At 53.2% G+C, this 66791-nt stretch overlaps 6 protein-coding genes across 10 annotated transcripts in view; 3 read left to right on the top strand and 3 right to left on the bottom strand.

The window, feature by feature from the left end:
* The first annotated feature begins 8968 nt into the window (after positions 1 to 8968).
* Positions 8969 to 26810, top strand: EGFL7 (EGF like domain multiple 7). Of its 3 annotated transcripts, none has more exons than XM_079323883.1 (10): positions 8969 to 9047; positions 13336 to 13404; positions 18628 to 18784; positions 21084 to 21206; positions 21336 to 21448; positions 22244 to 22339; positions 23527 to 23691; positions 24465 to 24529; positions 24778 to 24934; positions 26547 to 26810. In XM_079323883.1, the coding sequence occupies exons 3-10, from the start codon at positions 18708 to 18710 to the stop codon at positions 26567 to 26569; spliced, it is 819 nt and encodes a 272-aa protein (XP_079180009.1). In that variant the 5' UTR covers positions 8969 to 9047; positions 13336 to 13404; positions 18628 to 18707; the 3' UTR covers positions 26570 to 26810. The 3 variants fall into 3 exon arrangements, with proteins under 3 accessions (XP_079180009.1, XP_079180010.1, XP_079180011.1); XM_079323884.1 differs by lacking the exon at positions 8969 to 9047 and adding an exon at positions 10124 to 10383; XM_079323885.1 differs by lacking the exons at positions 8969 to 9047; positions 13336 to 13404 and adding an exon at positions 13524 to 13946.
* Positions 26811 to 28478: 1668 nt separating this feature from the next.
* Positions 28479 to 35538, bottom strand: AGPAT2 (1-acylglycerol-3-phosphate O-acyltransferase 2). Its single transcript, XM_079323946.1, has 6 exons — positions 35192 to 35538; positions 31645 to 31778; positions 31074 to 31249; positions 30854 to 30949; positions 29311 to 29383; positions 28479 to 28872 (listed from the first exon to the last, which is right to left on the bottom strand). Exons 1-6 carry the CDS (start codon positions 35377 to 35379, stop codon positions 28721 to 28723), a joined length of 819 nt encoding a protein of 272 aa, XP_079180072.1. The 5' UTR covers positions 35380 to 35538; the 3' UTR covers positions 28479 to 28720.
* A 10024-nt stretch (positions 35539 to 45562) lies between these two features.
* On the top strand, positions 45563 to 51914 carry DIPK1B (divergent protein kinase domain 1B). The gene is made up of 5 exons (XM_079324428.1): positions 45563 to 45783; positions 47991 to 48125; positions 49257 to 49364; positions 49477 to 49653; positions 50180 to 51914. Exons 1-5 carry the CDS (start codon positions 45721 to 45723, stop codon positions 50990 to 50992), a joined length of 1296 nt encoding a protein of 431 aa, XP_079180554.1. The 5' UTR covers positions 45563 to 45720; the 3' UTR covers positions 50993 to 51914.
* A 5397-nt stretch (positions 51915 to 57311) lies between these two features.
* MRPS2 (mitochondrial ribosomal protein S2) lies at positions 57312 to 58692 on the bottom strand. Of its 2 annotated transcripts, none has more exons than XM_079324281.1 (4): positions 58576 to 58692; positions 58370 to 58477; positions 58126 to 58255; positions 57312 to 57896 (listed from the first exon to the last, which is right to left on the bottom strand). In XM_079324281.1, the coding sequence occupies exons 1-4, from the start codon at positions 58601 to 58603 to the stop codon at positions 57353 to 57355; spliced, it is 810 nt and encodes a 269-aa protein (XP_079180407.1). In that variant the 5' UTR covers positions 58604 to 58692; the 3' UTR covers positions 57312 to 57352. The 2 variants fall into 2 exon arrangements, with proteins under 2 accessions (XP_079180407.1, XP_079180408.1); XM_079324282.1 differs by having other exon boundaries at positions 58370 to 58474; positions 58576 to 58618.
* A 65-nt stretch (positions 58693 to 58757) lies between these two features.
* On the top strand, positions 58758 to 60307 carry PIERCE1 (piercer of microtubule wall 1; the record flags this gene model as incomplete). Its single annotated transcript, XM_079324291.1, has 3 exons — positions 58758 to 58906; positions 58978 to 59056; positions 60107 to 60307. The coding sequence occupies exons 1-3, from the start codon at positions 58842 to 58844 to the stop codon at positions 60305 to 60307; spliced, it is 345 nt and encodes a 114-aa protein (XP_079180417.1). The 5' UTR covers positions 58758 to 58841.
* Positions 60308 to 60462: 155 nt separating this feature from the next.
* PPP1R26 (protein phosphatase 1 regulatory subunit 26) overlaps positions 60463 to 66791 on the bottom strand; it is an 11117-nt gene continuing 4788 nt past the window's right edge. The window contains exons 1-2 of one of the 2 annotated variants that reach the window (XM_079324582.1): positions 64792 to 66791; positions 60463 to 61137 (exon numbers count right to left, since the gene is read on the bottom strand). The exon at positions 64792 to 66791 is cut by the window's right edge and continues 1985 nt beyond it. In XM_079324582.1, the coding sequence (XP_079180708.1) occupies positions 61068 to 61137; positions 64792 to 66791 (2070 nt within the window). In that variant the 3' untranslated portion in view covers positions 60463 to 61067. The remainder of the gene's footprint in view (positions 61138 to 64791) is intronic. The other variant, XM_079324581.1, reaches the window with a different exon arrangement.

The following is a 66791-nucleotide window of genomic DNA, read 5'->3' on the forward strand; positions in this document are numbered from 1 at the left end:
TCTGCTTTGGAGTATCCTGTGATGAAATGTTGCTTTACAGCTTCTTCCAGAGCCTGCCCTGCTCTGGATGCCAGCAATGCACCTGGGACTGCAGCAGGAACAAAGGAATCTGTTTGCCCTCCCTTTAGGAGTGGAAGAACCTCACTAATATTTTCGGGTTGGAAGTACCAGTTTTTCCACGGTGGAAAAAAAATATCAAAGTGGTTTTCTTTTTGCTAATAATATTTAGCACTTCTGGAGCCAAAAGCAGCCCCAGAGGCATTGGCTGGACTGAGCTCTGAACTCAGGGATGCCCTGAATGGTGTGACAGGGTTCCCAGTGGGATGGGATGAGGATTTCTCCTGCCCCTGTTCTCAGAGCTGTGCACAAACCCCAGGTCCTGCCCTGGACACCTAAAGGGAGGAGTTTATACAGCACAACAAGCATGACAGGAATCTGGTTTATCAGCAGAGCTGGTTGAGCTCTGCCAGGCTGTGCTGCTGTTTAAGGTGCATTTCAGCTTCTTTCAAAGTGTTTTACAGCTCCCTGCTCAGCCAGGGTGGTGTTTGTGCCCCTTTGACAGGGATTTCTGGGGGCTCATTTTTGGGGGGCTGTATCCAGGCCCTGTTGTCAGGTAGTGAAAACACCATTGCTGAAAGATCTGCTTTTCTTTTCAGATTCTACTTTTATTATTTGCAGCCACAGAGGCTTCCACAGTGACTCACAGATTTGAAAACGTGGGTGGTGTGTTTTCAGTCAGAGAGGTGTCACAATTCAGAAATGGAGCACAAACACTCCTAAACCTGCTGTGGCCAGAGGTGGGCTCAGATTTCCTTCCCTGCTCCCACATCCTGGATGGAAACACCTCTCTCCAAGCTGGTGGCAGCTCCCTGTGATGGAAATGTCACAGCAACTGCCTGCAAACCTGCTCCAGCCTCTGTGCTGAGCAGCTCTACACTCAAAACAGGCTTTTCTATGGCCAATTTCCTAAAGTCCAGCAAAAACAGGGCTTTGTCATGGAAATGCTGAGATGACATTAATGGCAGTGTCCTGGACGCAGCTCTAATTAAAGAGAGGAAGGAGAACTGAGGCAGGATGTCCTGTTTGGCTGCCCAGGATGGAAAGCTTGTCACAAATAAAGTGCATTCTCGTGCTTTGTCTCTGTCCCTCTGCACGAGGCTTTCCCAGATCCTGCAAGTGTTCATTTTCTTATCTCTCCTGGGTTCTTGTTTCTTTTATTTTCAAAGAGCTCCTCACAGGGATGTTTTTTTTCTCTCTCTGCCCACCAAGCTCTCCAGCTCACCCACCAAATAAATGCCACCTCAAACACTGAGTGAATGTGCTTTTTATCCCTTGAACAAAATCACTGGGGCACAATTGGCTCTGTGCAAGGAAATTTCCCTATTAATGTTGCAGAACAAGCTCTGGCAAGTGAGCAGGGACAGGCAAATCAAAGCTGGGAGTAAGATGGCAAATGTTTCCTTTGGAAAACAGGCTTTCCATGGAATTAGCCTGGGGTATGTCACAACCAATCTCTGAGCTGCTTCCTATGAGAGAAAAACAAATCAAAATCAAACCAGAGCAAAAGAAAAAAAAAAAAAAAAAAGGAATTGAGAAGTAACAGGGCAGTGATTTTGCTCACTGTGTGCCACAGAAATCCTGACCCAACCAATTTTTGTGCTCATACAGAACCTGCTGAGCACTGCTGGCTTTGTACCTGGGACTAACCTCAGCAAAGCTCAGGTCTAAGGCTGAAACCTGAGCTCACAGCAAATCCAGGATTACAGACCTGGTGTATTTATGGAAAATAAGATGATCCAACCTGAACTGGTGGTGTGTGCAGCAGGAGGGGCTGGGCACGTGACAGGTGCTGCTCCAATGGTTCCACTGGTGGCTGATCCAGATGTTATCTGTGCTGCTGGGACACTGGCCCTGCCTGTTTCCTCACAGCACAGACCCTCTCTGGGCTGCTGCCAGGGAAGATTTCTATGAATAAAGCAGCTGAAGGCTCCCCACTGGGCTGGCACAGCCTCCAGCAGCATCCCTGAGCCCTGGATCCCTCAGGAGCAGAAGGAAAATGTTCTTTTGCTGTAAATTCAAGTTGGGTCATTCCCAGTGTTTGTTCTAGACAAGTTTATCCTCTTTGTTAGGGCACTCAGGTGATGTTTGGGGGTAATCCCAATGTCTGCTCAGCCCTTTTTGGGACTGGTTTTGCTGCTTCTGGTGGACAGATCAAGGGCTGGGAAGGCAATGAGCTTATTGCAGCCCCATGGGGGACTTGGCAGCCCTGCAGGTGCTGTGGGGTCACAGCCCCAGCTCTGCCCTGGCCTTGCACAAGCACTCAGAGCCCTCTCACAATCTGCCCGAGCTGGGGAAGAACCTCCTGCTCCCTCTGCAGCCCCCTGGAATCCCAAACCCAGCGCTGAGACTCTGCTAAACCCGACCTTGACCTTCCCTGAGGGGAACAAAACCTCTCCTGGCACCCAGCCCCACTCATGCCTGGGCTCTCCTGGGCTTTGTGCCCTTCCTCAGGAGCTGTGCACACATGTCCTGCCTGGCAGGAGCCTGTCCCCAACCCAGGGGACTGTCCCCACCCCAGCAGCACCACAGGGAGCTGCTCTGTCACAGGGACTGGGGGAAAGTTTAGGCTCCTCATTCCTGCAGTTAATGAATTACCTTTATGTAGGAGATGCAGTTCATGCATGCTCCATGCTGGGAGCTCAGGAGGAACAGGGATAAGATTAGAAATCCACAGGGCTGGTAAATTGGGTGTGATCCTCCCTTTCTCCATGCACATCTGCTGCTGCTGGTCTGCTCCCATCCTGGCTGGGTGTGGGGATGGGCTCCCAGCTGGGCTCCCCTGATGGAACAGACCCACAGGAGGACCTGAAACCTCCCTCAGGCCTCAGCTCTGGGGTTTGCTCAGGAAGTTTTGATAGTAAAGGGTAAAAACGTGTGTGGAGCTGGAAACAGAGTAAGGGAGAGGAGCTGCTGCACAGGGCTGGAGGTGACACCATTTCCTCCTGGGCTGAGTCATCCCAGCCTGCCCAGATGCACCTTTGCCTCGTGCCAGGCTCTGCAGACATCTGACCTCAGCAGAGGTGATGGCTGAGTGCTTTGGGACCAGCTCTGTCTGTCCCTCTGGGTCCCTGCTGGCTCTGTTTGTCCCTCTGAGTGCTGCTGCACTCACTGAGGATGGACAACTCCAGAGAAGAAAAGTGGAAACCTGCCAAAATATATCTATAGACCCACAGCTTTAGCACTGAGAGGTGACCTGAGCCCAGCTCAGGCCTGATGTGCTGTCAGGGGATCACCAGCTCTGCTGAGCCCTTGGGCAGCAGCAAAGCAGCTGAGATAAAACCAGGAGAGAGCAACCAGAGAGCACAACATGATCAATTTAACCACCAGGCCACATCCCTCCTCCCTGCATGGTCACAGGGCAGCTCCTCCCAGGAGAAATTTGGCCATTTTGCCTGATCTGTGTCTGTCCTGCTGACACTGACATTTGCTGCTGACATTCCCCAGCCACAGCTCCACGCTCCAAGCAAATATTTTGCTTGGATGGGAGGAAAACTGCTCTGAGGAGATTTTGTGAGTGTTGTGGGAACTCAGAGTGGAGCTGGATCCCCTGTGCTCCCTTGGGTCCCTGGTCATTACCTGGGGAAGCTCTGCAGGATGGGAGCTGGCTCTGGTTTGGGGTTTGGAACAGATCTGGCAGATGTGTGGAGAGGAGGGAAGGGTGAGGAGTCCCTCTTTTCCCAGAATTGCTCTGGTAAGATCTGGGAACCATGGGGACACCCCAGCTTGTGGCACTCACCTTCACCCTGAAGTCCTTAATGCCCTTGGAGATGCTCAAAGATCCAAACAAAGCTCAGCCTCTGTGTTCTCCAGCTCTGGGGCTTCCTTGGGAGCTTGACTTGGAAATCTGGCTTGCATGGGGGGGAGAAAAAAACACAGAGAAAAATACTCTGTGGATATTTAAGGCCCACTAAATGGAGAGCAGTGCTGAGGGCTGAAATGCTTTGGGTGAGATCACACAGAAAATGCTTTGAAGATGCTCAGTCAAGCCCCTGAGAGCTCAGTGCACATCCTCTGCCCAGAGAAGCTGGGACAGGGTTTGTGGTATACAATAAAGGAACCAAAATGGGGCCACAGAGCAAATTGAGTTAATGTCCTGCCTGCTTGCTCAAACAAAACTTTGGGGGAGCAAGGCAAGGGGATGCCCTAAATCCCATCCAGCAAGTCTCATCTGCATCACTGGGGAGGAACAGAGAGAAAAATGGCAAATATTGCTCAGAAACAGCCAGGGCCTGTCCCTGGTGGGCAGGAACTGCTGACAGGTTTGGGTGCCACCCTTCACCTGGGATAAGTAGGAGAGGAGCAGCCAGAGCTGTGCCTGCAGTCACTGAAGAGACAGTGTGAGCCTTTTGTCAGGAAAAATCCTTTATTGCTATATTTGTGCAGGCAGTTCTGAAGGCTCAGACCTTTATTCTTTCAGGCTTTTAAACTAAAGGTCATTTTTTCTCTTCCCTTCCAGAGAGGGCAGAAAAAAAAAAAAAAAAAAAGAGAGAAAAAAAAGTGAATTCCTCTTGACGCAGATCCCCTTCCCCTCTGGATGGGAGTTCAATTGTTCTTGCAAGCAAACTCCAAATCTGCCCCTTGCATTCACTTCCTTTTTCCTGCCCAAAAGGAAACAGAGATTTCTGACTGTGTGAACTGGTCCTTTATTTAAGGATACAAGAAAATAGCTAAATGCTAATTCAGTGTGGATCTATGCACTTTAGCATGCGGCCAGGCAGAACAAAAGAAAGAGAAACATGTCCCCGCCCTTCCCAGCTGAATTGTAAACTGCCCACTGGTTTGAGTATAATGGGTATTTATGAAAGTTATCCTAAAACATTTACTCCAGTCCAATGCAAACCCAGACCCCTCAGCCAGGAAGTTTTTAGCTACCAAAAATAATCACCAGGCCCTGGTTAATATTTTTTAACGACCGTGCGTTCTTGGGAATTTCCTTTTCCCTCCATGGAGATAAGTGATTAAACAAAATAAAGGCAGTGGCCATTTTGACAGACTGGGACGTGTCAGAGAGGAGAAATATCAACAGTTCTTTTTTTTTTTTTTTAAATCTTTTTCCTAACTCCTGACTTCTGCATTCGCTGTCTGACTTTTAGGGTGAATTCCACTTCTCTCTTAGGCTGCTGAAATCCAGCAAAGTCAGCAAAAAAAGCCATGGAAGTTTCCTGGGTAGAACTTTTAAGCCAAGGTATTAAATCCACTAATGGGAGACACTTATCTCTTGCACGCCTTATTAATTTTCTAAAAAGGCAGTGGGGCTCTGTTCGGCTGGGTGTTATTTGGCTGGATCATTTCTCTGCAGCACCATTAATGTAAAACCCTGTCCATTCTTCAGGTCTTCTCCATGGAAACTCCTCTGGATTTTGTCCCACACAACCAGATCTGAACCAGCCCTTGGAGTGCATTTTTTTGTGCATTTTTTTCCATGCACAGAGGGTTTTTTTTTTTTTTTTTGAGGTAGGAAACTTTTTAATCAGTTGCAGGTGTGTTGTGCTGCGACTGGGAAGATTTAAAATGTTGATTTTTGTCGTCTACAGTGACCAGTAAGAGTTGCTGGGAAAGGGATTGTTGGCTGCAGGCAGGGAAGAGGAAGAGGAGGGCTCAGCCTTCAGGACTCTGCTGAGGATGGAACAGCCCAGAAACCTTTCCAAGGACATGGAGTGACAGGATAAGGAGGAACAGCTTTAAACTGAAGGAATGTAGATTTTTATTAGATATTAGGAAGAAATCTTCCCCTGGGAGGGTGGGGAGCCCTGGCACAGGATGGCTGCCCCTGGATCCCTGGCAGTGCCCAGGGCCAGGTTGGACATTGGGGTTTGGAGCAGGCTGGGACAGCGGAAAGTGGGATGGAATGGATGATTTTTAACTTCTTTCCAACTCAAATCCGTCTGGGGTTCCATGAAATAAATGGCAAGTCTGTGGCAGTCCTTACCTGGTCGATAATTTGGTGTTACTTTTGGCAGAGAATTCAAAATGAGTGTTTTGGATCTTTGCTGGAAGCAAAACTCTGCATTTAGGATTTGGACTCTGTTGTGAAATAATAGCAAAAATTAATTAATGATTGTTAATGCATCCACAGAAGAAAGGGGCAGCTGGATTAATAGAGTGTAATTTTTGCAGTGGGGGGAATGAGCAGGACTCCCAGCCCAGCAATAAGCCCAGGCACCTTTTTTTGGTCTGTAATAATTTTTCTCCAGGGGGATTTGCAGCTTTACAGGCTGAGGAAAGGAGCCCTGGGCAGCAGCCACTGGGCAGAGCTGATCCCTCCTGAGTGACTTTCCACTGCACCCAGCTTTTCTCCCACACAGAGAGCTGCTGCAGTGTTTTCTGAGTGCTCTCTGCAGCCAGGACCTGTGAGTGATACAAGCTGCTCCCCCAGGACAGCACTGAGACCTTATCTCCCCCCAAAGGGGAGATAACAGAGCCCTCCATCACGCTGGCTGGGCCAGAGGGAGTTTTTTGGGTTTTTCCCCACTCTGTGCTCCCTGCAGCAGCAGCAGGGCATGGCCATGTCCCCACCTTGCCTGCCCTGGGGTCTCAGTCTTGCTGAGAAGGAGATTTTTGCTCCCCAAGCTTTGCTGCCCATGTTCAAGACTTGCACAATATGAAATCTCTTCTCCCTCACTTTCTCCCTTATTTCTCTTCCTTTTATCAGGCTTTCCTTGGGCTGTGTGTCAGCAGGAGAGGGGAAGCTGAGCCCTGGCAGTGCAGATGAAGCATTTCCAAAGGCTGTGTGTGCCACCCTGCCCTCTCTCAGTCCTACCAGGGCTGGCCCGAGGTGCTGCTGAGCCACCCACACCTGGAAAATGGGATTAGGACCAGCTTCTTGTGCAATGGGATGTCAAATATCTAATTAACAGATTGCTAGCAATTAGCTCCTGTTGTTAACAAGCAGCTACTTGGCCAGGAGGCCTCATGGGTGTCAGAGACTTTGGAAAATGTCTTTATTGCAGAAGAGAGACTCCAGGAAGAAGGAGAGACCTGCACAAGGACAGTGGCTGCTCTGCTCTGCACTGGGGGGTCCCATTGCCACCTTACCCTTGGGGTGGGCTGGGGAGTGCCAGGCTCCATGGGGATGCCAGCAGGAGGATTTGGGGAAAATGGGAGGCACAGGCAGAGGTGAGGGCACAGCTGGCATGGCTGAGTGTGAGGCACCAACACCCTCTGGCTCCCTCCTTCCCTCCCTCACACCACAGCTGAGCCTTGGCTGCCTCCCAGGCTTTCCCCCAGCACTGGGAGGATAAGAAGGAGCATCACAAATTCAGGTCCAAACCCCTCCATCCACGTGGCTCCTGCTGCCCTGCAGCCACTGCTCAGGGCTGCAAACCCTGGGTAAACAGGAAAGGTTTTCCACACATCCCATTCCAGTCCTGCTCCTGCTCTGTACATGGCTCTGGGGGGGACACAGAGGTGTGCCCTGTGCCCTGCATCCACCCAGGGCAGACAGCACTGAACCAGCCATCCTGCAGATGATAAAATTTGGGTGTAGAGCTCTAGGGAGAGTTCTGGAGCCTGTGTGTGTGTGCTGAGAGCTCTGGATCTGAGATCCCACATTTAAACCACACCACCCCTGTGCCTTTCCACAGGGAGCTGCTGCTTAAAACCCATCACTGATGGGAAAAGAGGGAGATTGATTCTCCCTGCAGTTAATTTGAGCACCCAGGCACTCATTTTTGCCTCGTGGAGATTCCCCTGGACATCTGTGCTCCCAAAGCTGGGAGTGCCAGCACACTGGGAACACTCACACACGGGGTGCTGCTGGGGAGGGTGATGGGCAGCCTCCAAACCCTCCCTGCCAAGGAAAACAAGAGGGGGCTTTCTTTAGCCATGCATTTATATAAATAAACACAGGAATATTTCACAGCTCCCAGGGGAATTGCACTGTTGTGCTGAATCAGGGTGGGAGTAACTCTGTGCTCTCTGTGAGCCTATGCAGGAGCTGGGCACACAGGGGAGCCCCAGGTGACACGTGGCCCCAAATCCATGCCAAGGACAGGAGCTGAACCCACAGGCTGCTGTGGGGGTCTGGGCAGTCCAGAAATAATAGCAAAATGCCTCTGATTTCAGTCTGGACTGAAGTACCAAAATCCCATTAAAAACTGTGTTGTTCTTGCTTTGGTTGGCCAGAACTGAGGTCACACACAGACACACACACACATACAAAATTTGAATTATAATCAGTTTTACACCTGAATGGGCTGGAAAATCAGGGCATCAGGGGATCAGAGGATCAGGGAACCAGGGCAGGTGTTTCCATGTTTTTCTGCTGCCTGGCCCTGAAGAGAGCACCTCTGTCAGGTGATGTGCTGCAGGATTAGTGACCCAAACCTTGCACCTGTGTCTTTCCCTACCCAGGCACAGTGTGACAGGGTGACAACAACCTGGGCACAGCCTTGCAACCCAAATTTTGGAGTGCCACAAATACCCTAGAATGTGTTCCATTGGCGGTCAACCTCCTTTTTGAGGAGGTGGCCACCACCCCTGCCATGCTTGGTGCTGTGGGGGTCCCCAGTGTGGGGGACAGGAGGGGGGAGCTGCCAAAATGTGCCTCCCACCCATCTTGGGCTTGGTGTGAGGCTCAGCCAGCAGCCTGGGCCAGCAGCCCTGTCCCTCCCCGTGTCCCCAGGGACTGGTGGCTGCCTCTTCTCCCCGGTGGGCTCAGCCTGGGGGTCCCGCCCCGGCCCCTCTCCCCCTCGGGGCGGCCGTGTTTGTTCTCCTCGCCGCGCCCGTTATCAGCTCACAACACACACAGGAAGTCCTGTCTGGGATTGTCCATCCCCGGCCTGATTTATACAGGAAGAAAAGCATAAAAAGCCGCCCTTCCACCTCGGCAGCCACCTCCTGCCTGTGCCTGCTGACGGTGCCCGGGGCTGCTGGACACGGGGTGGCCGGGCAGGGATGGCCATCAGGAGCCACCAGGGAGCACGGCAGGGTGGCCGGGCAGGGATGGCCATCAGGAGCCACAAGGGAGCACGGCAGGGGCAGCCAAGGTACCACAGATGGGCTGGGATGGGATAATGGGATGGGATGGGATAATGGGATGGGATAATGGGATGGGATAATGGGATGGGATAATGGGATGGGATGGGGAACTGGCACTGCAGACAGTGGGAGTGAGTGTCCTGGTGAGCTCTGAGTGGGTTTTGCCTCTGTTTGTGGTGCTGGCAGCCTTGGGGGTGGTTGAACACCCAGCATGGAGTGAGGTGTGCAGAGCATCCTTTGGAGTATAGGGGTGTGTAAAACATCCCTTGGAGTTTAGGGGTGTGCAGAGCATCCCTTGGAGCACAGGGGTGTGTAAAACATCCCTTGGAGCACAGGGGTGTGCAGAGCATCCCTTGGAGCACAGGGGTGTGCAGAGCATCCTTTGGAGCACAGGGGTGTGCAGAGCATCCCTTGGAGCACCCAGGTGTGTGATGCAGCCTCCACCTGCTCCTGGATCTGCTGTCAGCCACAGCTTTGCTCTCAGCAGAGCCCAGCCTCCAGCACTGCTATTTTTAAGTCATCCCACTGGCACTCAGGCTGTTTTCACGGGGTAAATTTTACCTCCTGTGCATGTAGAGGCTGCAAACACTCACACAAATTCCTGTGAGATAGCTGGAAATTCTTGGCTAATCCCTTTTTATTTTTTTTTCTGTAACTCCCTCCCTTTTCCCTCTGCCTTCTCTCTGGATGTCTCTGATCCATCACCACCCTGTCCATCCTCCCTGCTCTGCTCTCCTCTGTGTGCTGAACTCACCCCAGACCTGGCTGGGATGTGGGGCAGGGACTGTCCTGACTAACAGCTGAGCCTGGATCATGCAGGGTGTGCACTCCAGGAGCTCAGCAAACCCTCCCAGATTTATAACCACAGAACTGGGTGGTTTTCATGCTGTCTGCAGCTACCTGTGGGTCCACAGTAGCAGGCAAGAGGCACACAGGGTATTTTGGGATAAAGAACATCTGGGATACCCAGGCACTGTCTGGCTGTGCAGGAATATGGAGCAGAACCACACCAGTGAAAGGCTCTTGGTAGAAATAACCCAGCATATTTTTTCCTAGGGTCCAGCATTCATGTCACCAACTCCCAGAGCAGAGAATCAAACACAGAAACAGCAAAGCTTTGTCAGCGATTAAATTAATTCCAAGCTGGATTGGGAAGGTCTGGCAGTGCCTGGGAGGCTGTGGAAGGCTGGAGCTGGAGCATCCTCAAAAATCCCCTCACCTGTGAGCTGTGGAAAACATGGATCTGCCCTGGCAGATTCTCACTGCTCTTCCCTGGAATCTGCCCATGGAGCTGTTCCCCCCTCTCTGCTGCCCCACCACCAGCTCTCCCGAGTTTCCCTGGAGGTAAGGATGAGAAATTGAAGCTGCTCTGGAGGCTCATCTGAGCCTTTTCCCAGGCTCTGCTGCTGCAGATGGGGCTGGCCCGGGGGAGGCAGATTTACAAACTGCAACAAATCGGGGTAAACGAGCCTGCCCCACAGTCCCAGCAGCAGCAGGAGGGCTGGGAGCAGCACCAGCAAAGAGGGTCCAAACAGGGAAACAAAACTGTCTCTGCAAAGAGAAAAGGGGGTCAGGACTGTCCTTTCCTCCCTCCCAAAGTGATCCCCATCCTAGGGCAGATTCCTGCAGCTGGAGAGTTTCCCCTGGAATAGAAAGATAATCAGAAATTATTCTTGTGTGAAAGGCTCTCTGCTGGGCTGTTCCTTGGGATGGGGAAGGGGCTGAGCCATCCCAGCTCTCCCAGCACATTTCCCATGTGCTGATTCACTGGGAAAGTGGAGTGGGGGAACCACTGCTGGGTTTTGCCAGGGAAATTTTACAGAAAGCCACAAAATCCAGTTTATTCTTGGGTGGGATGAGTAATTTCCCAGTTTTTACACTGCATTACTGCCTCCTCTAAATGTAAATTAAAATCCAAGTGTGCATGTGCAGGAAAATAAAGCTGGCTATGGGATGGTGCCCTGTTCCTGGATTTGTTTTTGCATAACTCCAGTTCAGCTGCTGGTTGTCCCTATGGGCACCTCAAGTTCTAACACACAGGTCCTGAGACAATTAATGTTTGTGAAGTCCTTACCCAGGCAAAAAAAAAAAAAAAATATATATATAAACCACTCTGTGAGGTTCAGGTTTCAATTTTAATATGGAGAAACCTGAGCCACTGGTGACAACAGAGTTATGGGTCAAGTCCTTTTCTTGGTTTGACCTGATTTTATCCCACTGCCACCAGTGGACTCCTCTAGATTTCCCCTGAGATATCTGGTGTGCAGCTGAACCAGCTCAGAACAATATGGGCCACGGCAGGAGAGTGGCAGGTCATTTTCCTCACAGAGCTCTGCAGAACAGGGGCTGCTCCAAAGCTGAGGCTGAAATGTAAAGTTTACAAACAGCCTCATGAAAAGCCTGAGCAGAAGAATTTGTCCTAGAACAGCAAAAGCCATTCCTCCTTATTTTTTGGGTTGGTTTTTTTTTTTGCAAGTGCTTCCAGCTCTGTGCCAGACCCCCGTGGAGAGCAGTGAGAGCCCTTTGTGCAGTGCAGGTATGGGGTCAGCCACTTGTGGGGGCTGGAAAGTTTTGCATCTGTATGTGTGACACTGTCCTGCTTGTGTCCCCGTGTCCCCATCCATCTGTCACTCCAGTTTGGGGAAAGCTCGTGTGCCTGGGCACGTCCCATTGTCTGTGAGGGGCTGGGAGTGCTCCTCTCTAAAGAGCAGCTTCCTGATGTGGCATTTTAATGCTGATCTATTAATTCTCCTTAATGAATCCTTCCTTTTCCATGCCCCAGATTCCTCCCACCCTCCAAGCTCTCCTACCAAACAGGGAAATGCTTCCAGCCCTCAATCCACCACAGATGCTCCAGGGGGATGTTGGATGCCCAGGCAGGTGCAGTGGGCTTGGAAGGCTCTAGGAAATTGGGGGATGTGAAAATCTCACCTGTACAGCCAGCCTGGGATCTGCTCAGAGCAGATCACTGGTGGTAAAAGCAGTGGGAGACAAGGAGGTTTTGACATTGCTGAATCTAAGAGGGAGGTTGGGCAGAAACATTTCTTTCCTGGCCTGGAGACAAGCATTAATATTAGATGTTGTGGGAGTACACTTCTGGTGTGCAAGGGAGAAAGCTGTGGGGGGAAAATGTAAAACATTGGGCAAGGGAGGACTCTGAATTCAGGCAGCCAAAATCTCCTGCTGCCTTTGTCAGGAGCTCATCACCCTGCCATCAACAGTGCCAGCAGAGCTGATCTTCCCCCACTCTGAGCTGCCATAACTCCTCTGCTTCCAAGGGAACTTTGCCAGGCCTTGTCCTGGGGGATTTCCCTCTCAGCATAATGAATATGAGCACAGAGACACAGAACCCTCCCTGAGAGCAGGGATTAAATGCTCTTTTAATGGGCTGTGTGCAGTTCTTTAGCAGCTGACACGGGCACTTGCTCGAGCAAAGATTTGACCCAATGAATGGAACTGGGAACTTTCTGCAATTAAAATGCTGGCAGAATTTGAAAATGCACTTAGGGATTGCTGCCTATGGCTGAGGAGGCTCCAGTGGAGTCTGGAGGGAGTGTGCTGGGTCCTGAGCTCTGTGTGGTGTCCTGTGAGGAGCTGAGGGATGAATCCATCCTCTTCCTCACCAGCAAATTTGCACTTGGAATCCCAGGGATTCATGCAAAGGTTTCCTGGGCAGTGAGGGGTTTTTGTCCTTAAATGAGGGTAAATGGTAAAATAGAGTGTAATGGTAAAATGCAATGTAAGGGTAAAATAAATAGAGTATAATGGTAAAATAGAGTGTTGGGGAGCAGCAGATGGGATCACAAATCAGGCAGGTGAGCTCGGATACACGTGGGAGAGCGTGCCAGGTGCACTCTTGTTCTCCTGAGTTCTTGGAAAATCCCACCCTTGACCATTGACAAAGCTGCTGGAGGGGGCAGATCCTGCTCAGCACATCCCTTCTGCTCTGCTCAGCCCCCTGCTTGCTCAGGCAGAGGCACCATGGCTGTGCCTGGATTCCCCCTGGGATCACAGCGAGGTGAGGGAGGATCAGGGCCATAGGATGGGATGGGGATGGATTTCCTTGTGCCCTGCCATGGGTGTGACAGGTCTGTGCCTCTGGCACAGCAGAGAGGTGTGAGCTCAGTGCCACGGGGACTCTGTGGCCACCACCCTGCTCTCATCCTCCACCCTGCTCTGCAGGGATCTTGGGGAGTGTCCAGGGAAGGCCAGGTCTGTGGTGGGCAAGGGCTGGGTCACTGCTGTCTGTCTGCCTGACAAAGGGAGTGTGACACTGGGCTTTTTCTGTCCCCACAGAGAGAAACCAAGATGCTCCTTAACCAAAGGATCCCTGCCCAGGACACCTGATGGAGCACTGTGGATGAGGTGAGTTGTCTCAGCTGCAAAGTGAGATTCTGTGCTTTCAGTCTGGCCACGCAGAGCAGCTCTGGCTTCCACAGGCATTTGGCAATTATTAGACAATAATTCAGGCTCTGTTCATCTCCCCCGTACACCAGAAAGAAAACCCAATAACGCTCTCTGCATAACAAGATAATTGCTGTGCTTCCAAGGCTCTTGGGAGAAGTTGCCTGTGCTGATGAAATTAAGGGAGCTGTAATCATTCCCCAGAGGTAGGATGGGTCCAGAGGGTGAGCAAACCCATGTGAGATGCTGTGCACCACTTCCACCAGCACCAGCCAAGCTTTCCCTGCTGCTGGGAGGGATCTCCACCTCCAGCAGCACTTCCAGAGAGGATTCCCCTCTGTTCCCTTCTCAGGGAGGATCCCACCTAAGCTGCTTTTACACAGAGAGCCCCAAACACCCATCAGCTCCCCCAGTTCCATCAGCAACCCCAGCTATCCATGGGGAAACAGAGGGGATGGGCCAGTGATCTCAGTTATTCTCTTGGAGCCATTATTGTCGAACTGGTAAATATTTCCTTTAAATGCTTACATGCTTTCAAAAAATTTACAGGGCTTAATGGGAACAAATATTCCCAGGGGGCTGTATCCTGCCATTCATTTGCACATCAGATCCCTGCTATCTTTAAGAATGGTTCTGTGCATGGGCAGGCGCCTAAGTCATTTGAGAAACAATAACCCTCTGTGCTCTAATTTTCCAGACAAAAATGTAGACAAAACAAGTGGCAATTTGGCACAAACCGTGCTGCTTTGATAAATAACCAGGCATTTAAGAGGAGAAGCCTGTAGGCAGCTGGGCTGTCCCAGGGCAGGTGTTGGGCAGCAGAGCTGAGCCTGGGTGTCACCCTGGAGAGACCCTCTGTGGCTGGGGGCTTCTGAGGGATTCTCTGAGCATCCTTTATGGTTTGCTGGAAGCCTGGTGGTTCATCACCCGCTCCTGGAGGGCTCAGGGGGATTAATGGGCACAGCAGGAGGGTCTGGAGCAGGTCTCTAACCTCCTAAAACCCTCTGTGCTCCCGGTGGGGGGTGCAAACCAGGACAGCAATTTTTAGTAAAGAGAATTAAACTTGCCCTGGCCGCTGCAGTGGTGATGGGGAGTCTGGACATCCCTGGTCATGGGGTCGGGATCTCTGGTTGTTAATCCCCTGCCCACCCAGGGCTGGGCTGGGCCACTGGGGGGCCAGCAGCGACTGTGTGCCCTCGCAGAGTGGGGCTGTGGGTCTGGGGGGCTGTGGGTCTGGGGGGCTGTGGGGCTGGAAACTCATCCCTCTTTAGGGTCACCAGGTAAGGCTCCAAATCCATCCAGGACCGAGGTCCCCAACAACTCTGTCCCCATCAGCGCCGACGCTCGGGACACTGGAGCAGCGTCCCCTCATCCCGGGCGGTGTCGGGGGCCCTGCCCTGTCCCCCCAATGTCCCGGGGAGCCGGGGGCAGGTGTTGGCCGGCGGGGCGGGGGCAGGCGCAGATCCCCGGTGCCCCGGCGCTTCCCCCCGTGCCGGGAGGCTCCGCTTTCCTCCCCGCCGGGAGCTCATTGGGCCGGGGCGGAGGGACCGGCTCGGGCCGGGGGAGGAAATGCGCGGGGGGCCGAGGCGAGGCGGCGACTCCGCGGCTCCGCCACCGGCACCGGTGAGTCCCGGCGGGCGGGATCCGCCCGGGGCTCGGCACGGCCGGGGGGCTCGGGGCAGGGGATGGGGGTGCCGGAGGAGCGGGGCTCGGTACCGCAGCGTGGGGAGAAGCGGGGTGCTGTGCTGGGCAGGCGGGAGGGGGCAGCGCCGGGAGAGCGGGGATCGGGCTGCTGCGGCCGCGGGGAGCATCCCCGGAGCATCTGTGTCCGTGCCTCCCGCCGGGACACCCGTGTCCCTACAGGCCCCCAAAACCCGTGTCCCTACAGCTCCCCGGGACATCTGTGTCCCTGCAGCCCCCCAATCCCGTGTTCCTACAGCTCCCCGGGACACCCGTGTCCCTACAGCCCCCCAAACCCGTGTCCCTACAGCCCCCCAATCCCCGTGTTCCTACAGCTCCCCGGGACACCCGTGTTCCTACAGCCCCCCAAAACCCGTGTCCCTACAGCCCCTCGGGACACCCGTGTCCCTGCAGCCCCCCCAAACCCGTATCCGTACAGCCCTCCGGGATATCTGTGTCCCTACAGCCCCCTGGGGACACCGGTGTCGCTACAGCTTTCCGGGACACCCGTGTCTCTGCCTCCCGCCGGGACATCCGTGTCCCCACAGCCCCCGGGGACACCGGTGTCCCTACAACCCCCTGGAAAATCCCCATTCCTACATCCCCCCGGGATAGTGGTGTCCCTACAGGCCCCCAAAACCCGTGTCCCTACAGCTCCCCGGGACACTCGTGTCCCTACAGACACCCGGGACATCCGTGTCCCTACAGCTCCCCGGGACACCCGTGTCCCTACACCTCCCTGGAAAATCCCCATTCCTACATCCCCCCGGGATAGTGGTATCCCTACAGCCCCCCAAAACCCGTGTCCCTACAGTTCCCCAGGACTCCCGCATCCCCGCAGCCCCCGGCGGTTCGGGCTCCCTCCATGTAGCGATGTCCCCGTGTCGCCGTGTCCCTCCGGGCAGTGCCACAGCCCCTCCGCGGTGTCACCATGGCCGTGTCCCTCCGGGCAGTGCCACAGCCCCTCCGTGGTGTCACCACGGCCGTGTCCCTCCGGGCAGTGCCACAGCCCCTCCGCGGTGTCACCACGGCCGTGTCCCTCCGGGCGGTGCCACAGCCCCTCCGCGATGTCACCACGGCCGTGTCACCCTCTCTGTCGCAGTCCCGCATCCCCGGCTGCGCAGGGAACATCTGGAGGTGTCCGGCAGGGAGAATCCATCCCCTGCAGGTGATGCAGGAGCTCTGAGGGCACAAGGCAGGTTTGGTTTCCCCTGCAGAAGCAGGCCAGGCTGTCTGGAAAAGTCTCTGTCCCGGGAGAGCCGTCTCATCCTCGCCAGGGGCTGGATTCTCTCATCCCTTCACAGCCAGAGCAGATTCCTCCTGCTGCTGCCAGCTGCAGTTTTAGCCTTGGCTCTGTGTGCAGAGCTGGAGAAAGTGCTGCTCACCTGTGCTGTGGGTTGTGTGTCCCCTTGGTTGCTGTGGCAGGTGAGGCAAGAGAAGAATTTTAGGAAATTAGGAGAATTTTGGGAATGGTTCTGGCTGGTGGGACAGGGACCTCCAGATTTGCAGGAGCACAAGGTCAGCCAAAGAGGGTTTTCTGACCCCTGAGATATAATTTCACTTGTTTTTCATTTGAGAGACTTAAAAGGCAGAGGCAAAAAAAAAAAGTATTTATTTTTTCTTGAGTGTATTTTTTTTTCTTCCTTAAGTTCTGTGCTTTAAAAAAGCTTGGAATAGATGATGGCAACAGCAGCTTTAAAGAGGTTGATTTCCACAAATCCATAAAAAAGACAAACCTAGATTATCATATTTTCTACTTTTACAGCATTTCCTGGTATGAAACAACCGTAATTTTATCACCCAGAGGGACCCTCTGAGCACTCGAGGTAGGGCAGTGCTGCTCCAGTTCAAAGTGAAAAAACAAACTGTATTTTAGGATTTTGCCCTGTGCTTTTTGCTGTCCCCACAAGGAAAGCTCCCATGGCAGCCACGGGAATCCTGTGGGAGGATGGAGATGGTTGGCAGAGTTTGACTTCCAGACTTGAGGAGCAGCACTGGGAGGCCAGGATCTGGGATTGGAGGGAGGTTTTGTGTCCCAGTATAGGCCTGGGAAAAGTTGGCTGATGGAGCCAAGGGGAGTTGGTGTGTCTGTGCACCAGTGTCCTTGGAATGTCTCCAGGAGGACTGAGGAGAGGGAAAGCTCCTTCACTATTTTAAAAATAACTTCCCTGCAGGACAAGCAAAATTTGCTTTCCTGATGGTGGAAGTACCATAAATTCATAAGTAGGAAATGAAATTAATTGCTGTGTTTGAAAGAGGATGCTGAACTACAGGCTTTAAAGCACCAAAATCCTCCTTCCATCCTCAGGGGCTGGGCTTGCATGGAAATCTGCTGGGATATTTGATATTTGACATTTGATATTAAGGGCCAGGAAGGCACCAGGCTGGTTTCTCTCCAGATGTGAATCTCCATCTCCCCCTGCCTCACATTTTTCTCCTGCACCAAGGAAGGGACAATCCTGAGTGCCTTGGAGACCTGCAGGGCCTGCAGATTTGCCATGGTTATTTGTAACAACCTGTCTCAGAGCTGGGTTTTCACAACAGAATTTGAGGATCAAACTGCAATTTTCCAGTCCAATCCTGCCCCACAGCACTTGGGGATTTTAGAAAGTTGATTTGCAGCTTGATATCTGCAGTCTCAGAAGGAGGTTTCTTGTTGTGCAGCCTCCCCTTTCAGAAAGTTTAATCAGAAAATCTGATTCTTCCTTTAATTGGTGCATATTTAAGGTGGGTTTCTTTATTTCTTTCTCCTTCAGCTGCTGCCATCCGGAGGCCAAGTGGTTTGTTTAAATGAGATATTGTTTAAACTGGATATTGTTACTGACCCTCTCCAGCCTTGTTTCCTATTTGTCCTCTGCTAGAAAATCAAAACCTCTTGCTTTGTGCCTCAGAACTGACTCTGCAGATGGTACATATGGCCCTTACAGCACTTTTCTCTGTCACGAATTTGTGTTTTAAAGAGAAGAAGATCAGATTTCAGTGTGTTATGTGGTGGGAAACACAGCTTTACAATGCTGTGTGCATTAAGAAATGATGGGCCATTGTTTTACCCTTGATGCCTGGAACTGGCAGCGAGTTTCAGGCAAAATCCATCCCTTCCCTGCCCCTCAACACAACTGAGCAGCTCCTGGTGCCCTGAGAGCATCTCCAGGGGTAAATCAACAATAATTCTTGAATTAATAATGAGACACAGTGATGAGATGGGGCAAGGTGGGTTTTGTGCCTGGAGCAGCTCCAGCCTCACCAGGGGTTTGTCCCCATGGATGTCACCAGCTGGGCAGGGACACCTCATGGAATCACAGAATGAATTAGGTTGGAAAAGACCTTTGTGATCATCAAATCCTTTGACCTAACACCTCCTCATCAACACCATGACCAGTGTTTCTTTTAAACACATCCAGGCACGGTGACTCCACACAATTCCAGTGCCCAATCACTCTCTCAGCGAAGATTTTTTTTTTTCCCTGGAATTTCCTGATGTTCACAGTGCTGCTCTGCTTGCAGGGATCCCCACTGAAGGAGGAGCCATGCACTAGGAGCCAGCACACCCCACGGAAGAGCAGGACCTGCAGGAGGGAGGGGACATGCAGAGCCTCAGCTGCCTCCCCTGGGGACTCCTCCTCATCCTCACCAGCAGCACCCACGGCTTTGCCCGGCCAGGGTAAGGCTCTGCTTTGTCGGCACCTCTCAGGTGTGTTCTCCACCCATCAGGGTGAGGCACATCCTCTCTGGGCTGCTGGGGAGCTGGGAAAAGCTCTCCCAGCTCTCTCTCTGTTGCTGGCTGTTTGCTTTCTCACTGTAGCTAAAACATCTCTCAGAGGAAATGCCCCAGCTCTGTTTAAACTCCATGCAGGCACACAAAGACTTTTCTGGGCTTTTTGTCCAGGGGAGTCAAAAACTCATCAGGCCCTGAGCTGTTCAGGAATTATTACTGTCTCTTCCAAGCACATCCTTCATTCATGTGTGAAATCCTGCTAGCACACACATCAAGCCTTGTGAGCAAGCTGTCATTGGAGGGTGCAGCTCTCAGCTGTGATGGGCAGAGGTGTGGAAAGCTCTGGGCTGTGCTTTGTGCTCCCCAGGATGCTGCTGGGGCCAATGATCCTGCAGCTCCAGCAATTCCCCTTCCCTTTCTGGGAAACGGGTCTGGGAGAACTCCCTGGATCCCAGCACAGCCTGGGCAGGCACAGCTCAGCTCCTGCTGGGTCTGAGGAAGCCCAGAGCTCAGTGCCCCAGTTTCTTCCCCTGCTGAGAGGAGCTGGAGCTCAAAACCCACCCCCAGACACAGCTCAGATTTTCTCCAAAGTTTGTTTTTACACTGAAATGCTCCTCCAGCATCAAACCTTTCACATTCTGTCCAGGACTGAAACCACAGCTGAATTCCTTGCTCACACGCACAGGCTGCAGCTAAAACTTTGTTCTGGATTTTACAAAGCAAACAATTGCCATTTAAAAATTGCATCTTCTATAACATTAATCATGAGGCTGAGAGGAGTTTTCTGGAGTTAATGGAAACCATCTGATGTCCATGCTAATTCCCAGGCTTTTTATTTTAGTTTCTAATTGAGCTGGGAGGCTGAGACAAGTAGATGGGTTCCTCAGTGGGACTGACCTGCTTGGGCTGGAAATTGTTGAAAAAAAAGGATGTTTAACCAAGACTACTTTGGCTGTTAACCTTGGGAAAGTTTTTGACTGGATAACACTTATCTTAGGAAGGCTGGGGAGTGTCTTTTATCCAGCCTCTCTTTTCTTTGCGGTGAGCCTGACCCTTTCTGTGAAATCATTAATTTCTTGGTGACCACTGGGGCATCCTTTTCAGGAATGCAAAAATCTCAGAAAGGAAAAATCCACCCAGAAAGTGAGTGATTTTAGGGGAAGGGAGACAATGAATGTAGTGAGTAAATAATCCCTAAATCTGGGTCCTAACTGCTCCCCTGGGATGGGGGAGGAAACGCCAGCACCACTCGGTGCTCCAGAGTTGTGTCACTGACCCCAAACAGCTTGAAGGGGCTTCCCAGGTCACTGGGGCAACCAGCACACTGCTGTCCACTAGCCCTGTGCAGAGAGGGGAGCTCTGTGTGCTGGCTGTGGGGCAGTGGGGTTGTGGGGCTGTGGGGTTGTGGGGCTGTAGGGTTGTGGGGCTGTAGGGCTGTGGGGCTGTAGGGCTGACCCCTGTCTGTGGGGCTGTGGGGCAGTGGGGCTGTCTGTGGGGCTGTCTGTGGGGCTGTTGGGCTGTCTGTGGGGCTGTGGGGCAGTGGGGCTGTGTATGGGGCTATGGGGCTGTAGGGCTGTCTGTGGGGCTGATCTCTCCGTGCCCAGCCGCAGGGTGTGCTCTCTGTGGGGCTGTAGGGCTGTCTGTGGGCTGTCTGTGGGGCAGTGGGGCTGTCTGTGGGGCAGTGGGGCTGTCCGTGGGCTGTCTGTGGGGCAGTGGGGCTGTCTGTGGGGCTGTAGGGCTGTCTGTGGGGCCGTCTGTGGGGCTGTAGGGCTCTCTGTGGGGCTGATCTCTCCGTGCCCAGCCGCAGGGTGTGCTCTCTGTGGGGCTGTAGGGCTGTCTGTGGGGCAGTGGGGCTGTCTGTGGGGCTGTCTGTGGGGCTGTAGGGCTGTCTGTAGGGCTGATCTCTCCGTGCCCAGCCGCAGGGTGTGCTCTCTGTGGGGCTGTGGGGCTGGCTGTGGGGCTGTAGGGCTGTCTGTGGAGCTGTGGGGCAGTGGGGTTGTGTGTGGGGCTGTCTGTAGGGCTGATCTCTCCGTGCCCAGCCGCAGGGTGTGCTCTCTGTGGGGCTGTCTGTGGGGCAGTGGGGCTGTCTGTGGGGCTGTAGGGCTGTCTGTGGGGCTGATCTCTCCGTGCCCAGCCGCAGGGTGTGCTCTCTGTGGGGCAGTGGGGCTGTAGGGCTGTCTGTGGAGCTGTGGGGCAGTGGGGTTGTGTGTAGGGCTGTCTGTGGGGCTGATCTCTCCGTGCCCAGCCGCAGGGTGTGCTCCGCGGGCTCCCCGAGCCGCCGCAGTGCCCACGCCGAGTCCCACGTGCAGCCCGTGTACCTGCCCTACCTCACCACCTGCCAGGGCCAGCGCCTCTGCAGCACCTACAGGTGAGCCCTGCTGAGCCAGGGGCTGGGGCAGCACAGGGATGGGGATCCAGCCCCTGCGAGCGCCCTGAGCTGCTGTGGGGGCAGGAATTGGGTTTGGGGCGCCCAGCTCAGCCCACCCTTGCCTTGCAGGACCATCTACAGGGTTGCCTACAGGCAGAGGTACAGGCAGGTGCCTGAGCCCACGGCCTCGTGCTGTCCTGGCTGGAGCAGAGCAAACGGCCACACACTGGGCTGTAACAGAGGTGAGGAGCTGCTGGCTCACCCCTGCCCATCCCCAGACCCCCAGTGTCCCTGGAGCAGCCCCCAGGACCACATCTCTCATTTACCAACCCTCTGCCTGTCAGGTGGATTCTCCCTGCATTAAATTTTCAGCATCACAGCCCAAATGCGGTTCATATCTGATTAATTCCCGTCTTTTCTCTGCTGCCTCTTGGGCCTTTTCCCCTTGGGATCACTTATTACCTTTATAGTTACCAGAGGATAAATAAAACAAGTCCTTCCAGTCTAAATCAGCAGGAATGGATGAGAAATGCTTTCAGGAGGCCACAAATGCAAACCACAGCAGCAGCCAGTCTGTCCCTAGATGAGCTCAGAGCTGCTGCCCTCCTCCTTCCCATCTTTGCTGCCTGCAGCTTCTTTCCAGCTCCTCTTCCTTCCACCCTTCCCTGCTCCCCCTGGGCAACTCAACCCTGCTGTGTGGTACTGGTGGTTTTTGGGGTGTGCACACACCCAGGGGGAGGGAGGGATCTGGGGACCCCCAGAGCTGCTGGGTGATGCTGTGCTGGTGTGTTTTGGGGTGTGCACACACCCGGGGGGAGGGAGGGATCTGGGGACCCCCAGAGCTGCTGGGTGATGCTGTGCTGGTGTGTTTTGGGGTGTGCACACACCCGGGGGGAGGGAGGGATCTGGGGACCCCCAGGGCTGCTGGGTGATGCTGTGCTGGTGTGTTTTGGGGTGTGCACACACCCAGGGGGAGGGAGGGATCTGGGGACCCCCAGAGCTGCTGGGTGATGCTGTGCTGGTGTTCCCTGTGCCAGCTCTCTGCTGGGAGCCGTGCCAGAATGGAGGGAGCTGTGCCTTCCCCGGGAGATGCTCCTGCCCCCCCGGCTGGACAGGACAAACCTGCCAGACAGGTACAGTGTCCATGTCCCCCCTGTCCCTGCTCCCTGTGTCATATCTGCCCTGCTGCTGCTGGGAGAGCTTCTCCTGGGAGCATCCGTGGGGCTCTGGGTGTCCTTTGCCCTACACCAACCCCGCAGAGGGGAACAGGGGCCAGAGCTGTGGCTCCTATCAGAGCTTGGGGCGTGTCTGATTCTGTCCCTCTGCACACCTACTCCAGGGAAGGATGGAAGTGTGGCTCCCAGGGGAGGTCTGTCCTCCCTTTGGCTGCCTTCCTGAGCAGCTCTGGCACCCCCATTTTCTCTGCTGGCTGCTCTGTGCTGGGGCAGTGTGAGCAGAGCTGTGAGTGCCCCAGCAAAAGCCTCTGTGCAGCACAGAGTCCTTGTGGGGCCAGCCTGAGATCGTGTGTTCCTGCTCATCCCTCCCAGGCTTTGTAAACTCTTGCTGTAAACTGAAATGCCCTTTTACTGCAAAGACTAAAAATCCATAAACCAAAAATATCCGGGGGTGGAGGGGAAGCCTGGTTCCAGCACAGGAACAGCCTGGTGCTCCTCACAGCACGGGGAAATTGGGCAGCTTGGTGCTGCAAACCCCTGCCACAGCATTTCCCAGCTTTTCCCAGCTCTCCAGCCCCCTGTAAGACAGAGGAGGAGCGTGTGGCACTGACCCATGCTGGGCCAGGCAGGGCTGAGCCCATCGCTGACAGCTCCAGCTCCAGGGGAAAGGATTTTCCCACTGCCTAAAACAGATTTGCCCGGGCGTGGGAAGCACTTCAGCTCTTTCTGCTTTGTGGGAACAGCTTTAATAACTCCCCCGTGTGAGGAGAGGTTACTGGGTTTTGTACACACTTGAAAGGCTGATAGCTCCTCGCCACAGCTGGCTGGAACCAAAACCCCGGCTGTAAATCCGGGATGAGAGCTGAGCTCTGCCTGGCCAGAGCTGGGACATTTCTGACCACAGCTTTCACTTCTGGCTGTGTTGTGGGGGGAGCAGGAGGAGAAGAGGAGGCCAGACCCCCTCCAGCTCAGCCCAGGTTTATCCAGAGCTGTCCTGGTGATGCTGAGACACCCGGAGCTGTGCCTGGCACAAACACCAGCTCACTTGGGAGCAATCACTGGGGTTCCATTGCAGCCCCACTGTGCCTGAGCCACCTGTGCCCCCCACCCTGTCCCCTCCTCATTGAGCTGTTCCTGTGCTCCAGATGTGGATGAATGTGCCAGCCAGAGCCACGGGTGCAGCCAGCTCTGCATCAACACAGCCGGGAGCTTCCACTGCGCCTGCCGGGACGGCTTCAGCCTCGTTGCCGACGACAAGGGCTGCCAGCCCCTGGTGCCACCACCTGGGACAGACACCTCCAGCCAAGCAGGTAACCTGTCCCCAACTGAGTCCCAGCTGCTGTGAGAGCTGGGGTAACACTCAGCATTGGGGGAATGGCAGGAGGTGGGAGAGGGGACAGCAGCCAGAGCCCTTCAGCTTTATTCTCGCTGACCCAGGAGTGCTTATCCCACCCAAACCTGAGCACAAACCCATCTGTGAGGGCAATCTGGCTGTGGCTGGAGGTGTGTGGGATGTGTCTGTTCTCTCCATCATCATCCTCGTTCCTGCAGGGCGGGTCTGGAGCCTGGAGGAGCAGCTGGTGACGGCCCATTATTACTTTTGGTACGCGCTGTGACACTTCAAACTCGTACCGTGAGTAATAATGCGCTGTGGCCAGCACGGGCATCACTCAGCAAACACCTGGGACAGCACCTGTGCCCCACCTGCCTCCATCCCTGCCCAGGGCCCTCAGCAGGGACTGTCCCTCGTGCCCACCACAGCACAGGGCAGAGCTGGGTGGTTTTTCTGGCAACAAAAGGCCAGGATCCACCAGATCTCTTGTCCTTTAAGCATCACCTCACTGCCTGAAACCCTCCCCGCTTTGTTGCAGGTGCTGCAGCAGCAGGAGCAGCCTGTGGCAGCTGGACTAGATGGCAGGTCCTGCAGATGCTCTGGGGGATGATCCCAGCAGGGCAGAGCCTGGGGGTGGAAAGCAGCAGAGCTTGGCCAGAGCCCTGCAGCCATGCCTTTCTCCCCAGCAGCTTCCACCTCACCTCAGCAGAGAGCTTTTACTCACTGACATTCCCTTGATCACTTTTTCAGGTCCTTCCAGTGAAATGAAGGAAGAGATGAAGGACCTGAGGAGCAGAGTGGAAGCGCTGGAGCAGGTGAGTTGCAGCACATCCCCCTGCCCTGTTCTGCTCAGCCAGCTCCCACCCGGGGCTGTTTGCAGCCAGGGTTTCCCTCCTCCCTGCTCTATTTTTAACATCCCAGCAGCAATCCCAGCTGTGCCCACACCGTGGCTTTCCCAGCCCTTTGAACACAGCTCTCGAGCCCTCCCTGCTGGGTGCTGCATCCCCCCGGGTGGTCCTGCTGCCTGGAGGGGATGCACTCACAGCTCCCCTTCTCCCTGCAGAAGCTGCAGCTGCTGCTGGCCCCTTTCCACAACCTGATGCTGCCAGAGGATGTCGGTGCAGACCCCATCAGCCGCCTGTCCCACTCCCTCCAGCAGCTGGACAGGATTGACTCCCTGAGTGAGCAGATCTCGTTCCTGGAGGAGAGGCTGGAGACCTGTAAGTGCCTGGAGAAAGCAGTGGGGAAGGATCTCCCTGCTGCCATCCTGGCCACAGGGAGCAGATGTGCAGCCAGATCAGTAACACATATGCCACTGTTAATCTGGATCTGCCTCCAGCTCAGCAGCCTGTAATTAATAAAGGATGAACACAAACAGCCCATTAGCTTCATTTCAAAGCTGTTTCTATGGCTGCACCATCCGACTGCCCTTGTAGCAGCCAAAAATGGTGGGATTGGCACAGGGAAAGGTGGCTGTGGGGCAGAGCTGAGGGGAGCAGTGGGACACAGCTGCTACCCCTTCCTGATCACTCAGTCCTTAGGAAAGAACCTCTGGCTCTTAGGAAATTAACAGTCCAAAAAGTCAATCAGGGAAGTTTAGGGAGCGTGCAGAAGTTGGCAGATTTATGAGCCTGGGAAGTTTTAGGCAATTCTTTTGGAAGTTTACAGATCAGTAAGGGCACCAGAGAGGGTCTCCAAAGGAGCAAACTGAGGAAGGGAGCCCAGTGAGAGCTGTCATGTGTGAAATGGCTGGAGGTGGGGGGGTCCTGCCTGGTGTCCCCACCATGCAGAGGGACAGCATCCCCTCGGGTCCCTGTGGTGCCCACCTTGACTCCAAGCAGAACACAACTGTCTGAACTCTTTCATTTTGATAGGCAGCTCTTTGCAGCTCATTTTTCCCATTAAATAATTCCAGAAAGTGGGCATAGCTGGGGTGTGCAACAGCAGCTTGGTGAGTCTTGGAAAGACTCAGGAGAAACTGGTTTGGGGCATATCCAGTCCCAGTTCAGTGCTTGCAGTAATGGCTGAGTGAGAAAAAGAATTCAAAGAACTTGTTTGAAGACAAAGTAGCTGCAAATAGACACTTAAAAACCATCTCAGAAAGGGGTAATTACCAGAACCACTGAGCGTTCCAGCAGGCTGAGTTTTCTAGTAGTGCCCTCCATATATTATTAGTGACAGCACAGAGGAATGGGAGCAGTATCACAAGGTAACATGGATTCATTCCAAGGGATGACTCCAAAGTCCTGAAATTAATTTCTGCCAAGTCTGTCTCAGCAAGCAAAACCTGTTTTTGTCTCTTTCCATGGTCTTGCAAGTCCCTGTAGGACACAAAGCTGTCCTGTCACAGCCCAGTGAGCTCTAGGGCTCCCAGGGCATCCATCCCATGGAGCCACCCCTGTTCTGTGCCTGGTGGAGCATTTCCCAGCTGAATGCTACCCTACAACTGCACTCCCCAATTAACTGCTCAGTGGGGATGTGTGCAATGACCAAAAAACCATTTTCTCTTCTTTAAACCATCAGCAGAGGCACCAGGTCAGAGCTCTTTAAGCCACAACAATTTTGGCCCCTCTAGGTCTGAATTACCCCTGATCCAGCACAGACTGTCACTGGATTTGGGGACATTGTGCACAGAGCCCAGGCAAGGACTGTGACATGCCAGGGAGGTGAGAGTGACATTCCTGAGTGTGGGGGGATGGAGCAGCAAGTGTGGGTGACATTCCCAGAAGTTCAGCTCAGTCTCGTTCTGCCTGGGAAAGACACAAACAAAAGCCAGTCTAATGACTGAATTTATTTTGCTGAATTTATTTTTTTCTTTTTCAATCTTCCCAGGTTCCTGCAAGAATGAACTCTAGCAGAGTGCCTGGGGACTTGGAGCAAGCTGAGTGCATCCACAGCTCTTATCTCTTATCTCCAGGCTGGGGGTGAAGTCACACCATCTCCAGGAAGGCACAGGGTAGCAGAGGAGGCTGGGCTCCCTCCATCCTTCCCTCTTCCAGCTCACCTCACCACAGGGCACCAGCTCCAGCCAAAGTGGACTCTGAGCCCTCTCCCTGCTGCAGAGGCAGCAAATAAATGCCTTATCTCGTTCCAGGAGTGCCTGGCTGTGCCAGACTGGCTGTGTGTGACCTGGGGGGTGTTCAGCTTTTCCTTAGCATTACCCTGGGATAACATCTCCCAGGGAGCACACCCCTGGCCCAGGCAGGGCAGCTCCCTCCCCACACGCCCTGGGCTTGCTGTCACATGGAGGAGGTGGGGACAGGTGCCCTTTTCAGGTACTGCAAAACTGGCTGTCCATCCCTGCAGCTGCTGTTCTGCTCTCCAGGAGTCCTGGAGTTGGGATGGTGCCTCATCAGTGAGGCTGGGTGAAGCACTGCCCTCCTGCCTGGGGGGCACAGGCTGGGGACAAGGACCCTCCCTGCCCCTCCATCACCAAACCCACCCCCTGCAAGAACTCAGCACCCCACATCCTCCTCCCTCAGCTCCCACACAAGACCAAGAGGCTCCTTTATTTAAATAACCAAAGGTGTAATTTCTTTTTTTTTTTTTTTTGGCTTTTTTTTTTGTTTTTTTTGTAAAGCACATCATATTCTCAGCCCAATTAGAAGTGAACAGCAGACAACTGCACACAGAGGCACTGCTCCCTCCTCCCAGGAGGAGTCAGACATGATTCCCCTCCCCAGGAGCCCTCTCAGGGCCCTCCTGGGTTGACCCTCCATGGCAACTCTTTGTCTGCCACTCTCACAAAGTGCTGGTTTGGTTCCCATCTCCCTCCCTGACCCTTCCCATCCCCTGAGTCTGTACTGTAAGGCCCCTCCAGTGAAGCCCTTGGCAGCACCAGCTCAGCCCTTCCATGGAGCTCCCTGCCTTTCCCAGCTGAGGCTTTAGCCCCAAAATGCCAGAAAAACACAACTCCAAAATGCAGGCTGCAGGAGCTGGGTGTGCTGGTTACCTGAGTAGCCCCAGGTGGCTTATCCCAAGGTCCCCTGTGCCAAGAACAGGAGATCTAAAGCTACAAGAACCATGGACCTGACCCAGCCACCGAGGGCATCAACATTCCACAGCTCCTGGTGAGAGATCCAGCAGCTCTGTTGGTCCATCACCCCAAAGCACAGGGGAACCCCTTTTATCTGACTGGGAAAGAAGTTTATGTCCCCCCAAAGGGGGAGCTGAAGCTTCCAAGCCTTCCCAGCCCTGTCCCAGCTGCTCACCCACCCAGTGGCTCTGCAGGGCTTTTACAGCAGCTCCGCCCCCAGAGCAGCAGAGACGCGGGACAGGCACCATCTCTCGGCCAGTGCCGACCATGACAAGTGACATAAAGAGCACGACAGAGCCCTTTGCCCCGTGAGGGGCACTGCAGGCACTGGGATGAGACAGGCTGAGCCACCAGCACGGCAGGGAGCTGGCAGCAGTTTCCCAATGATGCTGTTGTGACACAAGGGCATCTCGAGGGGACGGGCCCGCGAGTCCCACGGGTGGGTGGCAGTGCTCTGGGCTGTCCAGGGAGGACACCACAATCCCAGCACTGCTGAAAAGCCAAAATATGGATTTTTTCACCCAGTTCTCAGCCCTGTTTGAGCATCAAGGTTGTGCTGATACAAACTGCTGCCTGGTGGTTTCCACCTGGGCCATCAGCTGAGCCTGCAGGAACACAGGTGCAGGGACAGTCACACGAGGCAGAGCTCAGGCTCCAGGCAGGTTTTTGCTGTCAGCCCGTGCCAGCTGCAAGAGCTGGGGGAACTCACCAATCTGGTCATTGAGCCCTTTGGTAGCACAAGTTTGATGCCTGAGAAATTCAGAAAAAGGAGACATTTCAAAGTGAGAAAATGAACGCATAGGACAAATCCACTCAAAGGGGAACCTTAGTGCTGGCTTGATACCCTGTATGTGCCAGTCTGTGGTGCTCCCAAGAGTTAGAAATCACTGAGGAGGAGAAGTAGTTCCTTCAGTATTTGGCAAGAACAGGTCCCTTCAGCCACCACCCATGGTGACACACTGGAGAAGCTCTAGGATGAGTCCTTGGCCTCGCTTGGACGGCCTGACAGCCTGAAGAGGGTTTCCCTCATGGTGCTGAAGCATCTGTCAGTGAGGTCGGTGACATCGTCTGACGTCAGCCCTTTGGTCTCTATTGGAGGCAGAACCTCAACCTTGATTTTGCCTGGGGACAAGAGAGGAGCTTGTGAGAAAGCCACACACCTCAGGGTGTTCTCTGTCCTGTTCCCCACCCTGGACAGCCCCAGCACAGCTCTCAATCCCTCCCAGGGTTTCAGGCATCCATCCCCAGAGCACAGAGTTAGATCCCAGCTCCAACAGCTGTGCCACCCAGAACAATCCCCCTGTGCCCCAAACTGCCATCCCACCCAGAGCAGGAGGTGGTAATCAATTTTTAATGAAAACATCCCTCAATGTATTTAATTACAGCCCTTCCTGAGTTAACCCAGCCCAGATTCTGGTGCCAAGTGCTTTGAACTGCCTCCAAACATCTCCCAGCAGGGTTCCTCCTGTTCACCCCAGCTCTGCTTCCCTCCCACAGCCCTGTGAGCCAGATCTCCACACAGAACAACAGCAACCCTGTCTCCAAGTGACTCTTTGTTACCTGATGTAAACAGTTTTGTCTTTGGGTTATAGAAGCTGGTGAAGGAGGAATACACCACAGGGATCACTGGGACCTTGGGGAAGGGAAGAAAAAGAGCAGTTACTGGCACTTCAGCAGCTCAGGGCAGGCCAGAGACAGGCAGCAAATCCCACACAGCAGAGCTGACCTGGCCTGGCTCTCAGAGACACAGGGCACACAGAGCCCCACAAACAACACCCACCTCCAAAGGCTGGAGCAATCAGCAACCAAATGGAATCAAAACCACTCCCCAAAATCTCAAGGGATACACAAGGAAGCAGGGCCAAGTTCCACTCCAGCCTCAGCTCAGCACTGGCTTTCTGGGCACCTTGACCCAAGTGAGGCTTCAAACCCCAGGTATTTTCTGTCCTGCAATCAAACACTGCAGGCTGCCTGTTCTGACAGGCCTTGCCTGCTGTACAGGCACGTGTCTGGGGCAGGGTGGCTGCTCTGCTTTCAGTTTCTAAGAAAAGGAGTCACCAGTTGTTATCAGTTGCTCCTGGGGAAGCTTCAGACAGACACAGGGCCAGGGGGGCAGGCAGAGCTGTTCCAGGGCTGCTAACACAGCCAGGATCCACAGCTGGTGACTCAGGGGGGTGTAGCAGAGGTGGGACCAGCTCCATGTCATCCTTTCCTCCCTGCAGCTGCCAGGCTCTGCCTTGGCTGCATCAGCCAGCCAGGAATGGGGATGGTACAGCACAGGATACACCCTGGGCTTGGCCAAACCAACCCAGTGAGGAAGCTGCCACCTCTTCCCTTTCCCAAAATCCTTGCTGTAATAACACCTCTCCTGGGGAAACCAGTTTCCCCTGAGGACTCGAGTCATCCCAGTCTCTGGCACACTGCCCCAGCACTGTGCCCAGGCAAGCACCCTGCTCCTGAGACAGCTCTGGCTGGCTGAAGCAGTTTGCCTGCTCCCTCACTAAGCACTCATGGATGCTGTCATTTTGGAGAGAAAAGACATACCAAGAACTGCCATATGGCTGCCAGGGAGGCAGCAGTTATTTTCACACAGAGCAAGCCCAGATGTTGCTCTAAAGCACAAGAATTAACAATCCTGAATCACCACTATGCTATTGCAACCTGGGGGATTGACAAAGGAATTGACAGCTTTGGGCTTCCCCAGGGAAGGACCCACTGGGCTGCCTGCCAGGAGCAAGCTCTGGGCTGCAGCCATCCCCAAGGAAGCCCTGGGTTCAGGCACTGCCCTGCTGCCAGGAAAGGCTGGAAATAGGGATCAAGTGTGCCTGTCCCTCACACTCTCCCTCCAGAGGGGACCAGGCAGGAGAGAGGACAGGGCAATTCTCCACTGTCTGCAGCCACTCATGCCCAGGGTCAGCTCATTCCTAGAAGGGATGGAAAGGCTCTTGGCTGCTGCTGGGCAGCACTTCTGACACCGACCTGAGTAGGTGTTACCTGGGAACACAGCTCATCTGAGAGCAAACAAACCACACACTGCATGACCAGTGCACAGTGCCACTGCAAAAGCACTCAAGGCTGCCATGCAGGGGCAAAGCACCATTACCTGTGCCTGGATAGCAAGGTGAAATGCTCCTTTCTTGAACGGCAGCAAATCCCCAGTGCAGTTCCTCGTGCCCTCTGGGTACACCCACACCTTCACCTGCACATGGAGAGACAAGGCTCTGCTCCAGAAATCCACCAGCAATGCAGTGCTGGGAGCCACCAGCCAGCTCTGCCAAGCTGAGCCAGCAGCAGGATTGCCACAATCCCCCCATGACACTCACATTCTCAGCCACCATAGTCTTGGCCACCTCTGCCATCACCATCTTGGCACTGCTGGTGCTCTTCCTGTTGATGAAGATGACGCCACCCAGGTAGATGATGAGCCCCACGCTGCCCATGTACATCAGCTCTTTCTTGCCCACCTGGACACAGTTGTCGGGCAGGACCTCCATCAGCCCTAATGGGATGGCAGAGGGCAAGACCCAGCAGTCACCCCCCCTGCCTGCACTCAGGTAGGACAGGGACAGGAGCACTAGGGACAGGCTGGTGCCTTGTTTCTCTCCTGGCTTCTGAGAGCAGGAGGATTGGCACACAGCAGTTAGTGGGGCAGGGTGGCTGCAGGGGACAGCAGGACCCCCCCAGAGGCAGCTCATTGCCCAGCCTGGCCATGGCACATGTGCTGGGCCAGCACCTCAAGGACAGCAGGACCTGGGGTGCTGCACATTGCTCAGAGTGACAGGAGACCCTCCCCACAATCAGCACTGATGGGGAAGCTGCACCAGGAGGTACAAGCAGGACTTTTCCCAACAGTGAGCAGGAGAAATGTTCTCTTCCCTCCCACCAGCTCCTCACCCATCATGTCCAGGACGCTCTGATGGTTGGACACAATGACAGCAGGGCCCTCCACCTTGAAGTTCTCCAGCCCCTTCACCTCAAATCTCAGGCCAAAGAAATACTTGAAGCTCCTGACAACAGCTCTGATGATTCTGTAGAAGAGAAAAGCAGTCAGCAACAGGGCAGGGAGGGCAGGGACTGCTGTCCTCCATCATTGAGGATGGGAGGAGACAAGAACTCCAGGACAGAGAACCTCCAGTCTTATTTGTGCTGTGGTCCACCCAGGTGTCTGCCCTGCATGGTCTCACGTGCTCCAGGACATGTTCATTTGCTCTCTTCAGTGCCATGGTTCTGGGCTATCCCAGTGCTACCAGGCTCTTCCTCCTGCAGCCAGCAGGGCCCCACAAATTGTTCAAACAATTTTCCCAGGAGCTGCCACTCCCCAGCACACCCAACACCCAAGGAAGGCTCTGCCAGGTCTGCTCCTTGCAGTGCTGGAAGATGCTGCTTAATGATACAAACAAACCCAGGGTGCCCAAGGAAGGAGGGGAATGGAGGTGAGGAACACTTCCCTGCACAAGGCAAGGATGCAGGCAGCAAACAGGATGCTCCCCACATGCCCTGGCAGAGGCTGGGTGCCCCCATGCAAAGCCATCCTCAAGCTTTTGCTCTTCCCCAGTGGATCTACAGGTCTGACAGAGCTCCCAGCTTTTCCCAGCTGGGAGATTCCAGCAGCTCCACTCAGCCATGCCAACACTGGAGCACATTTCCATGTCCTTGTCAGCCCATGGAAGCAGGCCCATCCATGCCACCCCCTGACCTGGGGACTTGGGGACTCTCCAGCTAGGCCAAAGGACACAGGCAGGAGCTGGCAGAACACAGGGGCTATTTTGGGCAAGGGAACAGCCATTTACCAGGACAGGTGGCAGAGGAGCCTGCACGTGAACAACACCCCCAGGAACAGCAACCAGCTTGGTTCTGCTCTCCCACAGAGCTGATTGCAGAGCTGACCTGCCCTCCAGCAAACACCTAGCTGTCCTGCCTCAGGGCCACCTTCTCCCTGGCAGACGGGGCATGGAGCTTCTTTCTTTCCTGCAGCAGGAGACTGAGGGACAGTGCCAGCTTTGTCCCCACCACAGGGTCCAGCTTGGGAACTGTGCAGCACCATCCTTGTCACTCAGGTGAGAGGTGAGCACCTGGATAGTGTCTCATCCTGGCTTGGTGGCAGCTCCTAGTATCTGCTCTCCAAAAGTCTCCACAAACTCTTGAGCCACAGGACTTCCCCCAGCTGGCTCCTACCCACAGCAGGGCTCACATCTCTGTGGGGTGTCCCTCCATGGAGACCACCTGAGCTGGCTGTGACACTGGAGGTCAGGCCAGGCCAGTGCCCTGAGGTGACACTGCTATCAGTCCTCAATTCAACTCGCTGCAAAGAGCCACACCCAGGGAAAGGACACAGAGTGGAATGCTGAACTCCTGAGCTCCACAGCCTGCCCCAAGGTTACAGGGGTGCAGCCCAGGTGAAGACACAGGGTTACAGGTGAGAGGAGGCAAGGTGACACCAACCAGTGAGGTCTTGGGGGATGCCAGGCCACCAGGGTGACCTAAATCACACTTCTCCTCCCTTCTGACTGCCAACCAAAAAAGAGGTCACTGCTCTGGAAGTCAGAGTGCTCAGTGGCTGCTGGGAGAGGCTGGTTACACATTACTCAAGAGCAACCATCCAGCTTCCTCCTGCCAGCCCCGAGCCAGACTTTCCTTGCACAAGATGTGGCGTGAGCCACTGAAAGAGGCAAAGGGGCAGAGCTCAGAGCAGGCAAAGGATGGGGTGACCTGCAGCCCTGCTGGGCTGGCCACATCACCCACAGGGTTAAAGGATGGATCTGAGTCCCCTCCGACCCCACAAAAGGCTTCTCTGCTGGAATCAACGACCCAGATGTGGTGCAGCCAGAGCTGCAGAGAGCTGTAAAATCAGTGCACTTATTGCCAGACACGAGGAGCAAATAACTGACAGGGAATGGGACTTTTCAGTGCATCCCTAACAGTCTGAGCATGAAAGCCAGCAGCCCCCAGATTCACGTGCTCTGCTCCACAGCCAGTCACAGAGGCTTGTTTAGGATACTCTGATTTTCAAGGACTACTGAAATCTGCTTACCAGATTGGAAGCTCTTGCAAGATGTTTTACTACAGATAAACAGTTCTATCTCTATCAGACACCCTGGGTAACCTCTTCCAAGTCACACCAGCTTGACACTGGAGCCAGCAGCACAGCAAGAACAGGGTGTTCTGCGCCAGGCAACAACACCATTATCACTGTCTGTCCACCAGCACATGCTCTGCTCCAGCCCCCTTTCCCAAGCTGAAATAAGCAGCTGGGATGTTGGAGAAATAAGGAACTCACTGGATCACCTCAGCCACGGACCTCCCAGGGGCTGGGATACATCACCAGGATCTTCAGCCAGTGCCACCACACGGAAACAACTGGCTTCAGTTACAGGAAAAGGGTGGTTCTGGCCAAAATTCAGCCCTGGGTTTCAACATGAGCAATGCAAGCTCTTGTTCCCAAATAACTCCTTTAAGTTTGCAGAAAATTTAGAGGGTGTTTTTTTTTGGGGGGGGGGAAATAAAAAGATAGTGTCTCCATCACTGACATCATAAATTCTCCCAGCTGCAGAGCTGTCTGAGCGTTGGAAAGCTGCTCCTGAGCGAGCCAAGGCAACCAAAGCTGGAGAGAGAGCCAGGATGGAGATCTCAGTCAGAGTGCCTGGGGCCATGGCAGCAGCTGGGACGGGCAGGGCACAGCCCTCAGGGCAGCACATCAGTGCCCTGTGCCCATTCCCTCCACCCTGAGCCCTAGGTGTGAAAGCCACAAAGTCCAGCTCCACCTGCTGAGATGCTGCCAACCTTTGATCCTAGAGCATGTTAAAGCTCTCCTTTCCCCCACATCCATATAATATGGTCATAAAGCCGCCTAGGGAAGAGCAAAACCAGGAAATGAGCTGTCCTGTGCTGCCAGCAGAAGTGCCAGCTCTGCCTTTAGAATGTACCTTGGATGGAGAGGAGGTGCTGGATGACAGCAGCCCCTTGACCCTTGTCACAGGTGTCCTGCCAGGGGACACAGGGTGGGACAGAGGCTGCAGGAGAGCTGTGCCCCAGCAGCACAAGGCACACAGCCCGCTCCTGGGGCAGGAAACACCCCAAACACAACCACACAATTGTTAGCATCAAAAGGGACCTGCTAGAGATCAGCCACATCTGCCACAGCAGGGTCACCCAGCGACACAGGTGTGTTTGGAATGTCTCCACACAGGTAGATCTCACACTCCCCGGGCAGCCCGCTCCAGCGCTCTGCCACTCTCAGCACACACCGCTCTCCTGAAGCTTTCCCCAAAAAAAACACCTCCAGGCGCTTCATCCCCAAACGTGGCGTGCCGAGGGCTCTGCCACGGGCCAGGACAGCCCTCCTGAACCTGACCCCCCATGGGACAGAGGCCGCCAGCATCCGGGGGCTCCGGGCAGGTGACAGCGCTGTCCCCAGCGCCCGTTCCCCCCGCTGCCCCCTCACCTCATGTTCTTGACCGTGCGGCCGCCGTTGACCAGCAGGCAGGCGACGGCCGCCAGCGCCGAGCACACCAGGCACAGCACGCAGTAGAAGCCGATGCGCAGCGCGAAGTTGACGGTGGGGCTGAGCTCCATGAGGACGTGGAGCAGCAGCAGCACGGCCGTGCCCCATAGCAGCCACCCCAGCTCCATGACAGCGCCACCCGGACCGGCCGACACTACCGCCTCCTCCCCGGGCAGCCCGCGCTGAGCCCGCCTTATGTGGGCGGCCCAGCCCGCCCCGCCGCTCCCTCAGCGGGGCGGGCCGGCCGCGGGGAATGTTCCTTGTGGAGCGGGCATTCCTGGGGCTGCTGGGCGGGACTCGGTGGCCATGGCCACGGCGGGGAGGCGTGGGGCGCTGTGGCGGTTTGGTTCCTTCACGGACCCCTATGGCGGTTTGGTCCTCCCGTTGAGGACTGTGGAAGTTTGGGACCCTCATGGAACCGTGTGGAGTTTGGTCCCCTCATGAAGCCCTGTTGGGACGTTTTGACCCCTCATGAAGCCCTGGGGGCGTTTTGTCCCCTCATGAAGCCCCGTTGAGGGTTTGCTCCACTCCTGGAGCTCTGTGGACATTTTGTCCCCTCACAGATCCCTGTGGGCGTTTGGAACCCTCATGGAGCTCTGTGGACATTTTGTCCCCTCATAGAGCCCTGTCGGGAATTTGGGGGTCTCATGGTGCCATTTGGGGGGTTTGGGACCCTCATGGAACCCTCTCAGCATTTTCTCCCTTCATGGAACCCTGTAACAGAGTTTTGTCCCCTCATTTAACCCTGTGGCCATTTTGTCCACCCATGGAACCCTGTAGATATTTTGTCCCCTCACAGACCCCTGTGAACATTTTGTCCCCTCATGAAGCCCTGTTTACATTTGGGACCCTCATGGTGCCATGTGGGGGGGGTTTCACTGCCTGTGTGATGCCATGGAAAAGCTTTGGGGTCCTCCATGCTGTGAGGAATTGTGTCTGAGGTTTGGGGCTCCTCATGGACCCTCGCCCACCTTCTCTGCTGGTGCTTGATGCTGGTTTTCCAGCGGCACAAATGTGCTGAGGGGCATGGAGCTTTCCCTGCTGGCACTGGGGTTAGGATAGGATCAGGCCCTGAAGCTCTGTGGGTACAAAGCTGATCTGGGAGATGAAAGTGTCTGTTGGAACCGTCTCAAACCATTCATTGACCTCAGCTGGTTTTGCAACACTTTTTATAGCAAAAGCCGAGTCCCACGAGTCTCTGAGCAGACTCCACTGGGGTAAGATGTGATCCCGTGGTTCTGAGCATCTCCTTGGCATCCACAGCTTTGCAGCTCCTGGAAAAATCAAGGAAAAGTGTTAGCCCTGTTAAAATAACCGTTGTTCCCTCAGCTGTCCTTGGATCCCCCATCAGAGGTTGCGTACTGATCCCAAACGCAGCAGCTTTAGGGCTGGGAGCAGCACACAAGCTCCTTCTCTACAGAGAGCTCCCTGCGGCTGCCAGGCAATGACATCTCAGAGCTGGTCTCATGATTCCAGCTAATGCCACAAAGAGCCCTTATTGTATTAGCATCTCCACACAGCATTAGATTAATCCCCACTGCCTGTGTTGTGTGGGCTGTTCAGGGAGCATTGCTCCATCACCGTGCCAGCCAACATATGCCTGGGAAGTCACCGCGACCTTTGCAGCAGAGCAGACGCTGGGCCCGGAGCAATTCTGTGTTATCCTCGTGACTTTTCGCTTTGGTTGACAGGAGAAGAAAGTCCCTGGTGATCTGTCACCGGCCCGATCCGCAGAGCTCATAAACCCTGGCTGATGTTGGGAATCTGAAATGTAAATTCCGGCAGGGCCGCGGTGCCGGCGGCAAGCGCAGGGAGCGGATCCGGCGTGGCGGGGCTGGGGCAACGCTTCACGTGTGGGCTCCTGCACGAGCTTGGCTGCCGTCCCCTTCTCCCCACGCTCTCCAGCGCATTGTCTGGAGTAATGCAAATGAAACATTTGATATTAGGTTGTAGCTCAAGGAAGGGGAGCGCTTTCTGATGCCAGATTAGAAGCCAGACATGGGCCTGCCTGCGAGCAAGCAGAGCTGTCATGCTGAGTTATTTCATAAGGCAGGCGGTGGTGCTGCCAAATGACGACAGCCTGTGTATTAACATTTTCATAACAAACTGCCTGGTGGCGAGAGCCTCCTCCCGCTGTGCAACACAAGGATCACCTCATCACCCTGAGATATGGCCATTTTGGGGTGGAGGCAAAGGTGACCCCATCCCCGTCCTCCCAGGCTGCAGCAGCCAGGATGAAGCAGTTTCAAATTCTCAAAATCCCTGGTTTGCTAGATTGTGCTACTATTTGCATATTTAAACTACTGACTGGATTATTTAAACATAGTAGAAAGATCCCTGGGAAGAGCAAGAACCCATCAAGTGCCAAGCAGAAGTGTCCACGCAGAATCACTGCTGGAGGGGTTTCCATGCCTGGGTCCATGAAGAGCCATGAAGCCCACAGCATTACCCTTGTCTTACAGTAATCTGGCTGTGTTCTTTTATCTTTTATTTGCCTAAATATATTGCTTCCCTTGGCAACAACATGTGACCTCCCTGTGGATGACTTGCTTCTGACTGGAAAAGAAACAGAGCCAGGGAGAACATCTCCCACATATGGAGAAGGGAAGAGAGGGAAAGCATTCAGAGGGTTAGGAAGGAAGGAGGGATGTGTCCATCTCCTGGCTGAGCAGGTTGTAGAGCAGCAGGAGGCCTGAGGATGGGTGGGTGGGTGCTCAGCAGGACCCTCTGGAGATGCCGGCTGTGCCAAAGGAAGTTTGGATTTTTGGAGAATCTCTCACCCTGCCTCTGCTCTTGGCTTCCCACAGCAACTCTGGCAGCTCTACTCATCAGTCTGCTTCCTTTTGCCTCCTGCCAAGGGCTCTGTGTTGAAAGCAGCAGCTGGGTTTGGTGACATTAAAGTGGGGAGGAGGAGGAAGCAACCAGCCAAACCTCCTCATTCGTGGCCTTTCCTTGGCACGCATGTGAGGCTGGGAGCCCTCACGGGAAGGGCTGACAGCGCAGAGCTGTGGGCAGAGCAAACTCCTCAGCACCAGCCCCTCATGCTGGGTGCTGCACAGCAGCCTCCATTGTCAGGGGCCTGGGGACAGCGAGGTGGTCCAGACATCTGCTATAACTCCTTCCAGACCTCTGTCAGTCCATCCATCCATCCATCCATCCATCCATCCATCCATCCATCCATCCATCCATCCATCCATCCATCCATCCATCACCTATCTGAATTAGCAGCTGGCTTTGGGAGATGTGTCAGAGTCTGGTGTCATTGTGTGTCACCTCTGTATAGCTCAGGGTACACAGGACAGCCCAACATCACAGCACTGACGTGTTTACCCTGTGTAACACTCTCACACAGGCAGGGCTGCAGGCTGGGCACCTGGACTTTGTTTGCATCCATAAGCAAGGCTGCCCCAAGGGCTGACATCACAGGCTGGCATCAGTTTTCCTGCAAGTGTTGTCCTGGCAAAGACAGTGAAGAGGTTTGCCCTGGTTGGGAACACCAAAGTCTTCTTGGTGAGAATGGTGCTAAGAGCAGTTTGTGCAAAGGATGTGGGTGAATCTCATTTCCTTGTCACCTGAAAGGGCACATGGGAGGTCAAATTTTCCTGCTGCTCCTTTTGTGGGCAGCAGGGAAGCTCAGGATGAGCTCCCAGTGGCAGGGGCAGAGCTTCAGCCTGACCCTCAGCCTCCACGCTGGCTCCTGCTGCTCCATGGCCGCGCTCCCTGGAGTTGCTGGGCTCCTCGGCAATCACACGTCAGCGCTCTGGTGACAGCAGAGTAAACACTGGGGAGGAACTGCCTGGTGACTCAGCGTGCTTTCAGTGTGAGCTCTGCAGTTCCCTGCTCCAAACAGAGCCTTGCACAAGAACCAGAAGCATGAGATTGCTAAACTGCCCGAGCTTCGGCAGGCACAGCCTCCGCTGGTGCTGGAAAGACAAAGAGCCCAAGGGACTTTGACTCTGGGAACGGCCAATTAAGAGAGAAATGTGTTTTATAAGTCTATTAAATAATCACAATGTTCCTTCCTGTAACCTTTACTCACCTACAAGTAACTCTATAGAAAAAGTAAGACATCGTCTGCTGGGACGTTCATGGCAGCCAGGTGTGGATTTCAGTGTATACAGGGCACAAGGCAGGATGCTGCTCCACACCAGCACCCCACAGAGTGCCAGGGCTGTCAGTGAGGCTGAAGATTGGTGTTTGCAGAGCCAGGAAAGGATTGCAGCTGGGTTAACACACCACCAAGCCCCCCAGCACTGGCTTTTATTTTTTTGCTCCTGGTAGCTTTTGCCAAAAGCAGGAGGTAGCAAAAGCACGAGACTTCCAGATCTTACTGTTGCATTTTCGTTTGTAACCACAAGCTGGAAATCCCCCTGCACCCCATGGTCTCTGCACCATGCTCGGAAATGAGAGTGTGCCCAGTACAGGCACACTCTGTCTGCCTGCAGCTCTTGAGCTCTTTCAGGCACAAGGATGTAAAATTGGAATCACTTTTTTTTTTTTTTCCAAGTTGCAATACGATTAGGCTGTCTCCCAAATGTCATGTGTAAATAAAGGAAATCAAATTGTTTCTGATGGATTTTGTGCCAGTGGAAGAGGCTGGGTGGTTGACCTGGAGACTGATGAACCGAGCAGGGAAGGCAGAGCTGTGAGCCAAAGGCTTCTCTTGGTGGACAACCTGGGACTGGAGAGGAGTTTGTTGTATTTCTCTCATTAGAGTTTCTCAGCTAAGGGAGCACCTGCTCATGATCATAATGTGTCCCACCTGGACTGGATTCAGCCGGTGGTGCTGAGCTCTGGGTGTGTCTCCAGGGTTGGACTGCCATCTGTTTATGAGCTGTTTGTGCCCCACCTGTGCAACCTGAGCCAGCAATCTCACCCCCTCCTCTCCTGCAGCCCTTGATGTCTGTGCTGCGCATGTGTGGCTGCAATTACAGGAACTGGGCAGATCCTGTTTCCCTGGGGATCTGCAGTCCTGACCACTGCAAAGTGGGACACTGGGGCTCTGGGAGTCAAAGCAAGGTGTGCCCAGAAGGGGACACTGATCCATCCCTGCCTCCTGAAGGACATTTCCCTTACTCTGAAACATCCCATGGCACCAGCTGGGTGCAGGCCCTGTTGGCTGAGCCATGCTCTCTGCCCAGGCCGAGGGTGCCATTCCCGGGTTGCCAGACCAGCCAGCACTGTGCCACAGGGTGTGCCAGCTCTGTGTCACACAGCAGGACCAAAGGGCCTTTGGGCTATGTCCAGGTGTGCAATTAAACACCATTTCTGCATCACAGGGCTGCTCCTGCAGCTGAGCTCAGCCAGGGGCAGCTGCAGCACCTCCCACCCACATCACCCCAAGGCTGCTGGTTGCTCTGCTGGTGCCAGAACCACCACCTTTGAAGATGATCCCATCCTCCTGCTCCTGAGCAAGTCTCCTGCCCCCTTCTCTGCCTCTCCAAGGGAAAATGGGATCCAGCACCTGCACAGCCACTTGCTGGGGCTGAGCACAGGAGTTTCTGGAGAAGAAGAAGGTGTGTTGCCACCATGGAGCAGTGGAAATGTACTGACACCACTGGGCAGGGCGAGAGGGAGTGGAGCAGCCCGAGGTGCTTTCAGCACAAAGACCGTTTTTCTTGTGAACAACTCCAGTCTTGCCACAGGAATGAATTTGGGCTGGGGCTGAGCTCACACAGGGCTGGATCCCAGAACGGGCTGCTGGGATTGGCTGCACCACAGCCAGGCAGCAGCTTTGTTTAGTAGAAGCACAGCGTGAAAGCAGCACCCAGGTCTTTGGGTGTGTGAAATCAGCACCCATCTCTTCTTGGGGTGCCTTGTGGGAATACAGGGTCTGGGCAATTACTGGGTGGGATGCTGGGGTACCTGGAATTGGATGCCACAAACTCCCCAGGTGTTGCCCTCTTGTTGCACAGCCCTGCTGGAGCTGCCAGTGTGTTGCAACTGGCTCAGGATCTCCTCCAAGTGCCAGAGTCCAGCACAAGGTGAATTCTTTTCCTGGCAGACCTCCCTGGAAATAAACCACGTGCACCTCAGCGGGCTAAAATCCACGTGGGGAATATGTCTGCATGAAACAAACAGTTGCTCTCTCTCTGTTTCCTCTGTTATTGATTAATGCCTCTTAATGACTCCGACTTCAAAAAATCTTGTAGTTGCCACCTTCACAGAAGATCAATGGAGCAGCACTAGCAGGAGATAGAGGCAAACTGTCCTGGGTGAGCTCTCTGCCAAGGCCAGTCTGGGAGCAGCACAATCAATAGTTCAGCATGACCTCTCCCTCTTGCTTGCTTTTTTTCTCCTTGAGCTAGTTGGGCAATAAAGTCTGCTCTGAGCTTTCACCAGGACTAGATTATAACTACCCAAATTGATCTGATATGTAAAGGATAAAAGGGCCTCTTAAGCCAGCTGTCTGCACTGGCAAAACTCAAGTGGCTGAGCAGACAGGGTCAGACCCTCATTAATTCCTGGATGCTTGGGACCCTGCTCATACCATGCGTGAAGGCTGGACCACAGTGCTGGAGGGAGTCAATTAGTCATGACAAATCCAATCTGACTTCTCCCCAGAGCTTTCCCAGTCAGCTGCCTGTGCTGCTGGTGCCTTTTCATGAGTGCATTGTCATTGAAGCCACCATTCCCTGTGCCTTCTGCTCTTTTTGTGGTACCTCCTTGTTTCTCTTATCTCCCTTTCTCCAGGGAGAAATTGTGCTGAGGAGGGAGGGCCCTTTATTGGTTCACATGCTGGGAGATGCTGCAGTGAGCAGATGTGCCCCAGGTGAAGTGTGAGGTCCCTGGGCAGGGTAGGTGAGGGGGTTTCTCCTTTGCTCAGACAGCCACTGCCTTCTTGAAAACCTTCTGCACATCAACCCTCCAAACTGCAGCCTGTCTCCTCACTGAAGCAGATAAACAGGGAGCACCTGGAAGATCAGTGTTGACTTAAAAACTGTGTCCAGAGCTGCTTGTCCCACTTGTGTATCTCTATCTCCTCTGAGACCAGCTCCAAGGAATGTCTTCCTGGCCAAGCCTGACTGTGGGAGCCAAATGCCAGGGTGAAAGCCGTGCCCTGGCTCTCATGTGGAGGAGCTGGGGGCTGCCAGGGGCTGTCCATGGGCACTGGTCAGGGAGGAATCCCCTGGGCTGTGTCTCCCAGAGCAAGCCCTGATGATGAATAACTCCCCATAATCAAAGCCAGTGCAGGGATCTGCTTGTTCTTAGCCCCCTTCTCTGAGCTCCTTTGCAAGCTCCCTTTCCTCCTTGGCTGGGAAGCACCCACGGTTGGCACATGATGGAAATCCCATGAGAGAAGCTCCCCTTCCAGAGCCAGCACTGCAGGGCTCCCAGCCACAGCCACCACCCTTTTTCTTTAACCCCAGCACTGCCTGCAGAGCCCTTGAGCTTCCCTCTCTTAATTCCCACCTCATAATTCAGGGCCATCCTTGGGGTGCCCCCCGCCCAGGATGTTGGTGGTGAATGAAGGGTGAAACCCCCAAACAGTTCCCAGCAACCAGGAGCTCTGTGGGGGCTGCAATCCTGGCCCAAAGCATCCAACGAGCCCCAGCACCCCCATTCAACCCCCTCGTAACTTCGTAGTGCTTAATTACAAGTCGCAGGGATTCGAAGAGGAAGCGGAGGGGGCGAGCACAGGACAGATTGGAGGGAAGATTGTGCTGGGGGTGGCAGGGCTGTCAAGCCAGAAACACAAGAGCTGATTAGCATTTCTAATTATAACCGATGCGCTCAGCCCGGCAGGGCTCGGCAGGCAGCAGAGGCAGCTGATGGAGCTGCGCGGAGCCAGCTGTGGATGCCACGCAGGAAGCGCGGGCGATCAGCCTCAAATCCTTCAAAGATGCACAGAAAAGAGCATTAGAGCCTGGATCCATCATCTCCGGAGCTGCCTGGGAATGCTTGGAGCCATCACAGACACCCGGGGGCAGAAATCCCTCTGGTTTGTGATCCTGGGCTGGTCCTGATGGCAGAGGAGAGGGGGGTGAGCATGTGCCCCTATTTCGGCTCGGGGTCCTGCACCCCGCTGCCGAGCAGCAGCTCTGGGTACCGCGGGTGATGGCATTGTGCTGTCCCCAGCTGTCCCCCAGCTCTGACATCCCTCCCAGAGGAAGGAGGGCAGCACAGGGTGCTCCGGAGAGGACGAGGGGATGGAGGTCCCTTCTCACGAGTCAGGGCTGCTCTGCACTGCTGCTAGCTCTGGCAGGAGATCATTTACTCATTATCATTTAGTCAGGTAAATATTTCGGGCCAGCAAATGAACGCTGCAGGGCTGTGGCTGCCCTGGAGCTCCCATGTCCCGAGGGCACGGCGCTTTTGGGGACGTGCCCGCAGAGCCACCGCCTGGCAGGGAAGTGATCAGAGGCCAGCGCGCGGCACGCTGCGGGTTTAGCTGGGATTAACAGGGCTTTGACCAGGAGAAACTGAAGCGACTTAATCAAGGCAGTGAGTGAAAGAATTCCCAGGGAGGAGATGAGCATTGACTGATCCCGCAATCTTCTGGATGCTGACGGCGGCTGCGGGAGCATTTTCCCCACCCTCGAACTACCCACCTCTGGTGCCTGCCTGAGGCTTCAACCCATCCTGCAGTGCCAGGGGGGATTTTGGGGAGGAAGAGATCCCTTGCACAGCCCAGGCAGTGCATCCCTGGTGCCTGGGATGGAAACTAGAGATAGGCATCGTGGGGAGAGATCTCATTCCTCCTGTGCATCTAATATAAGGTATCACCACACCTGCAGAATTTTTATTACTCTTTTGATTGGATTAATTAATCATTCAGTGATAACTGCTCGTTAGGCATTCTAACAATCAATACTAATCACTTAATTACTTGGCATATTACAGCTTGGGATGGTCTGCTCATTCCTAATTAGATCCAACGGACAATCCACCCCTGAATTTTGCAGAGGCCTGCAGCAGAGTTCTGTGAATTTCAAGCCACCCTCAGCCCTAGCCCAGGTGTGTATTTTCCCGTCTCCATCGAAGATTCTTCCCCCACTCCTGGCCTCCAAAATCAAAGTTCAAGTCACAAGCAGCTGCAGGAGCAGGGTGTGTGGAATGCATCCAGCAATGCACCTCCCTGTCCCTGCTGTTCAAAAACAAATCCCAGAGGTTCTTTTTTTTTTTTGGTCTTAATTAACACTTCTTAAAAATAAGAACCCACCAGAGAACCATCCTGGTTTCAGTGGGATGGTAGAACCTGCCTGGACGGAGTCTGTGGGTGGCCTAGGTGACATTTATTGTCCCTGTCACCGCAGCAGAGCCGTGGGCAGTGTCAGCCCAGCCCACACAGAGGTCAGGGCACAGCACTGCAGCAGCAGGGACCTCCTCGGGGTTAAATGCAGCCAGCAGACACACTGCAGGTTTGGGAGGCTTCAGTCAGTTTTGTGTGATGCTCCTTGTTCATCACCACTATTCAGATTAGTTCAGCAAAGGTTTTTGCTCATTAGGCCCTGATTACTTGGTGCTTGGTGATCACACTGAGCAGGGATCTGGGCTCACAGTGACCAGCCTGTTTTCAAAGGTCATTTTGAGCCAAATTCAAAAGGAGGGAGCAACCTGAACCACGAAAAGGGGGCAAATGGATAATCTGAAGATTTGCTGCTAGCAAGCAAGGAATTATCTGTACAATGACCTCGTGACTGAGTCTCCCAGATCATCTCCCATCACATTATTTGCTCTCTGTCCCCCTTGCTCTAACTTGCCTGTGCACACAGGATCCCCCTGGATGGGGGGGACACAAAGCAGCCGCTGTCTTGCCCTGAGATTTCCCTGCCCAGCCACAGTGCGAACAGAGAGGACCAGAGAATGCAAAACAGAGAGCCGGTGGGGAAAGGACACAGCGAGGAGGAGAAGGAGCAGATCAAACCTGAGGGGATGTAACCCCGAGCTGTGCCTGCACGTTACCTGCTGTGGGTAACAAGGAGGGATTCTGGCCGTCTGCCAGCCAAAATGGTTTTTAGCAAACCTGGAGTTGCTGTGAGTGCTGGGGGCAGGTGGGATCAGCATCTCCCTGCTCTGCCAGGATCATCAGTCAGGGCTGTGCGCTGGGGTGAGCCTGGGGATGGGATCCCCGAGCGGGTGGAACCCCGGGATGCAGGGATGAGATCCTCGAGTGGATGGGACTGTGACACGATCCCCTCGATCCCAATGCCCAGATGGGGAGCTCCGGACCCGGCTGGACTCGGCGGGGCCGTGCCGGGCAGCATCCCCCGGGCTGCGGCGGAGCTGCGAGCGCCGCCCCCGCCTCCCGCACCGCCCCGCGCCGGGCGGAGCCGCCGAGCCCCGCGGGCCGGGCCGGGCGCTGCGGCGGAGCGAACGGGCGGCGCGCCTGGCCCCCCTTCCCCGGGACCCCCCGGTCCCCCCGGCCCCCCCCGGCTCCCCCCGGCCCCGGTGGCGGTGCGGGGGCCGCGGCCACCCCGGCCATGCCCCCCGGAGCTTGAGGCCCGCGGCCGCGGGGCGCCCGCAGCATGCGGAGGATCCGGCGGCTGGTGCATCTGGTGCTGTTCTGCCCCTTCTCCAAGGGCCTGCAGGTACCGGCAGAGCGAGGATGCGCTGGGATGGAGGATGCCCTGGGATGGGGGATGCGGGCTCGGGGATGCTCCGGGCCGGGGGGATGCGCTGGGATGGGGGATGCGGGCTCGGGGATGCCCGTCTCCGCATCCTGGCACCGGCCGTGCACAAAGGGACGCTCCGCCTCGGTCTCCCCGGCGCCGGTGCGAGGAGCTGGGGGCCGGGCACCGGCACCGCGGGGGTCTGGAGCGGTACCGGGTGTTTGGAGCGGTACCGGGGGTCTGGAGCAGCACCGGGGCCGCAGAGGTTGCATAACGCTGCCGTGCCGGAGCCCGGGAGCACCGGGGCAGCCCAGCCGGCAGCAGCGCTGGGTGAAGCCGCCGATGCAGCAGGGCAGGGATGGCTCCTTCCTTCTCTTTCTTTCTTTCTTTTCCCTCCTCTTCCCTGAGCTTCCGAGGGGCCGGGCACCTCCCTCAGATCTCCAAGGATGCTGCGGCCAGGGATGTCAGGGATTCTGGAATGGGTGTTTTCTCTGCAGCCCGGGGATGAGAAACCCTGACTGGCAAAGATCCTGGAGCAGAGGGATTATTCCAGAGGGATGAGGGGATACCCGGTGGGCAGAGGGTGCTGCCAGGAGGTGGGTGCAGAGCTGGGACTGCTGTGAAACAACCCCTGTGTTCCCAGGGGAGCTGCAGGGAAGGAGCAGGATTTTGTTGATGCTGCATCCATTTTGCCTTTGGAGTCAGCCCCAGCCCAAAGTCACTTCCAGATCCTCCAGAGACACTCTAGAATTAAACACAGCAACTCTCACAGGGTAGCACCCTTCAGTGCGTGGAAGGCAATGGGAAGAGAAATCCCTGTGCCTTGAGAGTGAGGTGTTGGAGGAACCCTCAAAATCCAAAATCCAAGCAAAGCTCAGGGAAACTTCTCATTGAAATGCATTCCCCACTCCCACATTTCTTTCCACCATTTAGGGGATGATGAAGCCAGAGCTCCCCATGCCATGCTCAGACTGCAGTCCTGACCCCACTTCTGCCACAGAAACATAATAGATTCTAAGTCAGAATAAGTAAAAAGTGACATTTTGTCTATTCCTGGGTTTTCCAAGACATATCTCTTGTGGGAAGTCCCTGGAAGATCCCCTTTGCTGAGTGTACCCACCCTGGGCAGTTTTGGGGGGGCTGCTGTTCTGGGGGGATCTCAGGGTCTCAGTGTGTCTGACTTCAAGGCCATGAGCTGCTTCTCAGCTCACAGGAGCAGCCACCCACACTTTGCCAAGTGCTGGCTGTACTTGGCTTCTCTTTAATTTAATTTCATGTTAATTAGAGGTGCCATTGCTTGACAGGCAAACTGGGCACCCTGGCCCGCTTCACACTTTAGGGTTTCCAATGAACAGGAGAAATGTCATGGTCTCAGGGCAGACCTGCCTGCTGTCACCCTCACTGCCCATTCCTGTGGCTCCCAGCTCTTGGAGAGGGGCTGAGGAGGAACAGTTTGGAGGTGGGGAGTGGCTTTGGGCTACAAGACCCAAGCGAGGACCCCTGGCAAGTTTTAAAGGTGCTGCACCTGCTCAGACCCAGCAGCAGGTTGTGAGGAGGGTTTGGAGGTGGCCAAAGGCCAAGGGCTCTGTAGAATTACCTTCAGAAGTGGGATGGAAGGGTTTGCTCAATGCAAGGATTCATTCCCTGCCCTTTGGGATCTGCTCTGTTCCATGAGCCAGGTGAGCAGCCTCTCTTGTGAGAGGCCAGATGGCAGCAGTGCTGCTGTGGCAGGGCTGGGGGGAAGAAACAAAGCCAACAAACCAAAATCCTGCTGAGAGCCTCCGAGCTGTTTGCACAGAGCATCACCCAAGAGCTCCCAGGTTCTCACCTGCTCCCACATGGGAATTCTGTTGGGAGCTTCCCCTGCCCATGGGGCTTTGTAAAAGGGGGGGTTCTGCTGAGGGGCAGAGCTCTTGCAGCCCCACTGGGGTACTCCAGGCATGCACATCCCAGAGATGCACAGGATTCAGCTCCTTGCAGCCCAGCCCTGTAATCCCCCCTGCTTTTAGGGAATTTTAAGTGACCTACTTGCAGCAGGAGTTGCATAAGAGACTGATGAATATATATAAAAAAAGCTGAAGGTTTCCCCAGCGCTCAGGTCAGTTTTTGTGGCAGAAGCTGCCGCTGCCCTGGGCAAAGCCCTGCCCTTCAAAAAGGGTTTTGAAAGCATTTCCTTTCCCTTGCAGGGCCGCCTCCCAGGGATCAAGGTGAAGTACCTGCTGGTGCTGTGGCTGGGCATCTTCGTGGGCAGCTGGGTGGCCTACATGCACTACTCGTCCTACTCGGAGCTGTGCCGCGGCCACGTCTGCCGGATGATCATTGTGAGTGGCAGCACAGCCCCCTGGCTCCCCTCACTTCCAGCCTCCCAAACCCCAAAGCTGGGAGGAGGAGCCCTCCTGGCAGCTGCTGTCCTGGTGCTGTCCCTGCCATGGCACAGAGCTCGGAGCAGGAGGGGTGACCTTACCCTGCCAGGGTGATGGGGAAACAGTTGAGTGAGATGCCAGAGGGAAGCAGCCAGGGCAGATGTGGGCAGATCCATGTCTGTGCACGTGAAGCTGGAATGTCAGGGCAGGGAGCAGGGTCTGTGGGCAGGGTCAGCATTGCACCAGTCCCCTCAGGGCTCTGCAAAGCAGGAGGAAAAAGGGGAGCACTCACTGTCTGTGACTGCAGATGAGCCCTAAGGAAAGCACCAGATTCCATGGGGCAGCCTGGCTCTGTGTGTTTTGCCCCTGTTTGCAGTGGGGTGCATGTTCTGTGTTCGTGTGTCCCTAGTGTGGGAGCAGGTCTCAGCCCAGCTCAGGTGAGGAGGGGGAGCTGTGTCAGAACAAGCCTCATTTATCAATCCCTCAGCAGAGAAGGGAGGCAGGAATTGCCATAACAACAGCGACGATCGTTTAATTTGATTTTCTGCCTGACTCCGACCGCGGGGTCTTGGGCGCTAATTCCTGCTCGGAGCTGGGGCTTCCAGACACCGTGTCTGGCCGTGTCCCCTGTGAGCAGGTCCAAGGGTTAATTCCCATCCACAACAGGAAAAAAAATAGGGAAAAGATGTAGTGGATGTCTGCAGCTCCAGCTTCCAGCTCTGAGGCTGCCATGCCCTCACTGAGGAGCTGCAGAGCTGCAGCCTCTGCTGCCCAGGGGTGTCTCCAGCTCCAGCCCAGCCATGGATCAGAGCCACTGTCCCTGTCCCTGCCACCCCCTGGCCTGGGGTACTCTGGTTTCAGCAGGAACTGATGCTCTGCTGAGCTTCCCACCATGCTGCCATTTCCTCCAGCCCAGGAAGTTCCCACAAACCCCTGGATTTGCAGCAGCATCCAGGAACAAATCCCTGAGGTCCCTCCAGCAGAACAGGGGTCCAGCCCAGTCCCACCACGCCCAAGGCACTGAGCCATCCCTAAGGACCAATAGAAATGTGTCCCTGCTGAGCTCCTGTCTCTCCTTGCCCTCCCCAGTGTGACCAGTACAAGAAAGGGATCATTTCTGGCTCCACGTGCAAGGACCTGTGTGAGGAGCGCAGCCTCCTGTTCCAGCACTGCCTCTCCTCCTCCCCCAGCCAGCAGGTAGGTCTGTGCCCCCAGCCATGCCAGGGGCTGGGCACCACCATCAAACCCCTGCCCACCCTAAAGCAGAGCCCAGCTCCCTCCACTTGCTGTGCCCCTCCCTGTGCTCCAGGTTTACAGAGGGCTCTGGAGGGACAGGGAGGTGATCATCAAATGTGGCATTGGGCAAGCGCTGAGGGCCGACAGCCGCCCGGACTCTGTGCCCAGGAGGGATGTGGTACTCTTTGACAAACCCACACGGGGAACCTCCATGGATGAGTTCAAGGAAATGCTCCTCAACTTCCTGAAGGTCAGTGCAGGGCCTGTGTGATCCCACAGGCCTGGGATGGCTCCTGTGAGTCAGAAACACCAATGGTGTTTTTCCTTCCCTTTGAACAACAGCTCCTTCTGCCCGTGTCCCCACCCACTGCTGGGTTCCAGTGCCATGCACTGTGGAGGAAAACCTCCAAACCTCCATCCTCTCCCTTGAATTCTTATCTGGGAGATTTCAGTAGGAGCATCCCTGGAGGTGGCTGTGCCAAGGCATTTGTGCTGGGCAGAGCTGATTTGGTGGCCCTGGTAGTTACCCCTGTAGGGCTTCTGCAGCAGAGGTGGGGTGGCAGCTCTGGCAGGAGGGTCTAGAGCAGCCCCGAGATTGGTAAAATTCTCCTGGAGCTGAATCTGCCCACACATGGCGTGGCACTGGATTTTCTCAAGTGTCACCATTTCCTCCTCTCCCCAGCTCAGTTCTTTGCTCCTCCAGCTCAGTTTTGTGACGTGACACCCAAACATGGAGAGCTGCGAGGCTCTGATGCCACTTCTTGTCCTGTTTGCAGTCCAAGCTGGGGGATCAGCCATCTCTTCCAGCCCTGGTGAGCCGGACCATCACCATGGCAGACGTGAACCATGATGGGAAGGTGTCCCTGGCAGAGGCCAAATCCATCTGGGCTCTGCTTCAGCTCAACGAGTTCCTGCTCATGTTCTCCTTGCATGAGAAGGAGCACACGGCCAAGCTGCTGGGGCACTGTGGGGACCTTTATGTCACCGAGAAGATCCCCCACACCTCCCTCTACGGGGTGGATGTCCCCCCTTTCCTGCAGTCCCTGCTGCCCTCCATCGGCCACCAGCTCATCCACCAGTGGTTTGCTCCGGCCTGGCCCCGGCGCGCCAAGATCGCCATCGGCCTCCTGGAGTTCGTGGAGGAAATCTTCCACGGGACCTACGGCAGCTTCTACATCTGCGAGAGCAGCCTCAGGAACGTGGGCTACAACGACAAGTACGACTTCAAAATGGTCAACCTGCACAAGGTGGCGACAGAGATGACAATCAGAGGCTTCCTGAAGGGCAGGCACTGTGAGCAGAACGGGGACTGCACCTACGGCAGGGACTGCACGGCCACCTGTGACAAGCTGCTGAAGCAGTGCAAGAGTGACATGGTGCAGCCCAACCTGGCCAAGGTATGTGGGCTGCTGCAGGACTATCTGCTCTATGGAGCTCCCCTGGAGCTGAAGGAAGAGCTGCAGAAGCAGCTCCGAACTTGCATGACTCTCAGTGGCCTGGCCAGCCAGATGGAAGTGCACCACTCCCTCGTGCTCAACAACCTCAAAACTTTGCTCTGGAAGAAGATTTCCAACACCAAATATTCCTAACGGGGGAAGCACAGCCCTGGAGTTTGCAATCAGTGAGCTTGGAGTGAGGTCCAAGGGCTGAAGGCCTGTTTCTCCATCCTGTCGCCCCCAGGAACAACACACCCTGCACAGGGAGTTCAGCAGAGCTGCAGCCCCTTCTCCTTCATGGAAAACCAAACATCATGACTTCCACCAGCCAGCAGGATCAGGGATGGATTGGCAGGAGCAGAGCTGGGATATGAAGCAGGGCTGAGCAGGCTTGGGGGAGGAAGACACGGAAAGGGAAAAGGAAGCAGAGCCCAGCTGGATGCATCAAACTGTTCCTTGATGAGCAGGAAAGCAGAGCAAAGCGATGGGAATGAATCATTCATGCTGTACTTGTCACATCTCCTTTTGAGGAACGGCTCTGATGTAAATAAACAGCTTTTACGTGAATCACACCCGTCCATCAATAGCCAAACAGCAGCCTGTTAAGTACCAGCTTGCTTGTGATCTAAAAAGGAGGAAAAGGTAGATTTCCCCATTCAAAAGTCTCCTTAATGTCTGAGTCATCTGCCATCAGATCCAGCTGTCACACAGGAAGCAGATCAGCTGTCTGCAGTTCTTGGGTTCCGTTTTGAAGTGCCTGACCCCGCCGGTGCTGCCGGGGCTGCGAGAGGCTCCCGCAGCTGCGGGAGTGGCAGCACAGGCCGGTCCCTCACGGGGCCGCTCCGCAAGCGGCCGAGGCCAAGGATGGCTTAAAGGCAAAGGGCTAAACACGAACCGTGACCCCTTCCCCGCTGCGGGTGTCACTGCCCGCCCCGCTCAGAGCAGGGATCAGCCAACCCCTCCGCTTAATTCTCCAAAAACTAAGCTGGGTTTGCCCTGCAGAGGTTGAAGGTTAATACCAGAATAATCCAGTGCTTCTCTCATTATTAAAATGAATTTCCAGGCAAAGCTTTTAGCAGGTCTCCAGACATTTTTTTTTTGGTTGTGTTTGTGCTCCCAGGGCTCCAACTGTGGCTGTTTCCTTGAAATGCTCAATTATAGCAATCTTACAACTCTGGGCAGGCAGGAAGAGCTGGATAAACTCCCCCAAGGTTGCTCTGTTCCCAGCACAGCCCTATTGCTGCTGCTGGAGCACGTGCTGCTTCTGCTGCCAACAATTCCTGAGGGAAGCCAGCGTGCAGCTGATGTGCAATCACAAAATAAAAATACACCTGCCACTGCAGCAAACAGGGCTGCAAATTCAGGAGCCCTTTGGGGAGAAAGATCAGGATTTTTCATTCTGTTGGTTTTTTAGGATCCTCATCATCTCTCACTTGGGGCATTTGGGTGTCAGGAGTTCTTCAGACTCACCAGAGCTCTCCCTGCTGAGGAGTTGCCTCTGAAATGTGATTTATCCATGGAAAAGTTGAACACTCCTGAGGATTCTGTGTTGGGTTTTTCAGCCTGGATTGGGTATGGACACTGCCAGGGTCCTGTGTGCAGGTGCAGGTTCAGGGGGAGGAAAGCCAGGGCTGGAATTCACTGGAATTCAGAAGGGAGGCTCCAGGCAGCCACCCCAGCTCCTCATCCCTTGTCCTGCATCCCCATGGCAACAGCTCCCCTGCCAAATCCATCTCCTGCCAAAATCCCCTCCTCAGGGTGTCAGAAAAGCCATTTTTCATCCTTCCCTCCATTGTTTACTCCCACTAAATCCCTGCTGTTCCCTTCCCTCAAAGCACCTGGAAAAGTGGAGGAAAATTGTTTCTCCAATAGCAGAACCTCTCTATTTATGAAGAGGTGGCCCCTGTAGCTGAGACCTGGCCCTGACAGTTTAATTGAAATAAAGACTTGTGACAATTGTTCCCTTAATCCATGCCCAGTGGCCCTGGGCACTCCCAGGAATCGCTGCTGACTGCCAGGAATTCTGCTCATCACTAATAAAAAAGCACAAAGTGAGCAGTTTACAAACCACACCGGGATACAGGAGAGAAATGAGTCAGGGCAAAGCTGTTTTACACTCCAGTTCCTCCAGATTCCCCACAGGAGATGGAAAAAAAGCCAGGACATTCAAAGGCTGAATCTGCTCTCACTGGATGCCCATTGTGCTAAAGGAGTTGGAGGTAAAAACCTTCAATTGCTTTAAAACAATCCTAAATTCTCATATCCATAAAGTCTTAAATCCTAGAATGGTTAAAAAATAGCATTACTTGGGGTGCTACAAACACACAGCATAATCCTTTCAGTCTTGTAGGTGGCATCTTTATTTAGTTGTTGTTATAAATTTAAATTCTTCTTAACCATGTAGAGAAAACACAGATGATCAAGTTTTAGGAATCTCCAAAACCATCAGACATGGATGCTGCCAACCAGTTTGTCAGACATTCTGCAGCTCAAGGAATTATCTGCAAATAAAAAAATAAAGAAGGCCCAAGGATTTTAGAGAAGTTGAAGAACAGGCAGGAAAAGAGAGCAATAATGTCAATACTAATGAGCTAATTAACCCCTGCAATCCAGTCCCTGCTGCCCTCATTGGGATTGTCTCATGATTTTTCACAGCCCAAAGGAAATAATGAAATATAAAATGAAATTACATTTTAAGGCTCTGTTATCAGAGTTCACAAGGAAACTCAGACAGGGATTTCCTTCAGTCCAGAAGAACATGGCAGAAATTTAGAATCTCTTTGCCATGACATCAGAAAGGTTTTGGAAAACTATCTGGCTGGGGGAGTTCAGGAAATAAATAATTTAAGAGCAGGATAGCTGGAGCCTGCTCTGGGTTATTCCATCACTCCCTAAAAATCCCAAGGTGAGTTTGCCAACCTTGGTGCAGAGCCAAGCTATTAATAGTGCAAAAAAAAAAAACAAACCTGGGCTTATTCCAGCTTTTAAAGCCATGACACAAACCAGTCCTTGATGATGAAGGGCTTTGCTATGTGCAGAGAGATTTTTCATTTCTCTCTAAACCACTTGCATGCAAAACATTCATGTTTTCCAGAGCTGAGAGCCAGTTTTTCCTTCAGTGAAGCAATACCCAGGAGTGCTGCTTGGGGAAGGGCAGTTCCTGTAAATGCCATCAGGAAAATGTTCATGGTTCTGCTGTGCCTCACACAGGGAAGCTCTGAGGGACACTCATTAGCACTCAGGACCCCTGGGGTGAGGAAACCTGATGAAAAACCCCAAACACGCACTGCAGGGTTAAAAGAAGTCAAGAAATTTAAATAAGAGCCACATCCTCAAGCATAACCACATCCCTCTCAACCCCATTAACATTCTTTTCCAAAGCCAGTGGCTTTTGCCAATTAAAGGGTTCACTTTGCACCCTCTGGCCCTGTAATGACCATTTAATGAGGTTTCCCATTTAGCAGTGCCAGAGGTACTCACTGCAAAGCCTCAGGGTCACAGTCCCTGCTGTCACTCAGATTTCAGGAGGGGACAGTGGCACACAGCATGGTTTGGATACAGGGACACCTGTGCACAGGGCAAGGTGTCCCTGAATAGAACAGAACAGGGTCAGCTCATCCTGTCCATCCTTCCCCACTCCCCATGAAAGGGAACAGCAAAGCCATCAGTGTCAGGTTGTAGAGCAATCCTGAGAGCTCACAGGGCTCAGAGCACCAGGGAAGACACGGCCTGTTGCTGTCTGCCACCGAATGACACAAACGCGGCACTGCAGCCACGCCTGCAACACGCCTGGGGCAGGGGCTGGCCAGCTGCCAGCTCTGCTCTCACCTGCTCTGGGGCTCCCCAAGCCTCAGGAAACGGGGAACACAGGGCTCAGCCACACCCCAAAGCCTGCTCACAGCGCCGCTGCAAACAGCAATTGAGAAGAAATGAATTAACACACGGACAGGGCTCAGCCACACCCCAAAGCCTGCTCACAGCGCTGCTGCAAACAGGAATTGAGAAGAAATGAATTAACAGCGCAGGGATATTCTGATTTTCTCTAAGGATTAAGGTTGGTGACTCCCAGATCAGAAATACACAGAGCAGCATTTCCCATTGCAGATCTCACATTTCCAGCAGTTGTTAATTTTTCCCCAGTCTCCATCAGGCTGATGAACAATGTCAGGCTATCAATCACTCTGGGTGCTCACGGGGTGCAGAGCAAACGAGCGTAGAACATAGCCTGGGTCTCTCTTGCCACTCTTTGACACAAAGATGCCACAGCAGCCATCTCTGCAACGCCAGTGGCAGCTTGGGGAACAAATAACCCAGAAAGACCAGAAAAAAAAAAGTAATTATGGGTGGATGTCCATCCCTGGAATCATTTAAGGCCAGGGTGGATGCTGCTCTGAGCAGCCTGGGACAGTGCAAGGACCCCCTTCCAATCCAAACCATTCCATGGTTCTGTATTTATATAAATTTTATCACCTGTTTAAAGGTATTTGCTGCAGGTGGAGATACCAAATGCAGCACTCCACTTATAGCCAGAAAGTTTGCTTGGGCAGCTTTTATCTGAAGGATCACCCTTCATTTCTGCAGTTACACCATCCTGGTCACCTCATGGTTTTATCCACTGCTAGGCTGAAGAAAGAAAAAAAAAAAGGAAAAATGCTGTTAATAATCTAACAACCTTGTTTTTGTGCCATTTATCTGAAAACCAGAGAATCACAACAGCTAAAAGAAGGGTATCTACTTAAGATTAATGTTGGCTACTGAAATATTTAAAAACATTTTCCTGAAATGCTGAAAGCCCTGAATTTTCTTCCCTTCTTCAGTGGGGTATATAAAACATACACACAGCTGTATATGCTTTATATTATACATATAAATATATATACAGTTAGTATGTGTGCATATATATATTTATATGGTTTTTTTCCTCATCATGCATTCCATGATTTGCTGCACGTGGCAGCTCCCGGGGCCGGCTGTGAGGGGAAGCGCCATTCCCTCACCCTCACCTCGCTCGGGGCCGGGTGTGAGGGGAAGCGCCATTCCCTCACCCTCACCTCGCTCAGGGCCGGGTGTGAGGGGAAGCGCCATTCCCTCACCCTCACCTCGCTCGTGTCCTGCCGCCGCTCAGCGCCGGGGCCGGGGGGAAGCGGCACCGGCCCTGAGGGAGCCTCGCCGTAACATGGCGGGGAAGGCGCAGCTGTGGAGCCGCCTCAACCATCGGTTCCCTGTGCCTGAGGGACGCGGGGTTTGCCGCTGGCCCCGCCGGGAGAGGCCGAGGCCGCTGGCGGTCCCGTTTGCGGTGCCGCTGATGCACCAGGAGAGCTCCGCTGCCGCTGCCCCGCGCCCGCCGAAAGGGCGATGGAGCGTCCGCCTCCCGCTTATATAGTGCGGGAGAACGCGCGCGTGGGCGCCGCTCTTCCGGCTGCGAGCGCCCCCTGTCGGGCGGGAGGACCCAGAGACGGGAGCGGGCGGGTCGGGGACACGGGATGGGATATGGGATGATATAGGAGGGGATATGGGATGATATAGGAGGGGATATGGGATCGGATATGGGATGGGACACAGGATGGGACACGGGATGGGACACAGGATAGGATATGGGATCGGATATGGGATGGGACACGGGATGGGATACGGGATGGGACATGGGATGGGATTTGGGGATGTGATATAGGATGGGATAAGGGATGGGACACAGGATGGGACACGGGATGGGACACGGGATGGGATATGGGATGGGATATGGGATAGGACACGGGATGGGATACGGGATGGGATATGGGATGGGACACGGGATGGGATACGGGATGGGACACAGGATGGGATACGGGATGGGACACAGGATGGGATATGAGGTGAGATACGGGATGGGATATGGGATGGGACACGGAAAGGGACACGGGATCGGATATGGGATGGGACACGGGATGGGATACGGGATGGGACACGGAATGGGACATCGTACAGTCCACAGAGCTCTGCCCAGGATTGCTCTAAGGCCTCCCACAAAGACAGAAGACTACTAAGGGATGGATATCCCTTTATCCCTTTTCTCAGCTGCTCCTGGAGTTCCCCACCTCCTGTGGTAGCAAAGATTGGGTTCCCAGCGTGTCCTGGGACAAAGTGGGGACCCTCTCACCCTGCATCAGCCACCCTGAAATGTCCCCAGCATGGGGACATCCTTTCCCTCCCATTGCCTGGCTGCCCTGGTCAGACTCCCCATCCCATTCCACAAGGGAAAAACCCCAAAAGAATCACAAGAATAAATCCCTTTATTTCCTCAGAAGAGACACAATATACAAGCGGTTTCAGGTGAGATCAGCTCAGACAGCAGCACCTCCCTGAAACAGTGACAAACTCAGTAGGGGCTGGCTCCATTTCCCCTTGCATTGCTCTGCACAATTTTCTGGACCTAGAGACCCTCCACAGCTGTGGGATCACCATGCACAGGACTGGGGATCCCTTCCCCAGTCAGTCCCAGGGAATAACTGGAGCAGATCCCATTATCTGAGGGCTCTATTTGCCCTCAGCTTTGCTCCTCAGCTCCTCCGCAGCCTCGCTGTGCCTCCTCTTATCCTTGGCACGGACGATGGTCATCCTGAAGAGCTTGCAGTAGAGCTCCACGGCCGCGGGGCTGTCATCATTGCCGGGAATGGGGTAGGAGATCAAGCAGGGGTTGCAGTTCGTGTCCACCACCCCGACCGTGGGGATGTTCATCTTGGCCGCGTCGCGGATGGCCACGTGCGGCTCGAAGACGTTGTTGAGGGTGCTGAGGAAGACGAGCAGGTCGGGCAGGCGGACGCCGGGGCCGAACTGGATGTGGGCGTTGGTGAGGAGCCCGCCCTGCCAGTAGCGGGTGTGCGCGTACTCCCCGCACGCCCGCGCCGTGCTCTCGACCAGGTGGCAGAACTGGCGCTTGCGGCTGACGAACAGGATGATGCCCCCGCGGTAGGCGACGTGGGCAGTGAAGTTGAGGGCCAGCTGCAGGTGCTGCATGGTCTGATCCAGGTCGATGATGTCCTGGTCCAGGCGGCAGCCGAAGATGTAGGGCTCCATGAACCTGCGGGGGCGGCGGGAGGGTGGCACAGGGGACATGGGATGGGGCATGTGGGCACTGAGCGTTTCTGGATGTGTGGAACCATCCCGGGTTCCTGCTCCTGGCTGATACCAGGGGCTCACACCTTCTCAGTGCCCACACTGGGGGTATCCCTGTAACCTGTGTGGGCAGTCCCAGGCTCAGACCAATCCAAAAATGTGGTCCGGGGAAGCATTCCTGATGCACCACTCACCTGTGCCGACATCCCTTTTTGTGCCCCAGGTGCACCCGAGCATCAAAGAGATCTTTCAGGGTGAAGAGCTCCTTGACATTGAAGAAGTCGGGGTGGCGGAGAGGCTCGGTCAGCAGCTTGTCATCCTCAGCTGAGAGAGGGGAACAAACAATCACTGTGTTCGTGGGGACTCCACAGTGACACCACGGGCATCACTCAAGGGGCGGGATGCCAGGGCTGCAGTGCCCGGCTCTGGGGCACTCACCGCGGGGCCGGCTGCCAGCCGGGACCGGGACCGGGACCGGGACCGGGACCGGGACCGGGACCGGGACCGGGACCGGGACCGGGACCGTGCTGTAGAACCGCGGGGCTGCTGCGGGAGAGAAACACGCGGGTCACACGGGTGGGCTGGGGCGAACCGAACCGAACCGAACCGAACCGAACCGAGCCGATCCGAGCCGCGGCGCTCACCCGCCCGCAGGAGCCGCAGCACCGCCATGGGCACGGAGGATGAGGAGGAGCGGGGGAAGGTCAGCGGCGCTTTCCGCTTCCTGCGGGGCGGAGCGCAGCGCAGCGCGGCGCGCTCCCCGCGCTACCCGGGCTCCCCGCGCTGCCCGGGCTCCCCGCGCTCCCCGCGCTGCCCGGGCTCCCCGCGCTCCCCGCGCTGCCCGCGGCGGTTGCTCGCCCCGCTCCCCTCCCTCCGCCGTTCGCTAACGCTCCGTGCCCTCGGCCCGGCCATGTCCGGCCACAGCCCGGGCGTTCCCCGGCGCTTCCAGGAGCTGACGCTGTGCCGCGGGTACGGGTGAGCGCAGCCCCGGGCGGGCGCGGCTCCGGGCGCGGCGCTGCCCGCGCTACCCGTGTGTGTCCCCGCAGGCCGCCCCCGGCTCACCCCCGCTTCAGGACCGCCAGCCAGAGCTACGGCAGCAGGGCCCCCACCGTGCACGAGCTGCCGGTACGTGGGACCGGGGCCGTTATAAACACGAGTCTCCATATTCGGCAAAATTTAGATTCGTGTATGATAATATACATATTATATGTATATATTAATGATGTAATATATTAATGTATAAATACATTATTAATATGTAGAATGTATTCATGTATAAATACATTATTAATATGTATGTATGTAATAATAATGTATATGAAATGTAGATTTATTGTATATAGACACAGCAAGCAGCGCTGGGGAAAATGTGAGGGGTCACCGCCCACTCCACGCTTCCACCCAGCCTGGTGTGCAGCTCCTTTTTTATGGTGTAGTAATCAATAATTGCTATTTTTTCGTTGTTGTAATTCTGCAAGGTAAGCAGTGGTGGGCAAAGAAAGTTCCAAAGTTCCGTGGGACAGCTCTTGGGACAATTGGTCATGGAACCATCTGGTCTGGGGAGATAAAAACCAGAAGTGGGAAGTCTGATCCTTAGCAGATAGTTTGTGATTGATCACACAAAGGCAGGAAATCTGATTCTGCAAAAACCTTTCAGACTATGGAAAAACCCCTTTTTTCTTTTGTTACAAACTGGTACCCTTTATCTAGGCCCATGTTCCTTTTTTTTTTTAATTTTAATTTTTCCAAGTATTCTGGTTTATACAAACTCCAAAACTTCTATGCTTAACACGAATCTTTTATCAATTATCACACATCTCAAACACTCTCCCCTCCCCTTTCCTTGCTGCCTGCAGAACTCCTTCCACACAATGTCGCACAAGTTTTAATTTTTTTAATTTAATTTAAGATTATACAAACTCCAAAACTTCTATGCTTAACACAAATCTTTCATCAATTATCACACATCTCAAACACTCTCCCCTCCCCTTTTCTCACCACCTGCAGACCTCCTTCCACACCATGCCGCGCAAATTTTAATTTTAATTTTAATTTTAATTTTAATTTTTTTCCAAGTTTATACAAACTCCAAAACTTCTATGATTAATCTTTTCTCAATTATCACACAATTATTTTGGCATCTCAAACACTCTCCCCTTTTCTCACCACCTGCAGACCTCCTTCCACACCATGCCTCACAAGTTTTCGGATCACCTGAGCAGCAGCGGCATGTACAGGAACAACAGCCTGAACACGTCCCTGGAGAAAAGCCACTGCACAGGCTCTGACACCTTCATCACCTCCTATGAGCACCTGGATTTCCACCCCAGCTACAACCCCAGCGGCCCCTCGCACTGCAGGGACCAGCCACCCTAACTCAGGCACCCCTTCATAATTAAAGGTGGTTTTGTGTGTGTTATGTAGCTGGTGTGAAGCTTTTTATCTCATTTATTTAGAATTTAAATTTATCTCCGCTCCTCTGTCATTAATTATCTTGCCTCATGTAGCACATTGCATTAAAAATTGAGATCTAAATTGTTGCTCTGCTGTTTAATGAATAATCAGTCTGCGAGTTTTCCAGAGGTATTCATTAACTCTTTTTGGATTTCTTTTTTGGTAGAAAGTTCACATTTCTGCTCTCTCAAAACGATGAAGTTTTAAGAAATTACTCAAATAATAACAAGGAATCAAAAATAAGATTTTTTTTTTAAGTTTTATTTAAAGAATTGTAGGTACAGGCAAAGAAACTGCATCTGTTGGACAGTGACTGCACTGAAAGAACACCTGAACATTTTTGGTTTAAAAATGAATTTTTAAGAGAAACTACTCTGCCTGTTTATGGATGAGAAACAGTCCCACCTTACATGTGTAACATAACACTAAAAATGAGCATAATATTATTCAAACTGTTTGCTAAAAATATAAATAATGAGTTTAACATTATGTCCAAACACCACTGCAATTGATATTCTTCACGTGTCAGAAATATTCCCTGTTTGTGATAAGAGCTGGATAAATATCCCTCTGCTGCAAACACCCCAATAAATTGGAACAGAGAAATAAACTGGGCAGAAATGGGTCTGAAAAGTTAACATTTCAAAGATTTAACATCTGAAAATAAATAATCAACCCTCTTTCATTTGCTGTGATTCTCATATGAGACTCTAGACAACAGCTTGAGCTTCTTAGAACTTCCCTTTCTTCTCCTGAAATAAGAAAATAACAAAGTGCTGATCAATAGAAATAGTTGTGACAATTTTACATGTATTTTTATCCACAGATTTTTCTGCAGGTGGCATAATTTAGGGATAAGGCTGCCTCTTAAAAATATAAACAGTGTGGATTCTGTCACATGTGTTCCCACTCCCTCTGAAAACACCCACCTCTTATTTCTTGCCTCAATTTCTTCCCTTTTAATTTTATTCTTGAAACCAGTTCCTTTGAAGAGTTTGCCTCACAGTGTATCTAAGTGTTCAGAGGTTGGACCAAATACACTTTTTTTAAAAGAAACACCTGTACAAATTCAAAATAGCATCCTAAAAATGGCTCATTTTACCACTCAGGATCTACCTGAAACAATCTACTCTGTCTTTTGAAAGGAAGATTTTCACATTTGCAGATAAAATTATATGAGGCTGAAGGGATGAACAATTAAAAAGCTTCAACATTAATAAAATAAAAGAGGGCAGGGATGGTGTGTTCCTGTATGAACAGCAGCTGCATGTCAAAACACATGTTCCTAAATTAGCAGCAAAAAAATGGGAATAAAAAATTAAGGGAGTTCTTGTTGTCCTTTGAGGATCCTTGAATATTGCTCCCAAAACACCCAAAACCAGTCATTGGGGTAAAAAATGAAGCAATAAATCTCTTTTTAGATTTATCTGACAGCTGTGGTTTAATCTGACAGCAGTGGTTTAATCACTTAATATCTAAATTAACAATTTTTGTGCTCTGACTGGAAAGAAAAATTAGCATTGTGTATTTAAAGAAAAATATGAAGGGCAGCTTTACAAGCTTTAGCAGAGCTGAGTTTATGGCTCCATGTATCTACTGCAAGAAGGGATTAATTGGAGGGAAAAAGAGTTTTCTGGACACTGCCCAGAGCTGGCACTGGGGTGACAGGGCTGTGCCCACTCTGTGCCCTCCTGGGGCTGTCATGGGCACTATAACAGGAAATAAAATCTGATTTTGGAGCTGCTTTTATGCAGATCCAGCCTTGAGAGGTTTGTGCTGCAGTCCCTGGGTACCACATGTGGAGGTTTATTGCCACTCAGTATAATCTCTTTTATTCCCCAGCCTGGTCAGTGATGTCTAGAAGGATTTTTTATTGCTCCAAACCACCAGAATTCTCTTTTCTGAACAAATGATGAGAACTGGGCTGGGATGAGGAACTGCCACTGGAACCTTCCAATTCCAGAATTGCTCCTTGACACACATTTCATTATCCAAGGAAAGATTCCATTTCTTGACCACAAACACCAGTGGGGTTCTGCTACCACAAGCACCACTCTCACCACCCAAAAGCCACCCTTTTGTAATCTGTAAATTCTCCTCTTTCATTTTCTGTTATAAATAATTAATGGCATCCTCAGTCAGGAGGGAAAAAAGAGAGAACACAAAAATTATTACTCAAGATGATGACACAAACCATAGGAGAACTCCAGTTTCATGGTCCATGGACAGAACCCCATTTATTAAACATTAGAAACTCAGCAATGTACACCAGTTCCTATATACAAATCAAGTTCATCAATTAAAAAAAAAAAAAAAAAAAAAGTGCTGTTTGAAATCAGTTTTTATTTAAAGCACAAGGTAACTGGAATTGCAGTTGAACTGGGAGTGAATCAGGTGATACTGAGGACACAGACACAGCAATAGGGGCACGAGACACCTTTGAAGTCTTAATGTGGATTTACTGAAAACTTTTGAGGAGAAACATTCAGCTTTTTATACAAACAGTACAGAGTGCTTCCAACATCTCTAGGAAAATTCAGTGTACAGTTTAATCCTTTTAAAGCAAGGTACTTGGAAAACTTCTAGTTTAAAATACCAGCCTATTGACCTATTCAAACAAAAGGCTCAAATCCTGCAACGGAATCAAGGCAGAGCAAAAGATAAACCTATGGAGAGGGAGTGCAGGCACTGAGCTAAGGAAAACCAACATTTCCAAGGTATCCTACCACAAAATGGAGATGAGCTACCACACTGACCTTCAAACAACCTGGCCAACCAACCCCAGGGCTACAAAAAAGGGGCTGGACAGTCAGAAATGCCAAATGAGCACTAGAAACATGTTTCAAACGCAGCTGCACCACAGCATGAACACACCAAGGATGTTTATTTCTCGACATGCCACAGTTACTACTCTATGCTACACCGTGTTCTGCCCACATTCTGCATCACAGCAGGGACACCGGGGGATTCTGGATCCAGCCTCGGCTGCTTTTGCTCCCTTTTGCAAGTTTAAGGCCAGCCTGGAGGAAGATTCCTGAAGTGACCGAGAAACAAAGTGATGCTAAGTGGTGGTTTGGCTGAGAGAAGTTCTGCAGAAGAGCAGACAAAGAGAATATCAGATCAATTCACAGGGACAAGATGTGAGAACAAACTTCTCCAAGGACTCGACGACACAAAAACGAAAATGAAAAGAGCCAACAGCTCCAATTTACACCTTTTGAATTTGCAGCGAAACCAGTGTGGGGGCACTTTTTGTGTGTGTGTGATGTCAATGTGCTACTTCAATCCCGTTGAAAGTCAGTACAAATAAAAAGATAGTAGTGAAAAATTGCTTTATTCTGGCTGCTGGAAACGGAGGCAGAGAAAAAGCCTGAAGAAAGAACAGTGCTGAAAATATCCGTGGCTGAAAAAATCCGTTTGTGTTGTGACTTCCTACAGCAAACCCAGCTTTGCTTTATTGCACCAAAATTGTCAGTGAAAAGTTCACAGAAATGTAACATTTAAAAAAAAAAACACTTCTGAAAAAGGAAAGTTAAGGGCACTCAGTTCCAGAAAGTTCATACAGGGAACCAAAAGCCATCTCTGGGTAACTGCAGGGCATCAAAATGAGAGTTGAGGAATTGTTTCAGCCCTGCAGGCCCGACAGTACAGAAATCCAGGGAAATCCAGGGAAATCATCTTGTGTGAACAGACACACTCCTTCACTTGTCTTGGACTGCAATTGTGCTTGGAATCAGCTGTTAGCAGGAGGTTCTGGGTATGCAGAAGCAGTGCTGAGATCACTTTGCACAGGAGGTGCAGACAGAGCCATCCACTTGATTTACCTGAATTTGCATTTGTCTTTTCCAGGTTGGATCTCCACACCCACAGCTGCACTCCAGCTCTGCTCAGGGACCTCATCCCACAGTCCTCAGGCTGGGAAAACTGAGCTCCCAGCAAAAGCCACCCCCCAGGATTGTCCTGAGGCAGCTCAGGTGTGGCCAGTGTCAGATCTGCATTGCAATCCAAGGATCTCCTAACAGGCTCCCAAATCACTTCTGTGCAGCAAACGGGTTTCCCTTTCAGAGACAATTAGAGGCCTCATAATTTAAAGTGTGATTAGCCAATATCTTATCTACAGTAACTACAGCATCCTGGAGGAATGCAAGCCCTAAAAATCATTATAAAAAATATTTCCTTAGAGCACTTTAAATAATTTACAAAAATCTACAAAAGCTACGAATGTCTATCTGTGATATCCCTGTTAAATAGAATTATTTTCACATTAGTGTGTGTATGATGTACAGGTATCAGCATCTCCTACTGCCTCTTCTTTTCTGTCTCAAGCTTTATCAAGGTAATTACAATCACAGTTATTTTATAAAAAGACTGCTAGTGTCAAAAAAAAAAAAAAAAAAATTACTTACATATTTGAAACCTTTTTTTCCAAGAGGGAACCTGGGCAGTCCCCTGCAGGTAGGTCAGTAAATTTTGCACAGGTTTTGGTTAAAAAATCCTGCCCTTGGTGTACTTCACTAGCAGCTTCCCTGTTCTGCAGGACAGGTATTTTTCCTTCCATTTTAGAGATGGACACCTGAATTTCTTCCTGCCTGTCATCTTTTTCTTCCTTAATGCACATCTGCACACTGTTATCTGCACATGCTCCTCCACCATTATGCACTGCTGCTGCTGTCACATTGAATTCCTGCCTTGGGCAAGCTAAACTTGGATCTGGCCTCTTGTGCAGCTGGTTATTCCCTGCCTTACTGCCCACCTGAGCACTCTGCTGAGCTGGCTCTCTGCTGACTTTATCTGCTTTTCCCACACTGCACCCAGGGTGTGGGGGATCTGCAGTGGAGTCAGCCCAGCTGCCTTGCTGGATATCTCCTTCCTTGATGCACATCTGGGTGTTCTCAGCTCTGCAGGCTCCTCTGCAAACCTTATCAGCTTTTCCTGCTGCCACACTCTGCTCCTGTGAGGGGAGGCTGGAGTGGGACTGATCCCCTGGAGCATCAGCCTTCCTGCAACCCTCAGCTGTCTCTTTGAGACACTCAGCTCCTGCACAGGTTTCTGCTACATGGGGATTCACCCCTTCCACAGTGAGTTTCTGAGAAGAACTGGGTGCTTTTATTGCTGGTGTAATTTTCCCACTAAATTCACCTTTTGGAGAGGGGTTAAGTACATCTGTGTCCTGGGAAGCTGCCTCCATTCCCAAGGCACTGCTCTGGGTGAGCAAACCCTCAGCTTTCTGCTTTTTGTTCAAAAGCATCATTTTCTTCCTGTCCCGGGCGTATTTCAAACCTGCAATAAATTTACTTGAGATTTTCAGTTGGAAGGTATTCTTCCTTTTAGATCTGGGCTTTGCATTCATGACTTTTCTTACTTTGCAGCCTTCATTTCTGCTGGGTTTTGGGGGCTCAGTGTTATGGACATTCCTTTTACCTGCTGCATTCCCAGGTAACTCCCCAGCAGCATCTCTGACCCCCCCCAGTCCTTGCTTAGCTTTTGACTGACCAGTAGTAGGAACATTCTCTGCAGAGGAAGCACATTTTCCACTGCCAGCTAACATTGCACTTTTCCCTTCTGTTCTCTGAGAGTTCTTCACCTCCTCAGTTTGCTGAGCTACCTCAGTCTTTTTACTCTGACCTAGCAAGAGGTCCATCTCATTTTCCACTGCCTGCTGCTTTGCTTTTCCTTTGTTACCAGTTTGTTTGGTCGTTCTGAATAGGTCCAGACTTGCATCACCTTTTTGCATCTCTAAGTTGCTTGCAGAGTCTTTAGCCTTTTCTGCCAAAAACCTCCTGATTTCTTGCTCGATGCTGTCATCACTGTCCACTGAGCTGCTGTCACTGGCATCTGACACAGCTGGGAAAGCACATTTTCTGTTCTTAGCCCCTCTCTGGTTTGAAACTGGTTTGGGTTTATTGCCTTTTTTAAGCTGTAAGTTAAACTCCAGGTTTTTCACTGTTTCTGGCTTGTCATTGGGAAGTTTGGTGTTGTCTGGGGGGTTCCTGACTGCATTCTCCTTCACAGCTTTCTTAGGTTTTGAGAGGCAGCTTTTCAGCAGTGAGGGACTTTTACATTTCCACTCGTTCTGTTGGAGGTTACTGAATTCATCCAGCAGCTGAGTTTCTGTCTCACTGAATCTGACTTTCTTCTTGCACTGAGCCTTCTGATCCTTGGATTTCTTCTTTAACTTCCTTTTAGACCGTAACAGGTCCTTGATAGCACTGTCCAGGTCCTCATCACTGTCCAGAGAGCTGCTCTCATCACCTGACCCCTCCCTCTCTGGGGTTTGCACAGGGATTTTTTTAGGTTTTCTTGTGCTGCTCTGAACCTGCAGAAAAGGGTTCACAGAGTCCAAAGCCACACATCTGCTGCCATCAGAGCCAGACAATTTGGGAGCCATCAGCTGCTGCTGCTTTGA

This window comes from Erithacus rubecula (assembly GCF_903797595.1).
Source record: "Erithacus rubecula genome assembly, chromosome: 21".
NCBI classification, from domain to species: Eukaryota; Metazoa; Chordata; class Aves; order Passeriformes; family Muscicapidae; genus Erithacus; species Erithacus rubecula.

What these genes read in the sequence shown, in the direction of transcription:
- EGFL7 (XM_079323883.1), top strand. Translation starts at nt 18,708, where the DNA reads ATGCAGAGCCTCAGCTGCCTCCCCTGGGGACTCCTCCTCATCCTCACC. An exon ending in AGACACCTCCAGCCAAGCAG is followed by an intron (nt 23,692 to 24,464) that starts GTAACCTGTCCC and finishes TCACTTTTTCAG; the next exon opens with GTCCTTCCAGTGAAATGAAG. An exon ending in GAGTGGAAGCGCTGGAGCAG is followed by an intron (nt 24,530 to 24,777) that starts GTGAGTTGCAGC and finishes TTCTCCCTGCAG; the next exon opens with AAGCTGCAGCTGCTGCTGGC.
- AGPAT2 (XM_079323946.1), bottom strand. Translation starts at nt 35,379, where the DNA reads ATGGAGCTGGGGTGGCTGCTATGGGGCACGGCCGTGCTGCTGCTGCTC. An exon ending in CGCACGGTCAAGAACATGAG is followed by an intron (nt 31,779 to 35,191) that starts GTGAGGGGGCAG and finishes TCTCTTCTACAG; the next exon opens with AATCATCAGAGCTGTTGTCA. An exon ending in GACAAAACTGTTTACATCAG is followed by an intron (nt 28,873 to 29,310) that starts GTAACAAAGAGT and finishes TCTTGTCCCCAG; the next exon opens with GCAAAATCAAGGTTGAGGTT.
- MRPS2 (XM_079324281.1), bottom strand. Translation starts at nt 58,603, where the DNA reads ATGGCGGTGCTGCGGCTCCTGCGGGCGG. An exon ending in GGCTGGCAGCCGGCCCCGCG is followed by an intron (nt 58,256 to 58,369) that starts GTGAGTGCCCCA and finishes CCCCTCTCTCAG; the next exon opens with CTGAGGATGACAAGCTGCTG. An exon ending in AAAAAGGGATGTCGGCACAG is followed by an intron (nt 57,897 to 58,125) that starts GTGAGTGGTGCA and finishes CCGCCCCCGCAG; the next exon opens with GTTCATGGAGCCCTACATCT.
- DIPK1B (XM_079324428.1), top strand. Translation starts at nt 45,721, where the DNA reads ATGCGGAGGATCCGGCGGCTGGTGCATCTGGTGCTGTTCTGCCCCTTC. An exon ending in CCTCCTCCCCCAGCCAGCAG is followed by an intron (nt 49,365 to 49,476) that starts GTAGGTCTGTGC and finishes CCTGTGCTCCAG; the next exon opens with GTTTACAGAGGGCTCTGGAG. An exon ending in TGCTCCTCAACTTCCTGAAG is followed by an intron (nt 49,654 to 50,179) that starts GTCAGTGCAGGG and finishes TCCTGTTTGCAG; the next exon opens with TCCAAGCTGGGGGATCAGCC.